General features: G+C 39.1%; 1 protein-coding gene across 1 annotated transcript; it reads right to left on the reverse strand.

Moving 5' to 3' along the window:
- Positions 1-31,344: 31,344 nt before the first annotated feature.
- SNAI2 (snail family transcriptional repressor 2) lies at positions 31,345-34,913 on the reverse strand. Its single transcript, XM_049854569.1, has 3 exons — positions 34,658-34,913; positions 33,417-33,962; positions 31,345-32,522 (listed from the first exon to the last, which is right to left on the reverse strand). The coding sequence occupies exons 1-3, from the start codon at positions 34,734-34,736 to the stop codon at positions 32,341-32,343; spliced, it is 807 nt and encodes a 268-aa protein (XP_049710526.1). The 5' UTR covers positions 34,737-34,913; the 3' UTR covers positions 31,345-32,340.
- Between the last annotated feature and the right edge of the window lie 37,176 nt (positions 34,914-72,089).

The following is a 72,089-nucleotide window of genomic DNA, read 5'->3' on the forward strand; positions in this document are numbered from 1 at the left end:
TATCACACACAAATAAAATTTTTGCTGAAGATCATTCAAAAGCAACTGCAGGGAACAACCAGAAATTCAAACTGGATTCAGAAGAGAACATGTAACCAAGGATAATAGAGCTGATGTCGGATGGATCCTGGCTGAAAGCAGAGAACACCAGAAGGATGTTTACCTATGTTTTATTGACTATGCAAAGGCATCCAACTGTGTGGATCATAACAGATTATGGATAACATTGCAAAGAACTGGGATTCCAAAACACTTAGTTGTGTTCATGAGGAACTTGTACATAGATCAAGAGGTGGTTCATCAGACAGAACAAGGGGATACTGCATGGTTTAAAGTCAGGAAAGGTGTTCTTCAGAGTTGTATCCTTTCACCACACTTATTCAATCTGAAAGCTGAGCAAATAAGCTGAGAAACCAGACTATATGAAGAAGAAAGGGGCATCAGGATTGGAGGAAGACTCATTAACAACCTGCATTATGCAGATGACTCAACCTTGCTTACAGAAAGTGAAGAAGACTTGCTTGAAGTGCTTACTGATGAAAATCAAAGACCACAGTCTTCATTATGGATTACACCTGAACATAAAGAAAATAAAAATCCTCACAAATGGGCCATTAAGTAACATCATGATAAATGGAGAAAAGATTGATGTTGTCAAGAATTTTATTTTACTTGGATCCACAATCAACACCTATAGAAGCAGCAGTCAAGAAATAAAGAAACGCATTGCATTGGGCAAATCTGCTGCAAAAGACACATTTAAAGTGTTGAAAAGCAAAGATGTCATCTTGAAGACTAAGGTGCACCTGACCCAAGCTATGGTGTTTTCAATCACCTCATATGCATGCAAAAGCTGGACAATGAATAAGGAAGACTGAAGAAGAATTGAAGCCTTTGAATGGTGGTGTTGGCAAAGAATATTGAATATACCATGGACTGCTAGAAGAATGAACAAATCTGTCTTGGAAGAAGTACAGTAAGAATGCTTATGAGAAGCAAGGATGGCGAGACTTTGTCCCCTACACTTTGGACATGTTATCATTAGAGATCCATTCCTGGAGAAGGACATCATGCTTGGTAAAGTAGACGGTCAGTGAAAAAGAGCAATACCCTTAATGATGGATTGATGCAGTGGCTGCAACAATGGGCCCCAGTATAACAAGGATTTTGAAGATGATGCAGAACTGGGCAGTGTTTCCTTCTATTGTACATAGGGTCTCTATGAGTTGGAACCAACTTGATGGCACCTAACAACAACAATAAGTACAAAGTACAGTGGAGGCACAGAAGTGATCAAAGATGAACAAAAGATCACCCCAGGAGGGTGCAGGTCATAATGCCAGGAGAGAACTAGCATGGGATGCCCATGGGGGAAAGCCAGAAACCTTCAGGGCAGGACCAACAGGGCGGTTCTGCAGCAGAAGTGGACACATGGGAGCAAAGTGGATAGCAGTGATCCACCCACAAGACACCTACAAGGTGCACCCCAGAGGCTCCCCACCCACCCACAGTGTGCTTGTATGAGCCAGGCTAGCTGTGGCTTTGGGCGAGGAGCTTTTCAATTTCATCATCCTTGGAAACCGTGATGGTGTAGTGGTTAAGAGCTACGACTGCTAACCAAGAGTTCAGTAGTTTGAATCTACTAGGCACTCCTTGGAAACTGTATAGAGCAGTTCTACTCTGTCCCATAGGGTCGCTATGAATCAGAACTGACTCATCAGCAATGAGTTTGGTTTTTTGTTTCTTTTTTTAAGCATGTAAATGTAAGTAATGAAGATAAAATGAGTAAAAAATTGTCATTGGCTTACAGCAGTGCCAGGTATTTAGTAAATATTTTATGCGGTGAGTTTTGAATGAAAAACTATCTTGGTGATACATGGAAAAGAGGCATTGTGGCCCCACAAATGTACTCTGACCTGTGCCTGGAGGAGACGGAAGCCACTGAAAGGTGTTCCCAGGGGAGCAATGGGATCACATTTACCTTTGTAGGAAAAGTGTGGAGACTGCTTGGAACGAGATGTGGGAGCTGAGGCCAGGTTGGCAGATCTTCTATGCTTACTTTGGAAGACTAAGTGTAGTTATTTAATTGACTTGTTCCCCTTTTTGTAAACACCTAAGCTTCCCACAGTGGCCAGTTTAAAGAAGCAACAATCATTTGGGTGCGTAAATTTAAATATAGTGTCACACCTCAGTCACATCTCATACTCATGTGCTTTTTAATGTAGTTCTCTGAAAACTGAGAAAAGAAAGCTGGCCAAAAGACATAATTTATCCTATTGGCAGCCTACTGGTGACTTTGGAATTCAAGGAGAGAGAGAATTTAATTGAGTCCGCACTGAGAAACCAGAAAATTCAGTTATAAGAACTTCTCTTTTACGGTGATAAATTACAATTGAAAAAATATTCACAGAATAAAAGTTTAGTTTCTCAAGAAATTACTCTCAGGTTAAGTTCCTGGCTTTTGTGTGTCTGCAAACTGTAGGCTGATCAACATTTTTGATAAGGGTGCTGAATCCATTCAAAGTGATTGAATAAAAGCACGGTGACACATTCTGGGTTTTTAGCACTGCTGTGGTCCTTGATCTAGTGATGGTTACAGGGGCTGGAACTCTGTAATCCTATGTCTATCTTTATAATCTATACCTATTATGATAAAAAAAAAATTTTTTTATGATATCATTATCTTCATCTACATCTCTATGTTCTTGTGCTCTTCAGCTTTATTTCAATATATTTTTATTTAAACGTATCCCTGTGTTTTTATGTATATTTTTTAAGATTGTGAAAATAAAGCCAGTATATAAAATTTTCAGGATTGGAGAGTATTAGTCATGATAATTGCCTCAAAGAATATTTTACATTATAAAGAAAACAAAACAAAACCATTGCCTTCAAGTAGATTCCAATTCCTAGCGACCCGATAGAACAGAGTAGAACTGCCCCATATCGTTGCCAGGGAGCACCTGGTGGATTCCAACTGCTGACCTCTTGGTTAGCAGCCGTAGTTCTTAACCACTACGTCACCAGGGCTCCTCCGAATGATCATATGTACTGTAATTATACCCAAACTTCAGAATTGTAATGACACAGCATTAGACTGAGTCTCTTTTCTTTCTTGGGCAATATTCTTTAAATAGAAAGCAAATATAATAAACTCTGGTGGCTCTATTACAGTTTAGGTAAGTGGCCTAAAACAATATGAAAACTTTCATTCCTCACTGCTGAGCCATACTGCATTGTTTAGAAGTATGAAAGTCCTAAATGACATGCTAATCTTGGAGATCCATGGTGTAGACACTCTGATAATAAGGTCAGCAGTTTGCACTGTTAAAGTAATAGTTACATCAGTGGTGCATGTTTATATGCAAGTTTTGCCCTAGTCTTATTTACTTTGTGGTCTAAGAAAGTTAATAATATCTAGAAAAGATCCCAGGATAAGTGTTTGATGTGGCTAATTTTCCTCACACACACACACCCCCAAATGTGATCTCTAAATAAATGCACATATGACTTAAACATGAATGTTTGTCAGAGATTTCAGTTGTGGAATATAGAATAAATCCATGAAGCCTTTATCCAATACATGTTTGAAAACTATGTTTCATGCTTCTTTCCCTGTCCCTCAGTCTTCCTCACCCACTTTCTTGTTTGGCAGAGATATCCAGAAAGAAAAGCAAACAAACAAGAATGATAAAGAATTTTTATTTTCCTTTGTAAACTATAGAGAGTTTGTCTCCTAGATGAACTTTACTTGTTGGGAGTTCTCGGGGTATGGCAGGCCTTCTTAATGTCAGCCATTCTGATGGGTGGATGATAGTGTCTCACTGTGTGGTTATGTTTGGTTTTGTGGGGTTTTTATTATTATTCCTTATTTTGAAAAATTTCACAAAAGCAGGAAGAATAGTATAATAAACCTGGTTTTCCTATTATGCAACTTTAGCAGTTTTTTTTTTAAACAATTTTAATTGATCTTTAAGTGAACGTTTACAAATCAAGTCAGTCTGTCACATATAAGCTTATATACACCTTACTCCATACTCCCACTTACTCTCCCCCTAATGAGTCAGCCCTTCCAGTCTCTCCTTTCATGGCAATTTTGCCAGTTTCTAACCCTCTCTACCCTCCTATCTCCCCTCCAGACAGGAGATGCCAACACAGTCTCAAGTGTCCACCTGATACAAGTAGCTCACTCTTCATCAGCATCCCTCTCCAACCCATTGTCCAGTCCCTTCCATGTCTGATGAGTTGTCTTTGGGAATAGTTTCTGTCCTGGGCCAACAGAAGGTTTGGGGACCATGACTGCTGGGATTCCTCTAGTCTCAGTCAGACCATTAAGTCTGGTCTTTTTATGAGAATTTGGGCTCTGCATCCTACTGATCTCCTGCTCCCTCAGGGGTTCTCTGTTGTGCTCCCTGTCAGGACAGTCATCGGTTGTGGCCGGGCACCATCTAGTTCTTCTGGTCTCAGGATGATGTAAGGCTCTGGTTCCTGTGGCCCTTTCTGTCTCTTGGGCTCATAGTTATTGTGTGACCTTGGTGTTCTTCATTCTCCTTTGATCCAGGTGGGTTGAGACCAATTGATGCATCTTAGATGGCCGCTTGTTAGTATTTAAGACCCCAGGTGCTACATTTCAAAGTGGGATGCAGAATGTTTTCATAATAGAATTATTTTGCCAATTGACTTAGAAGTCCCCTTAAGCCATAGTCCCCAAATCCCTGCCCTTGCTCCGCTGACCTTTGAAGCATTCAGTTTATCCCGGAAACTTCTTTGCTTTCGGTCCAGTCCAGTTGAGCTGACCTTCCATGTATTGAGTATTGTCCTTCTCTTCACCTAAAGTAGTTCTTACCTACTAACTAATCAGTAAATAACCCTCTCCCACCCTCCCTCCCTCCCCCCCTCTTAGCCACAAAAGAATGTGTTCTCAGTTTATACTATTTCTCAAGATCTTATAATAGTGGTCTTATACAGTATTTGTCCTTTTGCATCAGACTAATTTCACTCAGCATAATGCCTTCCAGGTTCCTCCATGTTATGAAATGTTTCCCAGATTCGTCACTGTTCTTTATCGATGCGTAGTGTTCCATTGTGTGAATATACCACAATTTATTTAACCATTCATCCGTTGATGGACACCTTGGTTAACTTTAGCAGTTTTTAATACATTGGCCGTTTTCTTCCATTTATATTCTTACCTGCTTGCCCCTCCACCTCTTCCTGTGCCATGGTTATTGTGAAGCATAACCCGGGCATCAGGATGATTACTCTTCAGCTATGGCAGGTTATGAATATTATGTTTTCTCTAAATAACCCAATATATTTTCTTTGAAAATTCTCCACTGAAAACAATATCAGGTCTATATCTATTTATAGGAAAATATGAATCAGAAAAGTATAGAAAGCTGCTCCAAAAATATTGATTTCTCAAGTTTTTCACATTAGTGGAAAATTATTTTAGATTTTGCTTGGCAATAGCTTCACTGCTAAATTCAGATTGTCATTTACAATGGTGTCTATACGTAGTTGATCTTTCAAAAGAAATTGTTTGTTTTTGTTTTCTTGGAATAAAAGTAAATCAAACATATCTTACAGAATTAAAAGTAAGAAGAGTATATAGAGTAAAACAAATCACCCATGTGTCCTTTGGAAATACTCACTGTTAACTTTTATTTCTTTTCAGTTTTAGGGAGGTTCTTGCTGAATACATAGTTAAGATGATACTTAGTGTTCCAACATTTTTCAAAACTTGAATATTATCCAAGTTTTTCCTTTTAAAGGAAAGATGTTAAGTAACACTTGGTTTGTGGACCCCCCCAGGGGCCAGGAACCTAATTTGAGAATAATTGTTTAAGTAGCTAATTCAGAGTAATTTTCTTTAAGAAACTAATATTTTTTTCCTATGAATATATCTCTCAATCAAAATTGTTCACTGTAAGAGAAGTTTTATAATTGATAAAATATATTTTTAGATTATAATGATAAGGAAGGTATACATTAAAAATATTCTGGAACCACATCCCTTAAAAAAAGGAATCCACAAACCCTGTTGTAAAACAGCTGTTAATTTATAATCACAGATAATTAAACTTCGTTTTAGCCTTGGATTTGAGCTTCTCCTCAAGCAAATTCTGAAAGAGAGCGTACAGCAGAATGGAATAGTCTGAATATAATATGCGTAAGTAGTGACCCAATTTGGTTTTCTTTAGATGAGTGGTGGCTTCAAGGCTAAGTCCAGGAAATCAGGATTTTTCATAACATCGTGAACTGTACCCTTTTTTCCAGGGTCTGATTTTCAGAGATAATAGTCCTGACAAGCAGCAGACTGCAACTTCTGACTCTGGACAGAGGTCCTTCAGGAACAAGTTTGCAAGCTCTAGACTGTGTAAAGTGAAATGGTATAAAAGAAGAGTCTATGGCCTGATGGATCTGTATCACACACACATGCATTTACACATACAACATGAAACATTTTCTTTTAGTATTTCAGTGCTACTAATTCTCATCTCAAGCTTTAATCCTACCCCAGCCTGTTTTTTTGCTTGTTTCTAATGTTTTTTATCTCACAAAATTTACCGTGTTTTAGTTTGTTTTACTGGATAATTTAAGTAACAAAAGTAATACATGCTTGCAGTAATAAGTTACTCAATACAAAGTATTTATAAGGAATAATTACTAATCTCCCCCTTCCTTCAGTCCCACTCCAAATCCATATCCCACTTCAATCCCAATCCACTTGGTAAGTAGCCTTCCATAGTGCTCTTTCAAGCACACGTGTGTGTGTGTACACAGAAACATGCATATTTGTTTTTTTCTATTTTTATAATTATGATCATATAGTATCTGTTACTCTGCAATTTTCAAGATTTTTCCCAGTTGACTGTTTGATAGTTATGCAAGTCAGAACCTCCAAAGCAGCTCCACGTCACAGATGGGCTTGTGATCTGCATTATCATATTATTTTCTTGTAAAAATAATATTCCATTCTAATCCCATCACTATGAAACATTAAGGTCCATTATGATTATAATGTTATTATAAATAGAATTGCTGTAATTCTGAAAGCTATTACTATAGAGTACTAATGAGTAACTTCTTTGTATTATTTAGTTTCATAGTACAAAAGGTCAGATGATTTCACAGATTTTGCGTTATCTTTCTGCATTCCTATGGACTGGATTTCAGTGAAATATGATTCTCACTTTGCAATTGGACTTATTGGAGCAACAGCACATTACGTAGTCTACAAAGGTCACATGATTAATTCTCTGTACATAAAAACTAGACAACATTCTATAAATGGATAATGTGCTCAATGGAAATTCCTATCATATTTAGTTACATAATTCTGTATGAAAGTATCACTATTCTGAGATTATGTATGGTGTTAATTTTGATAATCCCTCCAAAGAAGTCCTCAAATTAGCGTTGTAAGACTAAGATTTTAAAATTCATTGTTTCATCTATTCAACAAATATTTGTGCCTATTATGTACCATGGTCTGTGCTACTGCAGAGGAGAAAAAGAAGTGAGAAAGTGTTTTGTCTCAAGGAAGAGGTGGCCCCACAGCCACAGGGGGTGTGGACATGCAGCCGAGGCACAGGCTTGCGTGAGCCCCCTGAGGAGTACAAGGAAGACCTCAGGGAGGTAAAGAAGGCTGAATAGGAGACTACATGATGAAGCAGGGGTGGGAAGCGGTGTATGCATATGCAGTCTGGAGTTGCTGGTGGGAAGGCTGGAAGAGTGTTGTGAGATCCTAGAGGTGAGTAGATCCAAGCACAGAGAGCTATCATGCAGATGAAGGTGTGGGGTTCTTTTCCAAGCAGCAGGGAACTATAAGTTGTGTTTGGAAGAGTTTTGTGGCCCCAAGGAAGTCGGGCTGGCTCTGTGTAGTGGTCGTTGGAAAGCTTTTCCCGGAACTAAATGAGCTCTCCTTGCAGCCTTGATATGGGACTGTTTCTTGTCTGACCCTGACTTGACTTGTTGACTCCTTTAGACAACAAATCCTAGGGCATTGCTTCCAGATGTTCTCTGTTTAAGCCTCCAAAACTAGATGTGTACAACTTCCCTGGGGAAGCCACTTGTGAGTAGGTGTGTGGTAAGGGGCCTTCTTTCCCTCATGAGTACATCCCCAGGTTACTCCAGGAGGACTGGTTTGCTCTAAAAGTCTTAGAGCAGCATGGCCTGGCTCTTTCCCTAAATGTGTGCTCCCTTTGAGTAAGATGGCCACTTTCCAGCCTGCCAGATGCTGGCTGTGCTTCTTGAAGCCCTCCTCCTCTGTGTGCCACCACTCCAAGAGCTGTACTTTTGGTAGTTTGCATGGTAGAAACAACTATTTTTAATATCTAAATACACAATCATATTATCCCATGTGCTTTCCCCCACTAAACATGTGAACTGTTGAAAAGGGAGGGAGGCCCCTGGAAGTGTCCCCTGTGTTTAGTATACCTTCTTGAGGAAAGGATACCAAAGAGTGAGGCTAGTTCAGTGGCCATGGTCTCCTGGGGAGGGGATTTGCCTGATTTGGATGCTGTAGCTTCTCAAGTACCTATGGTAGGAGGAGACAGTGGGTATCCGTCGCGCTGAGAGCTGGGCTCTAGCTCCATCACTTACTCCAGTTTCTCGCTCTGGAATACATGCAAATTTTCTCGTCTGTAAAACAAAGCCACCACCTCACAGGAGTCTCATGAGAATCAAATTAACGGTGTTAAAGCACTTTGGACAATGTTTCTTTTACTGTGAGATAGGCATTCAATGCACATCTGTTGAGTAGATGGTAAGTGAGTAAATCAATGGAGACTTTATGGTCTACAACTGCATGCCTTATCAATACATGACATGGACACACACACACACACACTGTTAGAAGCAATCCAGGAACCTACATTAGGGAATAAAAGGAAATTCTATCTTGCGCTGATATTGTTATGTGCTTTCTTGTGCATTTATTCCTATGTCCATGGTGCGGGAATGAGGCCACATCAGGTGTTTTGTGTGAGGTAAATGTAGACAGTGCCCAACCTTTCATAAATTGGACTCATTCATATGAGTCTGGATATTTGGGCTGATGGATGAGTGAGATTTTATTATTCTTAAACTCTACAGGTCCATAAATTGCAATCTACCTGTACTCTTCATGCCCTTTTGGTGCTGGGTACTGATATGACATGCTTCCTGGGTATAGTCCTGCATCTACAATGCGTATGGGCCCATGTGCAGGTAGGTACCTAAGAAAACAGATGTTTGGTTTAAAAATTCAAAAAAAAAAAAATCAAGCTTTTGATGGAGTTCAAGAAGAGGGACAGCTACTGCCACTATGTGGGAGCAGGGGGTTACTAAGTCACTTCTGGATGAGGCATCTGACTGCATTTGGTGATGCAAACTCTAGGATTGGAGAAGAAAAGTGTACTGTGTGCGGGCAGACCATCTGTTCAGGAGGCCTTGGCTTTCCTGATTTGGGAGACAGGCCTCAATGCAACCTGTTCACATGGGACAAAGACCCTAGCTTGAAAACAACATTACTAATCACATTTACATTTTCTTTTTGTTTCTAGAGAATTGTTAAAAGATCCTCTGTTAGATCCTCTGAGTGGAAATGCTGTGAATGTAATCAATAACATGGCTTTATTCCATCTATGGAACTCTCCTACAGGGAGGGAAAAAAGAGCCTGGAAAACAACATGCTCATTGTAAGCATCACAAGCCCTCCAGGCCTCATGGGATCTCTAGGTGGGTGAGGACAATCACTGACACAGTGGATGGATAATTTTATTTGTTCCACTTTCTGGTCACAGTGGCACATGCTGGTCCATTACTCTTGGTCGGCAGGTGTCTGGGGTTAGAGCTCTGCAGGCAATGAGTGCGCGCCTAATGGTGGGGCCATCTTGGAGTTGAGGCCTTCCTCCCTCAGAAGATCCTCCACGCTAAGCTTATGAAGTCTTTCCTACTCACAGATAGATGTCAGTTGTTGGGAATAAAGCAAGGCCAGCATAGTACAAACATACAGATCCAGACTAGATTGCAGAATCAAGGCCAGGGAGTCTCTGTAGACTTGGTGTTATTATCAGAGAAATACTTTTACAAATATGAATCATGTCAGTGTTCAGTTAATGGTCAGGATTCCATCACTTTTTTCTTTTTTTTGTCAAGGACAAGTTTTTAAGCTATTTATTCATAGAAATCTATAATTCAAAATTAAATGAAAAAGATAAAGTATATGCAGAAGTCCACTATCTTGCACTATCTGTGTACAAAGGAAAATCATTAGTAGAAATTCATCTTTCAAGTATTTCTATTGAGAAAATGCACATTGTTAATAATAAAAGCAACAATGAGTTGAATAATCCTCCCATCAGGTAAATGGTAAATTGTTAAGTTTAGGATGAAAATTGTCAACACGGACATGGAGTCTATTTCTATAGAAAACACACGTACAAGCCAACTTCCTTTTTAAAGATTTGTGAGACAGAAATTTAGTTATAGTATTATAGTGAACTTTTACAATATTCTTATTTTGAGATTAATATTCAATCTATGGGTACTTTCTTATTATCAGTGTTTCACAGAAAGCTCACACTTAATATGATACATGAAATAGAGGCCAACCTCTAAACTTCTAATGCCCTAGTGAAAATTATGCTATTTGAAAATTTCAGGAAATTTCTCAAACGTTTTCTCAGAATTAGAATGTAGATAACAGGACTGATTATGATGACAGATTTATCTGTGAAGTTGAGTTTTGTTCCTCTTAACATGAAATGGTTAAAGATGCTGTCTGGGGCCAGCTTACGATGTTTCAAAAGCAATGTGTTCACAGCAGGGTTTGGAGGACACCTTTCAAAATGAAAGATTACAATGGAAATGCATCCACCCTGTTCGTCTCCGGCAAGATATTCAGATTTATTAATAAATAAGAGTTTCCTGAAAGAACCACGTTAGTATGTGAGAACACTTGTCCTTAAAAACTGATTAGTAAGAGTTAAAAACAAGAGTCTTCAGGAAACAATTTTAGTGGTTTCTTTCAAAGCAATAAGTAGAGGTGATTTACGTACCTCATTCATTTCGGATTATCTTTCTCAAAAAAATTTAGGTTTAGAGAAGGACTTCCAGATAAGATGGGCCCTGAATAGTTCCTGGGAACTCCTTTACACTATGGTTTGAAAACATGACTTTGAAACCACTGGTGAAGCACATCTTTTTACTTGCTTTTACAATTGGGATTTTAGTGTGTTTCTCTGGCCTATACCTTTTTTTTTTAGAAGATAAAAAAAGAGTTTCTTGAATGAATCTAAGTATTTACCAAATAGTCTATTTGTAGTTCTAAAATGTCATCAAATCCCTTGCAAATATATACACTTAAATGATTTATCTTTTGCCTTCTAAAAGGTAAAGGTCTGATGGGAAAAAGAAAAGACAAACTAAAACTTTTCTATTTGCTTCTGAGGCAAGCTTTGGTGTATGAAGTTTATTTATTTATTTATTCTTTAAACCTCTCACTGGAAACAGTTTTCTGTCCTCCCCAAGCCTTGCAGGAAGCAAACACCCTCAGGCTCACGGTCCTCCTGGAGCCTGGAGACCACATACAGGTGGCCAGTCAGCCCCTGCCTTTGGGAGTGTCCCAAGCGCCACGTACTGAGGTCAAAAGAATGTGCAATCAGCCACCCACAGTGAATGGAAATTTTCAGCATGGTGGAGAGTACGGGACAGCTGATGGCTCTGGTCATGGCACAGAGACAGTTTTAGGTTTACCTCTTTACCCAAAGTATTTGACGCATACCTACTAAAAATTAGAAATCTCATAAGAAAGAAAGAAAGAAAGAAAAGAGCCCTTAATCTACTTTAACAGCCAGGAAAAAGAGTATCATTTTCTTTAATTTATATTTGTATATTTAGCATGATCTCTTTGAGTTATATAACAAAACTCTCCAGAATTTTTTACACTTTGTCCTTTCTGTCATTTTGTAGCAATTATTTAATTTATATATCTGTAAGGAATTTGATGACATTTTAGAACTAGAAATAAACTAGTATATATTTATTTTATTTGAGAAATATTTTCCTTTCAGGACAGGCAGAGACACACGCCCTTTGGTTAATATGCTTTTTCAGTATAACTTAGAGTTTTCGAAGTGGCTCATGAGGGAGTTTAGAGGATTGGAAGAGTGCCAAAGATTTGCTCAGTTAAGTTCTTGGTCTACACAGAGAAAAAAGGGAGTAATGTTTTTCTGAGTAACATTTTTGTTGGAAACTCAAATCACCATAAATTCTGACCCCTATTTTTCTTTGTGTTCTTTTTTCCTACCCTCACTTTGGCCCCACAAGCTTCCTCTGGCCCATTCGCATCCCTTCCCACCTTTGAGGACCCTATTCAACACCCTTTCCCCACAGAAAGAAGTGCTGTTTCCCCTAGTGAGTGTGCTGTAGGAGTGCATGGGGAAATGAGATGGGTTGGTATTTTACAGAATATATGGAAGTCCCTGTAACCTAACAGATCCCAAAGGGAAGTAAAATGAATTCTTCAGTGTAAGATCTTCCTGGAGTCTTTTAATAGGTTAAAGTAAACTTTGAAACTGCAAGAAGAAGATGTAACAGACTTGACTAGAGGAGTCTTGGGGAAACATCTGAAAGACTCATATTTTCTTTTTTCTGCAACACAGTTTAGGAACTAGGCACTAGTTTTCAGGCTTGCTCAATGGGCCCCTTGGAGGAGCTTTGAAAAGAAGCAAAAAGGCAGGATTCATGCTCGTTTCAAGCAGAGGGAGTCCTTCTTTTTCATTTTTTACATATCTGGCTCTTCAGTGACTAAGTGTTCCTTTGAAGAAGGGTTTCCTTGACATTAAAAAAAGAAAAAAAATGGGGTTCTAGAAATACTTGTAGATGTTCAAGACTGAATCTCAGTGTCAGCTTTTTTTTTTCCTTGGCTTTGCAACTTCTCAGAATTTCTTATAATATTTTGGGAATGAAACCACATATTCTAACTTGAGTATGAAATCCAAAGACAAAAATGCCTGATTTTTTCCCACAAGTAGAATGGAACTATGACCAATCAAAAGGCCTCCTTCTTGGGGGGAGATCACTGGGGCATCTGGACAGAAAGTAAGAGAAATGAAGCTAGTCATGTGGTTTATGTAGAAACTCCCTGTGTAGTTCATTAGCTGGGTATTCTCAGCTGGAGCACCAAGCTCTCCTGGGCAGAGGACCTGAAGTCATGGAGTTGAGTGAAGTTAGTGGTTGTGATGGCTGCCCACATGGTGATGGAGCTTACACCAGAGTCTGCTCCAATGACACACACTTCTGTGAAAATTCCTCACAATTCCTTAATGAGAGAGAGGGATTACAAAATTTGGGAAAATTATACCAAAAGGCACAGACCCTAAAAACCAAAAACACCAAAACCAAACCTATTATGGTCAAGTCCAACTCATGGCAACTCCACATATTTTAGAGTACAACTGCTCCATAGGGCTTTCAGTGGCTGGAATCTTACAGACGTAAACCACCAGGCCTTTCCTCCAAGGGCCTCTGGGTGGATTCGAACCGCCAACTGCTAATCTTTCAGTTAACAGCCTAGAGCAAACTGTATCACCCAGGGACCTTACCTGAGATCTTGTCTTTATATGGAATTATCCTAAACTTTCAGCAAAATACATGCATTATTATGTATAAACATAAACTACTGTTTCAATTTTGTAGAAGGAAAATCAATAAAGTTTGATAAATGTACCTATTTGGGGTTTCTTGGCTGCACTGGAACCTAAAGTCTGCATTAAGTGTTCTACCAAGAGTCTACACCTTGGGACAAAGCAGGCATGTTTTGAGGGACAATTAAGGAAACCGCAGGTAGAATACTACAAAGTCGACTTTCTAACCCCTTGGGGTTCTTTTGTTGTTTTGCGTGTGCATGTGTGCTTTTAGCTATGTGCTCTATAACTTGCTTTGGACAAAATTCTCTCATTAGGTTGTGGGATAAATCCAAAATAAGTAGCAGAAATGACAACTTATCTTTATTTCAACATGGAAATGTGGTTTCTCCAGATGTTTCTAATGTTCCAAATAGGAATTTTCAAAGGCTGAACATTGCATTTAGTCCATCAGCCTAAAAGACTCTGTGCAATGGTGTTGCTTCTGTTTAAACACACACACACACACACACACACACACACACACCCCATGAATACAGTGACTGGAATCTATGTATACTAAAAAAAAAAAAAAAAGTATAAGTAAAGGCAATTTTAGGTGAAACACAATTTTTCCTCCTCTAAAAAAAAAAAAAAATTTTTTTTATATAGTGTTTTTTTTTTTATATAGTGACCTATAATGGTTAAACATAGGTAATAGAACTCTTAAGGGAGTGTGAAAGACTACCCAGAACAGCAAGTGATGAGTGAATCATTGTGAAGTCTGGTTTCCAAGACCACAAGAAATCAGGGTAGCAACCTACAGTAAACATTCATAGCACACACTATAAAATAGGAAATTTCCATATATGTCTATCTCCCCAACATACATGGGGCAGGCAGAGAAAGAAAGAGGTCTCACAAAGTTGGAAACACGTCTTTGTTAGTTTTTTTTTTTTTAATCCTGCCTTTAATTTTTCTTTTGGAGATATGGAAAAAGTCACCAGAGCATGAAGATTTGAAAAATGCATTAGTGTAGCTTAAGTTGCTCAACTGCTTCGTGGGGAAACAGTTATTGAGTTATTTATTCATAGTGTACATCTGTACTCTCTGTTGTTTCAGTTTTGAGGTATTTTGTCTATGTGAAAAAATTCATTTTTTTCAATAAAGAAATTTTTCTTTGTTGAGGGGGCTATATTATTTATTTATTTACTTTTTAAAAATTATACTTTAGATGGAGGTTTACAGAACAAACTAGCTTCTATTCAACAATTAGTACACATATCATTTTGAGACATTGGTTACCAATCCCGCAACATGTCAACACTCTCCCTTCTCGAGCTTAAATTCCCTATTTCTGGTTTTCCTGCCCCCTCCTGCCTTCTAGTCCTTGCCCCTGGGCTGGCGTGCCCCTTTAATCTCATTTTATTTTATCGGCCTGTCTAATCTTTGGCTGAAGGGTGAACCTCAGGAGTGAATTCATTACTGAGCTAAAATGTGTCCAGGGGCCATATTCTTGGGATTTCTCCAGTCTTTGTCAGGCCAGCGAGTCTGGTCTTTTTTTGTGAGGTAGAATTTTGTTCTACGTTTTGCTCCACCTCTGTCCATATGATCCAGGATTCCCACTCCTAGGAATATATCCTAGAGAAATAAAAGCCTTCACATGAGTAGACATATGCACACCCATGTTCATTGTAGCATTGTTCACAATAACAAAAAGATGGAAACAACCCAGATGCCGATCAACAAATGAATGAATAAACAGGCTATGATGCATACATAAATGGAGTACTGCTCAAAGATAGCGAACGATGATGGTATCTGCAAAGTATCTCACAACATGGATGAATCTGGAGGGTATTAAAAATCTGGAGGGTATTATGCTAAGTGAAATAAGTCAATCACAAAAGGACAAATATTGTATGAGACCACTACTATAAAAACTCATGAAAAGATTTACACACAAAAAGGAACAATTTCTGATGGTTATGAGGGAGGGGAGGGGTGGGGATGGAAAAACACTAAATAGATATTAGATCAGTGGTAACTTCAATAAAAAATTTCTGCTTATCTGTTAGGATCTAGGAATATGCAAGACACTGAGGAATAAAAATGTAATATCAGTCCCTACCCTTCAAAAATTGATCATCTAGTGAGGAGATAGCCACATAGACAATTGTCATGTCAATTATGTAAAAGTGCGTTAGGAATATCTACAAAGAACACTTATGTAGGTTTGGGAAAGTCAGGGGAGGCTTCTTAGAGGAGGGAGTGGTTCAACTGAGATTCCAAGAATATGTTGGAATTAGCCAGGTTGATAAGATTAAGACGGGTATTAAAGACAATGGATACAGAATGGTTGATAAGATTAAGACAGGTATTAAAGACAATGGATACAGAGTTTATCAAAAATCAAACCAGTTGCTATTGAGTTGATTCCAACTCGTAGTGACCCTATAGGACAGAGAAGAACTGCCTCACAGCATTTCCAAGGAGCAGCTGGTGTATTCGAACTACTGACCTTTTCGTTACATCATAGCTCTTAACCACTGAGCCACCAGGGCTCGTTTGTTTGGGAAACCATAAATATTACAGCCTTTTTGGAGTGTACAAAAATATAAAGTAAAACAAAGCATTTATTGAGGAATCAACAAATGCTTATAAATTTGAATAATATTTTAACATGTACAGAAGCTGCCACTGGTGTCATGTGTTAAGAAAACATTTCTCTTTAAATTATGCTATTTTGCCATTAGAGAAAGATATGCTATCACTAGACAGAAAGCCAAAAGCTCTCCTTTGAGATTTTCCCCCGAACTCTTTTCCTGGTTGGAAGAGTAGGGTGGAACATTTCCATATCCCATGTTTGCAGAGGCACAATGGCTTATCAATAACTGTATGGTTCCCTTTGAGTTGGGCCAGTAGGTCAGAAATTCTTCCATAGTTTCTCCTCATTCATTGAGTACTCACCCTGGAGCTGAGGTCACATCAGATAGTCCTACTTAAAGAGGTCCAGGTTTGGATCAAAATTACTTGAATGTCTCTACATCGTTCCTAAGGTTGGTCTCTGAACTTCCTAAGATCCACTTGACCCAATGTCTCCCATTCTTTCCCACCTTCAAGGGTACGAACAATCCACTAGGGAACAAATTAGTCAATGTGGTTATTAGCCCATGGTGTTGTGGTGCTATGAAATTTAGTTTCCTAAGTTCTTCATACATGTATTTAGGGGGAAAAAAAAAGGAGCAAATGAATTAAGCAGAACAGCAGAAACATGAACCTCTTAAATTTCTTTTCAGTTTCCTGAGTGTTTATTTATTTCTTGAAGAAATACAATCTTGTGGCTACTGGATATCAAAACCTCCTTTGGCCAATAAGAACTAATGCTGAAGTTTTCATATGGTTTCCTGAGTGTTCCTCTTATTTGATGCTCTCCATGATAAATTAGGTGTGTTAAATTGGGGCTTGGAGCCAACTTTTTGTTAGGTGGGATTCATGGTTGATGATGTTAACCAGTGGCTAATCTAAAGGCCCTGATGGTGTAGTGGTTAATAGCTCAACTGCTAACCAAAAGGTCAGCAGTTCAATTCTACCAGCCACTCCTCAGAAACCCTAATGGGCAGTTCTGCTCTGTCTTTTAGGGTCACTATGAGTCAGAATCAACTCAATAGCAATGGATTTTTTTTTTTTTAATCTAAAAACCCAGATTTTTTTTTTCTTGGATTAAAACAATAGTAGGTAGAAGTCTCACTTGCCTTTCTTTTTATAAATGGTAAGGATTATGCTCCACTGAATTACTCAGTGATTTTATGGATGGGAAAGAGCCAAGATGGACAACTAGGGGTCATTGAATGTGAAGCTCCTGGTGATTTTTTTTTTCACTGTTTAGCTCAGTTCTACTTTTAGAGTATGCTCAACTCGGGAGAAAGTTGGAGTAAATTATGTGGTCCATAGGTAGAGTGCAGACCCTTCCCAGGAAAGCAAGCTATCCTTTGGTAGTGGGCAGAGGCTAGTATCACCATCCATACTTTCTCTTGCCTTGGGTTTTCCAGCACATAAATAAAGTCTCACTGATCCTTTTGGAGGACCCCTGAAGTTATCGGTGTATGGCAGCCATGCACTTTTTTCAGTTTCAACAAAAGGAACAATAAGAGCCACCTAATTTATTTATTGTCTTTGTGTGAAGTGTCCAGTCACAGGTGAGGATTTTGGCAGGCAGAAATCATGGATATCAGTGGTAATTTTCTTTGTAAATAAAATAAATTTAAAAATTAATGAAATCTGCTCCTAGTCTTTCTCTTCAACTCTGCCTCAAAATATTACTTTCCAACAATATCATTTTTAATCTTTCGGACTGAATGAAAGATAACTCTGGTTTTTAAATTTACTTAATCTTTGAAGTAGGCTTGGGCAATAGGTAAAGTGTGCAGGGAGAGAAGAGAACACTGTGAGTCAAGCTTTGGGCAGCAATGGGAGAGAAGCATAAACATGGGATCCTTTGATATTTTTAATTATTTTCTGATTTCAAAATTGTGCTTATAGGTAAGTGTGTACATTATATAAATACATTATAGAGAACATTAGCAGTTTCAAAGGTTTTTCCAAACGCAATGAATGATAAAGACTGTGCATTTTAATGGTCTGTAAATCTGAGGAAACACATTTGGACTCACAGCTTTACACATTATTTTGGATAAGATAATAAAGCTTATGGCATACTCTATATACTTTAAGTTAACCTACTGTGATAGTTTGGTTGATTCTCTGAATACAGCCATGCGAGGTGACAAGGAGTAAGGAGAAACTAATGGGGAAAAAAGGAAAACCTCTTTCTAATAGACAAGGTTAAGATAATGTTTTCATTAGGTAAAAAATGTATTTTTGGCTTTCTTCTGAGTTTTGATTGGTACGTATACGGTGAAAACCAGATTCAACTTTAAGAAAATAAAATATTGAGCTCTAGTGTGTCCAGGCTGTAACATGTGCTGTCATATGTTCATTCAGCATCTTTACCTGCCTCCACCTGGACTCAGGAACCATCTTCCCTCTAGAGACAATGTGACTGTGTGCAGTTCACCCAGGTCATATGTGGTAAAGCTGCATTTTGAATGCAGATCGTTCTGACTACAAAGCCTGTTCTTCCTACCATGCTCTGTGTGGACATAACAAGACCAGGATGGCCTGGATTTGCCAAGAGGACATAGCTGCATTGAGTCATCCTCTTTATAGTATTATAAATGTGCTTATTCCCCACTGTTACTTTTAACAGGCCCAACAGCAATGAGACAACTGAAAATGCAGCCCTTACTGTTTAGGGCTTGGAATTGAAACACCCAGGGTGGCTGCGTTTAAAATCAATCAGGACGCCATCATGGAAAACTACTTGTGTTGTTTTGCCATTGGTATGCACAGGGACAGAACAGGGTCTACAATCAGAACCCACTGGCAACATGCTGTCCCTGGAATTGGTGAGATTCTCCTAAACTGTAAAATATCTGAAAGTTACACTTTAGAGTCTCCTTTTCTTCTAATTCTTTTTTCTTGCCTTGTTATTGCCTCAAGAAAGCAGTAACACAAAAGATCCTTTTACATCCTTTGATTGAAAAGGTAGAATCCAAGAGGGATATGTTAGACTGTGTTCAGTGGAGAAAATCTGTACCTGATCAGTGTTCCTCCTGTCAGGAGAAACCCAGCTAACGCAAACACATTTATTCATTTTAGTCTATATGCTCAAGAAAGTAATTTAAAAATCCTAATATGTAGAAGATGGAAGGAATACACAAAATTATTGTACCAAAAAGAATTGGCTGGCATTCAACCATTTTAGGAGGTAGCATATGACCAAGAGCCAACGGCATTGAAGCAAGAAACCCAAGCTGCACTGAAAAAAAAAAAAAAGCACTGAAGGCACTGATGAAATACAAGGCTCTAGGAATTGACCTCAGTACCAACTGAGATGTTTCAGCTAACAGTTACAGTGTGGGAAGTACTCAGTTGCCTATGCCAAGAAACCTGGAAGACAGCTACCTGGCCAAAGGACTGAAAGAAATCCATATTTGTGCTCATTCCAAAGAAAGATGATCCAATAGAATGTGGAAATTATTGAACAATACCATTACTATCACATGCCAGCAAAATTTTGCAGAAGATAATTCAAAAACACTTCCAGCTGTACATCCACAGGTAACTTAGAAATGCAAGCCAGGTTCAGAATAGGACGTGGAACAAGGGATATCATTGCTGATGTCAGATGGATCCTGGCTGAAAGCAAAGAACACCAGAAAGATGTTTACCTGTGTTTTATTGATTATTATTCACACAGTCTAATGCCATGCAAAGGCATTAGACTGTGTGAATAATAAGAAAGTATTTTTTTTTTTTTTTTATGGATAACATTGTAAAGAATGGGAATTCCAGAACACTTAATTATGCTCATGAGGAACCTGTACATAGACCAAGAGGCAATCTTTTGAACAGAACAAGGAAATATTGCCCGGTTTAAAATCAGGAAAGATGTGTGTCAGGGTTGTATCCTTTCACCATACTTATTCAATCTGTATGTTGAGCAAATAATCTCAGAATCTAGACTGTTAGAAGAGGAACACGGCATCAGGATTGGAGAAAGATTGATTAACAATCCGCTATATGCAGAGGACACAACCTTGTTTGCTGAAAGCAAAAATGATGAAGCACTTACTGATGAAGATCAAAAACTACAGACCAGTATGGATTGCACCTCAACATAAAGAAAACCAAAATTCTCACAACTGGACCAATGAGCAACATCATGATAAATGGAGAAAATATTGAAGTTGTCAAGGGTTTCATTTTACCTGGATCCACAATCAATGCCCATGGAAATAGCAGTCAAGAAACAAAGAATGAACCAAAGATGCAAGGAAAAGATTGGACCACTATGACCCCAGGGTTTCCATATATGTATACATATAGTTATATATGTACGTATATCCCTGGTGATGCAATGGTTAAGTGCTTGGTTGCTAAGGAAATGTTGGCAGTAGGAACCCGCACAGTGGCTCTGTGGAAGAAAGATGTGACAATCTGTTTTCATAAAGACTGTTGTTATTTGTTGTTAGGTGCTGTTGAATCTGTTCCAACCAATAGTAACCCTATATACAACCCAAGGAAACACTGCCTGGTCTGGTGCCATCCTCACAATCATTGTTATGCTTGAGCCCATTGTTACAGTCACCATATCAGTCCACCTCATTGAGGGTCTTTCTCTTTTTTGTTCACTCTCTACTTTACCAAGCATGATGTCCTTCTCCAGGGACTGGACTCCCTTATAACATGTCCTAAGCACATGAGATGTAGTCTTGCCTAGGAAACCCTATGAGGCAGTTCTACTGTCACATGGGGTCGATATGGGTCTAAATTGACTGGGCCAGCACCTAAAAAAACACACACACACATATATGTGCCACCAATTCAGAGAAATTAATTTTTACCAATGAATGCTTATTTGTAACTTTACATAAATAATAATCAGATCTAGAGAAAAAATACATCTACTAGCTTCTACTTGAGAAAATGTCAAAAAATGTTAAAGATAAGGGAACTGGTTGGAACTGCAGGCTCTCACCACCTGCCATCCCCCCAACCTCAGACTGGGATCTGCCTCAGATTCCTGCACACAGTGAACTTTGATAGACACTGGACCTGATTGATGCCCTCCTTTACTGTCCCTCTGCCAAATTAAAAAAGTACTAACTTGCAATGTAGAGAAGCCTTAGACCTCTACACATCTGATGGATACTTAGGCAGGAGTTCGACCTTGTGAGGCATAACCACCATTCGTTTTCTTTGGCAGAAGAATGCATGGCTATTTTATTCAATCCATATCTTTCCTTCCATGCCTTAGAATAAATCCATCCACTGTGGTTCCTTGCCTGGGAGGCATAGGTTCTAGCCCCAGAATAATCTCCTCACATCCTAACTACTGAAAGGGGTATAGTGACAGGCCGGAGAGTCCCCTTGGCTGTCCAGGCTCCCCTGGCTGTTGTCTTTTAATACTCCTTAAGGCTGATTAAAAGGGCCTCACACCTAGCTACAAAAATTTCCAAAAGGACAGGCTGAATGGATTAAAAGGATGACTGATACAAGCAGAGGAGCTTAATTAAACATCTAAGTGAACCAGTGGAAAAAAAAATATAAACTCAATCATCTTTTATTCACAGCAACTCTCCTACTCATAGCTATAAATAGTTCACTGAGCCTGCTGGAGTCAGGGGACAGGGACATACTGCAGTTTCCTCTGCTGATGGCCCATTGTTTCCCCGCCTGGCTGGAGGCCAGGGAGGAAGGTTTGTCATGCTGGGTGCTGTATGCATGCCTGCCTTTTCAGAGCAGTCATTGCTTCCTGGAGTGTGAGCTGTAGACCCACGCCTTTACTCACAGATTATACAAACTGACCACTGAAAACTAACTGAGAACATTTTCCTCCTCCTGTGCATCCATCTGGCGATAAGGGAAGGCCTTTGTTCTTCCTCTGCCTCCTGTGAGACAAGTCATCTTATGTGAGAATCTTTGCTTCCCTAGATGAGAGAATACTCATTCTCAGATTATTGTTGCTCAAAATGTTTCCCATATCTAAAGCAGAGGCAGCTCCTTAGATTTAGACCTTAGTAAGGAAGCCTTATATTTTTCAAAATTATAATTGCCTCATTACCCTAGAGTGTCCATATTTTAGTGGTGAAAGAAATGGATGTTTAGCTTGGAAGACTTTTTAGTTCAGGAAGATAAAAGCTGGAGAGAGATGTGTGGATGTGTGAGGGAGTAACAGTGGCCTTCAAGAAAATGAAGTGTTAATGTACAGAGGATGGAGACCAGCTGCTTTTCTTCTCCACTGAGGACAGGCCAGAGGAAATGGGCCCATGGTGCAACAGGGGGAGCTCAGGGCAGGGTCAGGGCCAACTCATGGCAGTGAAGGTCGATGCTGGTGCACGGTGGGACTAACAAGACTTCTAAAAATTGGCTCTGAAGATGGGCTTTTCTGTGTATACTGTATAATCCCTGAATCCTGATAGTTCCCAAATACCCCAGGAAGATATTTAATTTCAAGGCACAGCATCACTGTCCTTTTCCACAAATACCTATGACATGCCTACAATGCATAACACACTGTACTATGGGGAGGAGAGCATGGCCTCCAGTTCCCACGGCACAGTGGAAAAGCAGGGTCTGCAGTGGGATTTCAGGTCTGCAGCTTAGCATCCTGGTGACCTAGACTCAATTATTCAACTTCTTTATCTATAAAGCACCAACTCCACAGAAAACTTGTTAACACTGAAAGTGATGATAGATATGAGTTTCCTCGTATAAGAGCAAGTAGATACTGCCTTTTGTGACCCACAGAACAGGCCAGGTCCAGATAAATTCAAACCCTTTCATGCTAAATTATTTTCTATACATATCCCACTCAGATGGCACTAGCATCTGAAGATGGAACAGTAGTAGCTCCAAGAACCTGGAGATGCAAAGAAGGGAAGTGTGACTTTGTGTTTTCCAGCGATCAGACAGCAGTACATACCATAAGTGGGGCACTGTCAGCCCATGAAACCTGAGAAGCACACAATTCAACTGGGCCTTGTATGTCTCAGTAGTCTCTGAATGGGACATGTAGCAAAAATAATGTGGTCATGAAAGGGTTAATAAATAGCATCAGGTAGTAGTTATCACGCTATATGAGGCCTATTCATGCAGGGAATATTGACTCCTTTATCTGTGACACCATCAACCTCTTCACAGGAACTGAGGTATCACTACCCCTATTTTACATTTTAGAAACAGGAGGCACAGGTGGGCTAAATATTTGTATAAGGACTACAGCCAACAGCTTATGGGTCAGTGATTCCAGAAACATGCATATCAGATTAAAAACCGTATGCTCCTGGAGTAGCAATATTAATTTCTGACAAAACAGACTTTAAAGTTAAATCCGCCACAAAGGATAAAGAAGGACACTGCATAATGAGAAAAGGGACAATTGACCAGGAAGATATAACCATATTAAATATTTATGCACCCAATGACAGGGCTGCAAGATACATAAATCAGATTTTAACAGAACTGAAAAGTGAGATAGGCATCTCCACAATTATAGTAGGAGACTTCAATACACCACTTTCGGAGAACACAGGACATCCAGTAAGAAGCTCAATAGAGACACGGAAGACCTACTTACAACAATCAACCAACTTGACCTCATTGACTTATACAGAACTCTCCACCCAACTGCTGCAAAGTATACTTTTTTTTTCTAGCGCACATGGAACATTCTCTAGAATAAACCACGTATTAGGTCATAAAACAAACCTTTGCAGAATCCAAAACCTTGAAATATTGCAAAGCATCTTCTCAAATCACAAGGCCATAAAAGTGGAAATCAATAACAGAAAAATTAGGGAAAAGAAATCAAATACTTGGGAACTGAACAATACCCTCCTGAAAAAAGACTGGGTTATAGAAGACATTAAGGAGGGAATAAGGAAATTCATAGAATGCAATGAGAATGAAAATACTTCCTATCAAAACCTCTGGGATACAGCAAAAGCAGTGCTCAGAGGCCAATTTATATCGATACATGCACACATACAAAAAGAAGAAAGAGCCAAAATCAGAGAACTGTCCCTACAACTTGAACAAATAGAAAGTGAGCAACAAAAGAATCCATCAGGCACCAGAAGAAAACAAATAATAAAAATTAGAGCTGAACTAAATGAATTAGAGAATAGAAAAACAATTGAAAGAATTAACAAAGCCAAAAGCTGGTTCTTTGAAAAAATTAACAAAATTGATAAACCATTGGCCAGGCTGACTAAAGAAACACAGGAAACAAATAACCCGAATAAGAAACGAGAAGGGCCACATCACAACACACCCAACTGAAATTAAAAGACTCATAGCAGATTATTATGAAAAATTGTACTCTAAAAAATTTGCAAACCTAGAAGAAATGGATGAATTCCTGGAAAAACACTACCTACCTAAACTAACACAATCAGAAGTAGAACAACTAAATAGACCCATAACAAAAAAAGAGATTGAAACGGTAATCAAAAAAACTCCCAACAAAAAAAAAGCCCTGGCCCGGATGGCTTTACTGCAGGGTTCTACCAAACTTTCAGAGAAGAGTTAACACCACTACTACTAAAGGTATTTTAAACCATAGAAAATGACGGAATACTACCTAACTCATTTTATGAAGCCACCATTTCCCTGATACCAAAACCAGGTAAAGACATCACAAAAAAAGAAAATTACACACCTATATCCCTCAGGAACATAGATGCAAAAATCCTCAACAAAATCCTAGCCAATAGAATTCAACAACATATCAAAAAAATAATCCACCATGACCAAGTGGGATTTACACCAGGTTTTTTTTTTTTATGCAAGGCTTGTTTAATATTAGAAAAACCATTAATGTAATCCACCATATAAATAAAACAAAAGACAAAAACCACATGATCTTATCAATTGATGCACAAAAGGCATTTGACAAAGTCCAACACCCATTTATGATAAAAACTCTCACCAAAATAGGAATTGAAGGAAAATTCCTCAACATAATAAGGGGCATCTATACAAAGCCAACAGCCAACATCACTCTAAATGGAGAGAGCCTGAAAGCATTTCCCTTAAGAACGGGAACCAGACAATGATGCCCTTTATCACGGCCCTTATTCAACATTGTGCTAGAGGTCCTAGCCAGAGCAATTAGGTTAGACAAAGAAATAAAGGGCATCCAGATTGGCAAGTCAGAAGTAAAATTGTCTCTATTTGCAGATGACATGATCTTATACACAGAAAACCCTAAGGAATCCTCCAGAAAACTACTGAAACTAATAGAAGAGTTAGGCAGAGTTTCAGGTTATAAGATAAACATACAAAATCACTTGGATTCCTCTACATCAACAAAAAGAACATCGAAGAGGAAATCGCCAAATGAATACCATTCACAGTAGCCGCCAAGAAGATAAAATACTTAGGAATAAATCTTACCAAGGATGTAAAAGACCTATACAAAGAAAACTACAAAGTACTACTACAAGAATCTAAAAAGGACTTACTTAAGTGGAAAAACATACCTTGCTCATGGATAGGAAGACTTAACATAGTAAAAATGTCTATTCTCCCAAAAGCCATCTACACATACAATGCACTTCCGATCCAAATTCCAATGTCATTTTTTAATGTGATGGAGAAACAAATCACCAACTTCATATGGAAGGGAAAGAAGCCTCGGATAAGTAAAGCATTACTGAAAAAGAAGAAGAAAGTGGGAGGCCTCACTCTACCTGATTTCAGAACCTATTATACAGCCACAGTGGTCAAAACAGCCTGGTACTGGTACAACAACAGGCACATAGACCAATGGAACAGAATTGAGAATCCAGATATAAATCCACCCACATATGAGCAGCGGGTATTTGACAAAGGCCCAGTGTCAGTTAATTGTGGAAAAGACAGTCTTTTTAACAAATGGTGCTGGCATAACTGGATATCCATTTGCAAAGAAATGAAACAGGACCCATACCTCACACCATGCACAAAAACTAACTCCAAGTGGATCAAAGACCTAAACATAAAGACTAAAATGATAAAGATCATGGAAGAAAAAATAGGGACAATGTTAGGAGCCCTAACACAAGGCATAAACAGAATACAAAACATTACCAAAAATGACAAAGAGAAACCAGATAACTGGGAGCTCATGAAAATCAAATACCTATGCTCATCTAAAGACTTCACCAAAAGAGTAAAAAGACCACCTACAGACTGGGAAAGAATTTTCAGCTATGACATCTCCGACCAGCACCTGATCTCTAAAATCTATATGATTCTGTCAAAACTCAACCACAAAAAGACAAACAACCCAATCAAGAAGTGGGCAAAGGAGATGAACACGCACTTCACTAAAGAAGATATTCAGGCATCTAACAGATACATGAGAAAATGCTCTCGATCATTAGCCATTAGAGAAATGCAAATTAAAACTACGATGAGATTCCATCTCACTCCAACAAGGCTGGCATTAATCCAAAAAGCACAAAATAATAAATGTTGGAGAGGCTGCTGAGAGATTGGAACTCTTATACACTGCTGGTGGGAATGTCAAATGGTACAACCACTTTGGAAATCTATCTGGCGTTATCTTAAACAGTTAGGAATAGAACTACCATACAACCCAGGAATCCCACTCCTCGGAATATACCCTAGAGAAACAAGAGCCTTCACACAAACAGATATATGCACACCCATGTTTATTGCAGCTCTGTTTACAATAGCAAAAAGCTGGAAGCAACCAAGGTGTCCATCAACGGATGAATGGATAAATAAATTGTGGTATATTCACACAATGGAATACTACGTGTCGATAAAGAACAGTGACAAATCTGCGAAACATTTCATAACATGGAGGAGCCTGGAAGGCACTATGCTGAGCGAAAGTAGTCAGAGGCAAAAGGACAAATATTGTATACGACCACTATTATAAGATCTTGAGAAGTAGTATAAACTGAGAAGAACACATACTTTTGTGGTTACGGGGTGGGGGGAGGGAGGGAGGGTGGGAGAGGGTTTCTTACAGGTTAGTTAGTAGATAAGAACTGCTTTAGGTGAAGGGAAGGACAATACTCAATACAGGGAAGGTCAGCTCAACTGGACTGGACCAAAAGCAAAGAAGTGTCCGGGATAAACTGAATGCTTCAAAGGTCAGCGGAGCAAGGGCAGGGATTTGGGGACCATGGTTAAAGGGGACTTCTAAGTCAATTGGCTAAATAATTCTATTTTGGAAACATTCTGCATCCCACTTTGAAATGTGGCATCTGGGATGTTAAATGCTAACAAGCGGCCATCTAAGATGCATCAATTGGTCTCAACCCACCTGGATCAAAGGAGAAAGAAGAACACCAAGGTCACACGATAACTATGAGCCCTAGAGACAGAAAGGACCACATGAACCAGTGACTTACATCATCCTGAGACCAGAAGAACTAGTTGGTGCCCAGCCACAATCGATGACTGCCCTGACAGGGAGCACAACAGAGAACTCCTGAGGGAGCAGGAGATCAGTGGGATGCAGATCCCAAACTCTCACAAAAAGACCATACTTAATGGTCTGACTGAGACTAGAGGAATCCTGGCGGTCACGGTCCCCAAACCTTCTGTTGGCGCAGGACAGGAACCATTCCTGAAGACAAGTCATCAGACATGGAAGGGACTGGACAGTGGTTAGGAAAGAGATGCTGATGAAGAGTGAACTATTTGTATCAGGTGGACACTTGAGACTGTGTTGGCATCTCCTGTCTGGAGGGGGGATGGGAGGATGGAGAGAGTTGGAGGCTGGCAAAATTGTCACGAAAGAAAGACTGGAAGGGCTGACTCATTAGGGGGAGAGCAAGTGGGAGTGTGGAGTAAGGTGTATATAAACTTACATGTTACAGTCTGACTTGATTTGTAAATGTTCACTTGAAGCTCAATAAAAGTTAAAAAAAAAAAACAAACCGTATGCTCCTTCCACATCATACAGTCTCACGCTAAGTCAAGCCAACGAGAAAGACTGAGATGTGAGCATCATGTGCACCTATGCTTCTACCCCTGTTGTCAAGCCTTGTCCATGTGCCCAAGATTTGACCCTTCTTCACTTTCTTGAGCATCCAGTCTATTCTGGAGGGCTGTCATCACAAGCTTAGGAGAAAAAAGTAACTTCTTTTTGAAGACCCGTCAGAAATTACCAAATCATTTTGCAACATAGTGGAACATGTTGAATTTCTTTTAGATCTGTAAGGTATTTTCACAACTTTCTATCATTTTATCCATTTATTGACTCAATAAACATTTGTTGATGTCTGTGTTCCAGGTGGTGTGCTGGGTTCTGGGAATTTCTGATTTAAGGATGTTCTCTATTAAAAAGAAAAGAAAGAAAGAGAGAGATCAACAAAAGATTGCAACGTTAAGTGTTCTGGTATAAATGGTATATGAAGCTTACAGAAGGGGGAATTTGGAATGGTATTTCAAAGTAAGTGACATTTGAGCTGAGTCTTATATATTGTAGGAGAGCAGACATCCAGTCAGAGACCCTGGTGAAAACCCTATTTCATAAAATCCCAGGGGTTAGGGCTCTTCTACTGTCTGCCACCCTGTCCAGTCTAAGATCTGGCCCATCTCCATGACATCCCACCCAATGATTGTTCATCCAGCCTGCTCCTGAGCTCCTGCCATGCAGGCCGATTCCCCCTGGTGTGTGTTGTAGTGTATGTGTGTAGCATGGCATATGTGTGTGCAGGTGTGTGGTGTGTATGTGTGTACGTGTGGTTTGTGACACGTGTGAGTGTGTGTGGTGTATGGTATGTCTGTGAGTGTGTATGTTTTGTGAGGAGTGTGTGCATGGTGTGTCTGTGGTATATGCAGTGTGAATGTGTGTGCATGTGTGTGAATTAGTGCGTTTGGTGTGTGTGTGATGGTGATATGTGTGTGCGCATGTGTGTTGTATGTGGTGTGTTTGAGTATCTACAATTGTGTAAGTGTGTGGTATGTGTACGTGGTATGTGTGGTGTGAGTGTGTGTGTCTCTGTGGTGTGTGTATGTGTGTAGGGGGTGTGTGTGTGGTGTGTGTATGGTGTGTGGTATGTGTGGTGTATGTGGCATGTGCATGTTCCATATATATTCTGATCGGAACCATAGACGTTAATATGAAACTGCTTTTTGGAAATTACATCTTGTCCTCTCTCCCCATCTTCAAACCTCTGAGCACTGCTGGCTTCTGTTTTTACAAATACCTGTCTGTCTCTGTCTCTTCGCTGGATAAGTCCTTCTCTTGTTTCCCTTGCTTGAAACCCCTATGCACTGCTGTTGGTAGTTGCTGGCTTACAATGATATCTGTGTTTTAGTAACTGCCCTCAAGGTTCCTGGGCACTGGGATGGAATTAAAGACTGTATATTCTTAGCTTTTACTATGTCAAAAATAGTGAATTTAATCTTTGTGTTGCCATAATATTTTCACTCTGTTACTGAGCTGCATGCACAGAACATGTTAATATCTGATATACCTTAATTCAGGACCTATGATATCTTAAGGAGAGTAAAACATTTTAAGAATGAATTAAATTATAATGATGAGAACAAAGGTGATTATATTACAAAAAGTATTGTCATTAATTTTTCACTATGGAATTAAATCAATGAATCAATCTACCTTTTAAGATGCTGGCTCTTTTGAGGTTTGGACACAAGGAGCTACTTGCCTATGGAGCTATGAGTTGTGGAGTGAGTGAGCGAAGGTAGATGAGGTCCTCAGACAGCCAAGCAGTACACTTGAAGAACGCTTGACTCATTCATATTTTTCCCTCACAAAACATTTCGACATGATATTTGGCTGGGAACTTCTAGTGTTTTTGCTTGGCAATCATTTCTATACCATATACGATCAGCTAAAGTTGCTTTTTTATAACTCCAGATTATACCTATCAAGCTATCAGACTTTTTTTTCAAGTTCATTAATTGCTGTTCCAAAGAATTTTGCCTTTAAAAAATATGTCCTGAGGTAAGATTAAAAAAAAAAGAAAAAAAAAAACAGAATATTAAATTGAAGATACTTTTGAGTCAAATGAAAAAACCCTTTTATATGTTGGCTATGAATGTATGTGTTGCATAGAGCGGAATGTGTGTGAAGATCAAGGGAATAGTACCAGTGCTGCAGCTCCTAATGCCTGACCTAACACCTTTGAGATCCAAGTTCTGGCTTTTATTCGTACCACAAGGGCATTATGAGGAAAATGAAATTCTGCAAGTTCGGAGCAAAGCAGAGAGAATTGTTCCACAGTAGCAGGAACTATCCTCATCACGGGTTTGGAGGTTGGATTCGAACACAGCCTTTGCTGTTTGTGACAGTGCTATAGTGGGATGCCTTCTCATAACTGAGTTAGCACTCCTGCACTTAGTGAGTGCGTGCTTCTGCCTGGAGTGGGGGGTCATGTTATGTTTTATCAGGAATATACTGGATTTGCTGGGCACTCGTACAAACGTACTCAGGATGCCACAAAAGGGAACCTTCACTCTCCACTGCTTAGCCCTGCTCCCGTCAAGCCTATCACCTATTTTATCTCGCTAAATGTGGGTTGTTTTTGCAGGGTTTCATTTTCCAACTTTGGTAATCTATGGTAAATCCATTTTTTCCCTGAGACTTACATGCAGATTTTCCACTTTTTCCTCTTCCATCTCATTAAATGAAATTTCTTTAAAAAATCATAAACTGTCCCGGTGGCCTTATGTGATAATGAGTGATTGTAATTTACTTTCATAAAGTCAACGTGATACTGTCAGTATCAATAGAAGGTTTCAAAAAGTATCTTTGACTAGTAATCATGTGAATATTTTTAGCACACAGAAACTGTAATTTTTATGAAAGGGGCATGCTAACAAGCTACATGATGATGGAGTCTTTCTGAATGTAACAATGCTATTTTAAGAGTAAAGAAAAAAATACTGGCAGTTTAATTTATCAGGACTTAACTTTTTTTTTTTTAACATTTATAAAATAACATCCAATATGCATCCTAGCACTATTTGCATTTTCTCTTGTTAACAAAAGAAAGGATACTTTGTGTAGGAGTTTGGTACTAATCACAAAGCAACTAAAGTCTCTGAAAATAGTACGCAAACAATAGATTTTAAATCAAAAAGGTTTATTGTAAAAAAAAAAGACCTTTAAATTTTTTTTTAAGAAATATTGATTTTACAAATCTTCAGTTCGTTTATAGGCATGGCTATAGACAACATCTTTCATACAAAACCCATTCAATCATATAAAAATAAACACAAATTTACATTGACTCATCATTTATACAATTAGAAAAAGGCACTTGGAAGGGGGTGTTGTTTAGTGTATTGCATTTGCTGCAGGCATTTCAAATATCTTAAGAACGTTACTGAGTTCCCAAGTATCCTCTCTTGCACTTATTCCCATTTTTAATTAAGTTTAGAAAATCGTTAAAAAATATAAGACATGGATCAAGCATGCACCAGGAATGTCCAAAGTTTATTATCTCTCCTCCCCTAAGGCACATACTCTTTACTGGCAAAAAAGAAAGAAAGAAAGAACCTCCCCATCCCCCCCCAAAAAAACTTTTAATACATTCTTTTCTGTTTTGTTCTTGTTCTTTTTTTCCCACCCTTAAACATATAGTTTAAAGCATTACAGATAATCAAAAAGGGCCTTAGTTTAACAGGGCAACCAGACATCAAACATGTAATGAAGTAAACTTGGATTACTTTACAAGGCACCTGAGATAGTGTTTGGGATATTCTCTTCCTACAGGAAATTCTATTACAAACTCTATTCCAAAGCAATGCTTCAGTTGAAATGATTTGGCAGCAATATAAATCTTGCATTCTTCTTTAGTTAAAAAAAAAAAAACAGAAAACAAACAAACAAAGAAATGCAATGTGTTTTTTGCTTCATTTTTGGAAAGTAAGGTCCTTGTCTTTTATCCTCTCAATCTAGCTGTCAGTAAATATATAGTAACTTTAAACGTCACATGGAAAGGATTAACTTTAAACACATGGATTTCGTGATTTTCAGCTGTGTGTGTTTGTGTATTTTTTGGCTAGTAAGCACAAGAGAAAATGCCTTTGGACTCTTAGCTGTCATTTGGAATTGGAGTGAAGAAATGAATTCTATCCCAGTAAACATTGATTGCGTCACTCAGTGTGCTACACAGCAGCCTGATTCCTCATGTTTGTGCAGAAGCGACATTCGAGAGAAGGTTTTGGAGCAGTTTTTGCACTGGTATTTCTTTACATCAGAATGGGTCTGCAGATGGGCCCTCAGATTTGACCTGTCTGCAAACGCCCTGTTGCAGTGAGGGCAAGAAAAAGGCTTCTCCCCTGCAGGGGGCGGGGGGGGGGGGCGGGGAGGGGAGAATGAAAAAGAAAGTCAGTGCTTTTAGAGGAAAAATAAAGTCAATGTTTATAAATATCCACCACATTTTGCCAAAAAAAATGAACATTAGCAAAGCTTGATTAAAATTCCCTGTAAAAAATCACTATTTTAATATATGTCCCTTTAAAGCAAATCTGAATTTTGCATTTAAAAAAGTCACACCCAAAAGATTATTACAGAATTAGTTCATGTAGTTCTAGGACTTTCATTTAGAAAAGCTTTCGGCTCCAGCAGGTGCAGCAAATGCTGAGCTTTTCCCAACGTTTTCCCTTTTCCCTCTTTCTGCATTGTGACTAAGGAAGTATAAATGACTTCACTCCCCAGAGGATGATTCTGTGCTAAGAATCAAAAATTCAGCAGGAAGAAAAACAAAAGCAAAACAAATTCAGTTCCATCTGCCCAACCAGCTCTGGGCTGCTAGATACCACAGCCAGAATGTGATTAAAAGAAAACTATAGGTAAACTCTCCATCTATTTACCAAATCAATTGATTAAGATAGTAACATTTGTATTTGCTGATTACACAGAGCACACATTCAAATACATCTTTCCTGATTTTCTAACTGATCTTTGAGACCAAACCTCCAGCATCTACTTTCCAAAGTCTAAATGTTGTTTGCAGTCTCTGCAACAGAGGCTGTTAACTACAACTGGAGCACTTGGTGCCCTAATAACTTGTGGAGAGCAGTCGGGAAAAAAAAAAGTCAGGAAGTGGCTATAAATTAACGTCAATCAATAAGGGCACTGTGTCACTACTTAATTCAAATCCAATAGCCCCCACAGAGATTCCTTCTAGCGGAAGGCAACATTCCCATCTTTTTTTTTTTTCTCTCTCTTACCAGTGTGAGTTCTAATGTGTCCTTGAAGTAGCCAGGGTCTGGAAAACGCTTTGCCACAGATCTTGCAGACACAAGGTAAGGTGTGGGTCCGAATGTGCATCTTGAGGGCCCCCAGACTCACATACTCCTTGTCACAGTATTTACAGCTGAAGGATTTCCTAGACTGGGCATCACAGTGTAGCTGCTTATGTTTGGCCAGCCCGGAAAAAGTTGAATAGGTCTTATTGCATAAATTGCACTGAAACTTTTCAGCTTCAATGGCATGGGGGTCTGAAAGCTTGGATTGTATTCTTTCCTCTTCATCACTAACGGGGCTTTCTGAGCCACTGTGGTCCTTGGAGGAGGTGTCAGATGGAGGAGGAGGACTCACTCGCCCCAAGGCTGAGGGATATCCAGAGAGAGGAGAGAGGTCATTCGGCAGCGGGGAGTGGAATGGAGCGGTTGTAGTCCACACGGTAATGGGGTTGTATGCTCCTGAGCTGAGGATCTCTGGTTGTGGGATGACTGGCATGGGGTAACTCTCATAGAGATATGGGGAAATAATCACTAGGGTAAAGAAGAGGAAAGAAAATTACAGTGAAAATAATTAAACCGGCACATGAAGAAGCTGTGTGACCACACCTACCGGACTTTGTAATGGAGACTGAGGCCCTTTTAGGAGGGTATCTGTAAAACCTTTCCTCTACCCCGGCACCCACAGAGTTGTTGCCTGTCGCACACATGTATGTACACGGAGCATATAGTCTGACACCTGCTCTAAGCTATACAAAGCTTGCTGTCGGGGAGCGGAGCCAAGGAAGGGCCTCCACCTTCCCAATGGGCGGTAAAGAACCTGCAGCGTACTTTCAAACATGTAGAAAAGTAACTTTTCATTTCATGCGTGGGTTATTTACATGTTTTACATCTGTGAATACAAAAATATCTGTAAACCAAGCTATTTTACTTTTTTAAAGTCGTTTTACATGAAAATACCTGTAATTCAGACTTCACGTAGTAAGTTACTCATCCTCCATGTATTCAGGCATATATACACGTTTTAGAAATGCGCTGGCAACAGTCAAATGAAGCTTTTCTTGTCCGTTAAAGTTTGAAAAGTTTTGAATTAAAACCTACCCTAAAGGACTAAAAGACCATCAACTCGTTGTTTAAAAGGGAACAGTTTCGTCTAGCTCTTTCAAAACAGTATTTGAGCAGTGAAGTAAATAAAATGTACATAATTTTTTTTTTTCTTTTCTTTTTACCTGTGTGTGTGTCCAGTTCGCTGTAATTTGGCTTTTTGGAGGCGTTGAAATGCTTCTTGACCAGGAAGGAGCGCGGCATCTCGCCGGTGGGTCGGGCGTCCCTGGTAGCCCTGGCGCGGATAACGGTCCGGCTGCTAGGACAGAGCCGCCGCCGGTCCCTAGAGCATCGCGGCCGGCTCGGGGCGAGGGCCGTGCTCAGGTGCGGCAGGGGCGAGGGACCGGCGCCTCTGAAGTTGCCGGGGCTCCTTTACAAACTGAACCCGTTTTCCCTGGGAGGGTTTTTTTTTTTTTTTTTTTTCCTCTTTTACAAAAAGGATCCAATCACAGCTGAGCAGTTCAGATTTCAGCTCCTCCCTCTGGGACAGCTGTGAACAGAGGAAGAATCTGTTGTCAGACTAAATTATTCTGCTTCAAAATGGGCTGTTCTTTGGGATTTCAGTGGAGAAAGGGAAAAAAGTGTTTAAATATTTTCAAGAGAGATAATTTGACTTTTTTAACTCTGCCAGCTCGTCGTGCTCTCTGGGAGCTGGATAAGTCATACCAACTGTGACTTGTGTCTCAAGAGGGTTGGGCTTCCAGATGTGGCTTAAAGTGAATACAAAGGGGCAAAATGTTCTTTTGGGTAAGGGGCTGGAGGCCGAACAGATACCAGGTCAGAGTCTGGTGTTAACCCGAGCCTGTACTTGCAAGTGGCATTTGGAGGAGGTTTTCCTTGTAGATTGACCAAATAATTAACTCTGGGCTTTTGAAAATGAGAGGTGCCCAAGGAGACAAAATGCCGGGAGCGCAGAGGCTGGCGCACTGGGGGCTCCTGGGTCTGCGCCGGGACGGGCTGCGTGCCATTCGTGCTCCTCGCGCTGGGGACGCATTCCACCGCCCAGGCTCCAGCCGAGAGAGCCAGAGACGGCGCTTCCTCGGGAAGGGAAGTCGTCTTGTCACCGCGTGAGCTACGGCGCTTAGCAGAAATGCTGTCGCCGCCACCAGAGACCTGTTATCAGAGGACCTGGACGGCTCCACAGAAAGTGAGGAAGGGGATCCAGAGAGGAGGAACCATAGGTAAACCGTCATCAGCAACGATGGGAAGCCCTCTCACGAATACAACTGACAAGAACTTTTATCTTTTCATCTATCAGTGTGTTTTAATAATAATAATAATAAAAAGCTTGCTTGGGTCTCTAGAGACAATGATTTCATTTCTATTATTTATCTTATTGCTATTTTCTTCAGCATAAAGTCAGCCCATTCTCAGGATCTGCCAGTTTATTTTTAAAAAGTAATAAGTTTCTCAGGAACTGCCAGCTTGTTAAAAACTTAACAGAATACAGTTATAAATACTGCTCGTTTAAGGTTTTAGGAAGGTAGTCTAGTAACTGCCAAAAAAAATCTCAATTTTGTGTATGGTATCAAATCAAACCACTCTAAAGTGGCTCAATTTAAAAGTAAAATTTCAACTGTATTTCCAAGCCTCTCCGTTTCAGACTGTCCTTCCTAGTTTTTGCTCAAAGGAAAGAGCAAATTCACATGAAGACCACCCCAACCTTGTGTCCAACAGGTTCTGGAAGAGAAAAGTGAAAAAGAAAATAACAGAGGTTGTGTTAAGACTTGTAAAAGCAAGGCGCATTGTCAGGCGGCATAACTTCTTAATCTTGGGATGAGAAAACAGGGGTGTGTGTTTGTGGGAGGGGGTGCGGAGCTCGCAGCCTTCAGGAGCTGATTGCAAAGATTCCCTTTTTTCCCTTCCAGAAATCACTAATTTGAATGTCAAACAGAGAAAGACGTTCAGATGAATCCTTCTGTTAAAGGAACTGTGCCTGCAAGAGACAGGAAACTGTGAGTTCAGGAGCTGTTTCTCCAAAGATTGTAAACTGGACTTGGAATCGACTCGATGGTAACGGTTTTTTTTTTTTTTTTTTTTTGTAAACCGGAACACAATTCAAAGCGAATTTTCTGAGTTTGCTGTTTTCTGTGATGATTTGTTCAGATTTAGGGACTTGATTTATTGAAAAAGAAGTCCTCATTGCCCTTTCCACCCTATTTCCTGCAAAAGGAACATTTTGTTAGAGATACAGTGTAGCTGAGAAAACACAAATTGTCATGTATTTTTATTCTTCCTTTCACTCTGCAGAGTCTGTTCACACTTGTGAAGAGTGTTAGATAATGTCTCAGTGTTTATTTGCTGGTGATTAAAACACAAGGTAACCTGCTCAGATGTGTATCTTTAAAATGTTTTTTCAAGTTTAACGGTAGTTTACTACACTTGAAAACAGTTGGGATAGGAGGGTCCACGCTCTGGAGCCACGTGCCCTGGCAGCGCACACAGTCACACCTCACACAGCAGTAGCGGGGTGGTGTGCACTTACTGAGAACTGTGGATGCGGCCTGTTATTACACATGTGTGTATGTAGCTAGTTAGATGCATGGCCTGCGTGGGGTCAGCACCAAGGGCATGATTTAGACAGGCAGCAGAGATGTTTCTGAGGGGCCAGGACACGAAGGCCACACCCAAGGACCAGCTGCTGCACCCCTGTAGACAGAGATCCTCTCCCTACAGTGAAGGAAGGGGTTCAAGATGAAGAAGGAGGCCTTGGTCACTGACTGAAAGGTTCTCCCTGCACAGCGCAGCTGCCCCAGGTTTTAAATGCTTCAAATAGAAAGTCATCAATGACTGATTTAAAAAATAAAAAATGGGCAAAACAAAACCAAATTTTTTTTTTTTTTTTAATGCAAGGAGTTAATCCTAGGTTGATGAGAAACTGATGTTTCTTGATTAGCCAGATTGGAAACTTTATCATACAAGGAAACAATGCTATCCTGAGACATTACTTCCCTTGCAGCCCAGCCAGGGTGAAGTTGCCTGGAAAATGTGCAAACACAGGGCAAGCCCAGTCCAGCCTCAGCCCTTGGGCTCTTACAGTTAGAAGGGCAGAGAGGAAGGGAGGGAGATGAAACAGCTGTCTGTGGGCCCTTCCAAACAGGCTGCCTGGCTCCTAGCAGGGCCCAAAGGAGGGACCGGCCTTGAGAGATAGCCCTTTCCTTTGGCTTGTCCTCCCTTCCTCCCCAGGGTCCTTTACTTTGTTGTCCTCTGAGACATCATTTTGCGGGCTCTATGGGGGGTGAAGGGCCTAGAGAATCTAACTCATCAGTTGCCTTGAGTTTTAATACGATGAGCCTTGGTGTGAGTTATTTTACTATCATTTAGTTCCTCTGTTTTCTGAAGAAGTTGACTGAGATAATTTGTGGAAAACTTTGTAAAAGTCTGCCCCCCACCTCACAGTTGCACCCCAGCAGGTGGACCAGCCCTCTACACAGGCTTCTCCTGTCCTGCTGGGGTTTCTCCTGGGCCAGTCTTTCATGAAGAGCAGCTGGTGGGTTTGAACATTCAACGTTCAGGTTAGCAGCCAATCACTTAACCATTGCACCACCAGGGCTCCTTAGCTCCTATGTATATGTCTATATAGATAGACATAAAGACTATATTCTTAATCCATAGTTTAATTCAGTCTTAGATAAAGTAAATTAACCTCTAAAAGTGTAGGAGAAATAAATGTTTCCTTTTAGTACCTGAGTTTCACAATCTGTAAATTGTGTCCATGCTTTCCATTTATCTTTTTCATAAAGATATATAGACAAACATTTCATGACATAAAAGGGAAAACTGTCAGTGTATGCATAGGTTGCTACCCTGAGCTTAATAACAAGAACCTTGTACCTCTCGGGCTGTGGGTAGAACTCACATACATGGTCAACATGTCAATGTATGACTACCTCAGCATACGCAGTGATGGTGAGGCGATGCCAGTGAGCAAGGAACTCAGCAGCTAAAACTACATAACTCATCCAAGCATGAGCAGATATGTGTGTATATGTGTATAAAATCTGTCTGTATTTGTATATAAATCTATATATGTACTGTGTACAGACATACCTAATTATGTATATATCTATACACACACACACTCATATAGATATATAAATTGGGGTGAAAAACAATAGCAGTAAATATGATGTCAGGATTCTGTCCACTTCTTAGGAATTTCCATTATTTCCTGTGCTTCCTCAGGGCCATATCCACCAGGCAAATGATGTCACTAGTCTTCTGCGTCAGTCTGAAATTAGCTGAATAACTACCAACATAGATGATCAGTAAATATTTAAGATCATTTCAAACAGAAAACCTTGTGCAACATGGGAGCAGCACTGTAATGAGATTTGTCTTGTGCCAAATCACTAGTGTTCAGGATCTTATTCCTAGTTGTGTTTTTGTAATCTCATTTCCTTTTGTGTGGATATAATATGGTTAGGGCGCATGCAAGGTAAAGATGAATATCTTTTCAGTGTTCTCTTTTGTACCTTGTGGAAGTCTTGAAGATCTTATCTGTGACATGAGCAAGAAAGACTTTAGAAAATGTTGAATTTTTCATTAGTTTGATACCACAGCTCAGAGATACGTGGTTGCAAAGAGACACCTATTGAGCGACTTTGGGAGACTCACCGGTTTCTTTTTCTCTTTTCTATAACTTTTTAGCAAGGTCTGCCACCTAGTGGGAGATGGATGGTTCGTCCATCAAAGAGCATCACCCTGATTTCATTTTGTAATTGCCCTAATTTCAGAATAAGACTATTTATATTTTTGAACAGATTAATTTATTTTTAACTAAACATGAATCCTTTGTGTTTGTAGAAATATGTGTACCATTTATAGAACAAATTGTGTTGGCTTTATAAGATAGGTGAGTAAGGGGAATTTGTAATGTCCATCAGTCTTTTTTTTTTTTTTTTATCAGTCTATGCAGTAATAAAGAAAGAAGTTGGCAAAAATAACTAAAGTTATAGTCAAAACTTAGTAAGCACCTCACGTAATTTATTTCCTATACCCCCACAATGATCTGCAAGAATGACAGTGTCATTCAGAAGGAAAGAAAGTGATGAAATGAAGATCTCTGCTCATATCTATCTGCCTCTGGGGATTTTGCACACAGTTGTTTTTCTCTGCTACACTGCCGTGGTTTGCTCAAGCAGGGTAAGGGAGACACCTTGCCAGGCAATCTGTGGTCCTACAGGTCATGAGATAAAAGCTACCATTCTTATATATTTCACGAGTGCTGGCTACTGTATTCAGCACGTCACACACATTATTTCATTTAATTCCCCCAAAGTTGTAAATCCTTTGAGGTAGATATTATTAGCCTTGCTTACAGATGTAGAAATGAAGACAAAAAGAAATATCTTGACCATATCATACTCCTAGTGAGGAACAGGTAGAGGTGGGATTTGAATTTGGACTTATTTAATTTCAAATGCTACCTGTTTCACCACTCTGCTCTAACATTATTTTAAGGGTGATTTAGACTCGTGACTAACTGTAAAACACACTCTTTGAAAACTTGACTTGGCACTTCTTTCCCCATCAGAGTACATTCACGTACAGAGTTTCTAATCTATGGCAGGGGTGGACGAGAGTGGGGGATTCTGTCTGCCTCACCATCCCATTACGCCACTCACCATTGCCCTGCTTCTCTGTGCCTCCCTTTTGTCTTTTGCCCATGGGGGTCACATTGTTTCAAACTCAATGCCATTGACTTCAGATGTTGGGAGTGGTGCTGGGAGACCCTGGAGAAGACTCCTAAATGTCCAGCCCAGTAGCCACCATCGCCTTTTGGTCTACCACAAGGATATGATCATTAATTCTTACTCTATAAACATCACACGGTTTCTCAAAACTGGACGTGGTGGCTGTTGTTGCCTCCATCTTAATGGAGTTACATGAGGAAAAGTAAGCCCATTAATAAAATGGGGAAGTTCCGTGGTCTGAGATGTTCCTTCTCTCTCTGCTCACGTTTGGGAGTGCATGTGAGGAGACTACCTTGCCCAGCATATACCTCCTTTTGTTTGTACATGAGGAGATGGCCTGGTCAGCCTGTGGAGCAGGCTGGTCTGTGTTCATGTACAGGGAGGACTTGAGGAGGGGAGCTTCCTGAGGCAGAACACATCCTCAGTGAATAGGGTTCCAGCCTGTCAAACTCGACCCTCTGCGGAGACCTGTGTAGGTGTCCAGTTCACATGAGAGTTGATAGATCTGTTCACAAGGATTCCAGAGTCATAGATGCCTTCCCCTACCATCCTCATCTCGTTCTTGCCTCAGATATGCGCCATCAGCACTTCTATCTGGTTACCAAATTCAAAATTCTTTTTCTTTTTTTAATTTTTATTGAGCTTCAAGTGAACATTTACAAATCAAGTCAGTCAGTCACATATAAGTTTATACACACCTTACTCCGTACTCCCACTTTCTCTCCCCCCTAATGAGTCAGCCCTTCCAGTCTCTCCTTTCATGACAATTTTGCCAGCTCTCAACCCTCTCTACCCTCCCATCCCCCCTCCAGACAGGAGATGCCAACACAGTCTCAAGTGTCCACCTGATACAAAGAGCTCACTCTTCATCAGCATCTCTCTCCTACCCACTGTCCAGTCCCTTCCATGTCTGATGAGTTGTCTTCCGGAATGGTTCCTGTCCTGGGCCAACAGAAGGTTTGGGACCATGGCCGCCGGGATTCTTCTAGTCTCAGTCAGACCATTAAGTATGGTCTTTTTGTGAGAATTTGGGGTCTGCATCCCACTAATCTCCTGCTCCCTGTCAGGGCAGTCATCGATTGTGGCCAGGCACCAACTAGTTCTTCTGGTCTCAGGATGATGTAAGTCTCTGGTTCATGTGGCCCTTTCTGTCTCTTGGGCTCATTGTTATCGTGTGACCTTGGTGTTCTTCATTCTCCTTTGATCCAGGTGGGTTGAGACCAATTGATGCATCTTAGATGACCGCTTGTTAGCATTTAAGACCCCAGACGCCACATTTCAAAGTGGGATGCAGAATGTTTTCATAATAGTATTATTTTGCCAATTGACTTAGAAGTCCCCTTAAACCATGGCCCCCAAACCCCCGCCCATGCTCCGCTGACCTTTGAAGCACTCAATTTATCCCGGAAACTTCTTTGCTTTTGGTCCAGTCCAGTTGAGCTGACCTTCCCTGCATTGAGTATTGTCCTTCTCTTCACCTAAAGCAGTTCTTGTCCACTAACTAACCAGTAAGAAACCCTCTCCCACCCTCCCTCCCTCCCCCGACCCCGTAATCACAAAAGTATGTGTTCTTCTCAGTTTATACTACTTCTCAAGATCTTATAATAGTGGTCGTATACAATATTTGTCCTTTTGCCTCTGACTAATTTCGCTCAGCATAATGCCTTCCAGGTTCCTCCATGTTATGAAATGTTTCACAGATTTGTCACTGTTCTTTATCGATGTGTAGTATTTCATTCTGTGAATATATCATAATTTATTTAACCATTCATCCGTTGATGGACACCTTGGTTGCTTCCAGCTTTTTGCTATTGTAAACAGAGCTGCAATAAACATGGGTGTGCATATATCTGTTTGTGTGAAGGCTCTTGTTTCTCTAGGGTATATTCCGAGGAGTGGGATTCCTGGGTTGTATGGTAGTTCTATTCCTAACTGTTTAAGATAACGCCAGATAGATTTCCAAAGTGGTTGTACCATTTGACATTCCCACCAGCAGTGTATAAGAGTTCCAATCCCTCCTCAGCCTCTTCAACGTTTATTATTTTGTGTTTTTTGGATTAATGCCAGCCTTGTTGGAGTGAGATGGAATTTCATCATAGTTTTAATTTGCATTTCTCTAATGGCTAATGATCGAGAGCATTTTCTCATGTATCTGTTAGCTGCCTGAATATCTTCTTTAGTGAAGTGCGTGTTCATCTCCTTTGCCCACTTCTTGATTGGGTTGTTTGTCTTTTTGTGGTTGAGTTTTGACAGAATCATATAGATTTTAGAGATCAGGTGCTGGTCGGAGATGTCATAGCTGAAAATTCTTTCCCAGTCTGTAGGTGGTCTTTTTACTCTTTTGGTGAAGTCTTTAGATGATCATAGGTGTTTGATTTTTAGGAGCTCCCAGTTATCTGGTTTCTGTTCGTCATTTTTGGTAATGTTTTGTATTCTGTTTATGCCTTGTATTAGGGCTTCTAATGTTGTCCCTATTTTTTCTTCCATGATCTTTATCATTTTAGTCTTTATGTTTAGGTCTTTGATCCACTTGGAGTTAGTTTTTGTGCATGGTGTGAGGTATGGGTCCTGTTTCATTTTTTTGCTAACGGATATCCAGTTATGCCAGCACCATCTGTTACAAAGACTGTCTTTTCCCCAATTAACTGACACTGGGCCTTGTCAAATACCCGCTGCTCATATGTGGATGGATTTATATCTGGGTTCTCAATTCTGTTCCATTGGTCTATGTGCCTGTTGTTGTACCAGTACCAGGCTGTTTTGACCACTGTGGCTGTATAATAGGTTCTGAACTCAGGTAGAGTGAGGCCTCCCACTTTCTTCTTCTTTTTCAGTAATGCTTTACTTATCCGAGGCTTCTTTCCCTTCCATATGAAGTTGGTGATTTGTTTCTCCATCACATTAAAAAATGACATTGGAATTTGGATCGGAAGTGCATTGTATGTGTAGATGGCTTTTGGTAGAATAGACATTTTTACTATGTTAAGTCTTCCTATCCATGAGCAAGGTATGTTTTTCCACTTAAGTAGGTCCTTTTTAGTTTCTTGTAGTGGTACTTTGTAGTTTTCTTTGTATAGGTCTTTTACATCTTTGGTAAGATTTATTCCTAAGTATTTTATCTTCTTGGGGGCTACTGTGAATGGTATTGATTTGGTGATTTCCTCTTCGATGTTCTTTTTGTTGATGTAGAGGAATCCAAGTAATTTTTGTATGTTTATCTTATAACCTGAGACTCTGCCAAACTCTTCTATTAGTTTCAGTAGTTTTCTGGAGGATTCCTTAGGGTTTTCTGTGTATAAGATCATGTCATCTGCAAATAGAGATAATTTTACTTCCTCCTTGCCAATCTGGATGCCCTTTATTTCTTCGTCTAGCCTAATTGCTCTGGCTAGGACCTCTAGCCCAATGTTGAATAAGAGCAGTGATAAAGGGCATCCTTGTCTGGTTCCTGTTCTTAAGGGAAATGCTTTCAGGCTCTCTCCCGTTAGAGTGATGTTGGCTGTTGGCTTTGTATAGATGCCCCTTATTATGTTGAGGAATTTTCCTTCAATTCCTATTTTGGTGAGAGTTTTTATCATAAATGGGTGTTGGACTTTGTCAAATGCCTTTTGTGCATCAATTGATAAGATCATGTGGTTTTTGTCTTTTATTTATATGGTGGATTACATTAATGGTTTTTCTAATATTAAACCAGCCTTGCATAAAAAAAAAAAAATCTGGTCTAAATCCCACTTGGTCATGGTGGATTATTTTTTTGATATGTTGTTGAATTCTATTGGCTAAGATTTTGTTGAGGATTTTTGCATCTATGTTCCTGAGGGATATAAGTGTGTAATTTTCTCTTTTTTGTGATGTCTATACCTGGTTTTGGTATCAGGGAAATGGTGGCTTCATAGAATGAGTTAGGTAGTATTCCATCATTTTCTATGCTTTGAAATACCTTTAGTAGTAGTGGTGTTAACTCTTCTCTGAAAGTTTGGTAGAACACTGCAGTAAAGCCATCTGGGCCAGGGCTTTTTTTTGTTGGGAGTTTTTTGATTACCGTTTCAATCTCTTTTTTTGTTATGGGTCTATTTAGTTGTTCCACTTCTGATTGTGTTAGTTTAGGTAGGTAGTGTTTTTCCAGGAATTCATCCATTTCTTCTAGGTTTGCAAATTTGTTAGAGTACAATTTTTCATAATAATCTGATATGATTCTTTTAATTTCAGTTGGGTCTGTTGAGATGTCGCCCATCTCATTCCTTATTCGGGTTATTTGTTTCCTTTCCTGTATTTCTTAGTCAGTCTGGCCAATGGTTTATCAATTTTGTTAATTTTTTCAAAGAACCAGCTTTTGGCTTTGTTAATTCTTTCAATTGTTTTTCTATTCTCTAATTCATTTAGTTCAGCTCTAATTTTTATTATTTGTTTTCTTCTGGTGCCTGATGGATTCTTTTGTTGCTCACTTTCTATTTGTTCAAGTTGTAGGGACAGTTCTCTGATTTGGGCTCTTTCTTCTTTTTGTATGTGTGCATGTATTGACCTCTGAGCACTGCTTTTGCTGTGTCCCAGAGGTTTTGATAGGAAGTGTTTTCATTCTCGTTGCAATCTATGAATTTCTTTATTCCCTCCTTAATGTCTTCTATTACCCAGTCTTTTTTGAGGAGGGTGTTGTTCAGTTTCCAAGTATTTGATTTCTTTTCCCTACTTTTTTTGTAATTCATTTCTACTTTTATGGCCTTGTCGTCTGAGAAGATGCTTTGAAATATTTCGATGTTTTGGGTTCTGCAAAGGTTTGTTTTATGACCTAATATGTGGTCTATTCTAGAGAATGTTCCATGTGCCCTAGAAAAAAAAAGTATACTTTGCAGCAGTTGGGTGGAGAGTTCTGTATAAGTCAATGAGGTCAAGTTGGTTGATTGTAGTAATTAGGTCTTCCGTGTCTCTATTTATCTTCTTACTGGATGTCCTGTCCTTCTCCGAAAGTGGTGTGTTGAAGTCTCCTACTATAATTGTGGAGGTGCCTATCTCACTTTTCAGTTCTGTTAAAATTTGATTTATGTATCTTGCAGCCCTGTCATTGGGTGCATAAATATTTAATATGTTTATATCTTCCTGGTCAATTTTCCCTTTCATCATTATGTAGTGTCCTTCTTTATCCTTTGTGGCGGATTTAACTTTAAAGCCTATTTTGTCAGAAATTAATATTGCTACTCCTCTTCTTTTTTGCTTATTGTTTGCTTGATATATTTTTTTCCATCCTTTGAGTTTTAGTTTGTTTGTGTCTCTAAGTCTAAGATGTGTCTCTTGTAGGCAGCATATAGATGGATCGTGTTTCTTTATCCAGTCCGAGGCTCTCTGTCTCTTTATTGGTGCGTTTAGTCCTTTTACATTCAGCGTAATTATAGATAAGTATGTGTTTAGTGTTGTCAATTTGATGCCTTTTTATGTGTGTTGTTGACAATTTCATTTTTCCACTTGCTTTTTTGTGCTGAGACGTTTTTCTTTGTAAATTGTGTGTTCCTCATTTTCATAGTATTTGACTTTATGTTTGCTGAGTCGTTACGTTTTTCTTGGTTTTTATTTTGAGTTATGAAGTTGTTAGACCTCTTTGTGGTTACCTTAATATTTACCCCTATTTTTCTAAGTAAAAACTTAACTTGTATTGTCCTATATCGCCTTGTATCCCTCTCCATATGGCAGTTCTATGCCACCTGTGTTTAGTCCCTCTTTTTGATTATTGTGACCTTTTACATATTGACTTCAAAGTTTCCCTGTTTTGGGCATTTTTTTTTTTAATTAATCTTAATTTGTTTTTGTGATTTCCCTATTTGAGTTGATATCAGGATGTTCTGTTCTGTGACCTTGTGTTGTGCTGGTATCTGATATTATTAGTTTTCTGACCAATTTCCTTTAGTACTTCTTGTAGCTTTGGTTTGGTCTTTGCAAATTCTCTAACTTGTGTTTATCTGTAAATATCTTAATTTCACCTTCATATTTCAGAGAGAGTTTTGCTGGATATATGATCCTTGGCTGGCAGTTTTTCTCCTTCAGTGCTCTGTATACGTCATCCCATTGTCCTCTTGCCTGCATGGTTTCTGCTGAGTAGTCTGAACTTATTCTTATTGATTCTCACTTGTAGGAGACCTTTCTTTTATCCCTGGTTGCTTTAAAATTTTCTCTTTATCTTTGGTTTTGGCAAGTTTGATGATAATATGTCTTGGTGTTTTTGTTTTTGAATCAATCTGAAATGGGGTTCAATGAGCATCTTGGATAGATATCCTTTCATCTTTCATGATGTCAGGGAAGTTTTCTGCCAGGAAATCTTCAACTATTCTGTCTGTGTTTTCTGTTATCCCTCCCTGTTCTGGTACTCCAATCACACGCAAGTTATCCTTCTTGATAGAGTCCCACATGATTCTTAGGGTTTCTTCATTTTTTTAATTCTTTTATCTGATTTTTTTTCAGCTATACTGGTGTTAATTCCCTGGTCCTCCAGATTTCCCACTCTGCATTCTAATTGCTCGAGTCTGCTCCTCTGACTTCCTATTGCGTTGTCTAATTCTGTAACTTTATTGTTAATCTTCTGGATTTCTGAATGCTGTCTCTCTATGGATTCTTGCAACTTATTAATTTTTCCACTATGTTCTTGAATAATCTTTTTGAGTTCTTAGACTGCTTTCTCAGTGTGTTCCTTGGCTTTTTCTGTGGCTTGCCTTATTTCATTTCTGATATCATCCCTGATGTCTTGAAGCATTCTGTAAATTAGTTTTTTATATTCTGTATTTGGTAATTCCAGGATTGTATCTTCATTTGGGAAAGATTTTGATTCTTTAATTTGGGGAGTTGTAGAAGCAGTCATGTTCTGCTTCTTTATGTGGTTTGATATTGACTGCTGTCTCTGAGCCATCTATAAGATATTGTAATGATTTATTTTATGTTTGCTCACTGAGTCTTATCTTGTTTTGTTTTGTTTCAATATACGTGGATGGGCTACTAGATTGCGCTGTCTTGATTGTTGTAGCCCTTGAGTCACTTATGACCTATTACCAGCTGGTTTGGGCTGTTACCAGATATATATGCCTGAGTCCATTCACTATTCTTGAGTAGAATCTGATTTTGGGTCAAGTGTGTGATGCACACTGTCACCTAAGCACCTTGAGAAGTAGTGGTGATAGTTGTGTGCACCAGATTCTAGTAGCAGCAGGGGTTCACACTCCAGGGGGGGCAGGATGCTGACAGGCTTCCCCCAAGTGTCAGTGAGGTAGGTGTCTCTCTATTCCTAAAGCACCTTGGTGGGTGGGCTCTGCAGCTGTACCTTCAGCCCCCAATGCAAGTACCTCTACAGATTGGTAGGTGTCACCCTCCTTAGACCCCTCAGGCAGGAGGCTAGGTGGTCTGGGGGGAGCTTCAGCCCTCAGTTCCCTGTTGTGAGTCAGTGAGGGCTCTGTTGAATAAGCAGAGATATCAGACCTGGGAAACTTGTCTTTCCAGTAAGTCTGCTAAAACAAATGCAGTCAGATCCCTATCAGAAATGCCTTTGCATTATAATAGCCACCTTGTTCCCTGTAGGGATGAAAGCCCAAGACTGTGGATCACATATGCTTGGCTGGACCTGGTTCTGTGTTTTTAGTCCAATTAGGGAAGGATTTTTGGTCCCTGGGTTTTTTGTGATTGCTTCTCTCAGGCCAGAAGAATGGGTTAGGAAAAGACCAAAAAAAAAAAAAGAAGAAGAAAGAAAGAAAGAAAAGGAAAAGAAAAACCACGGAGCAGTTCTTCTTCTGGCTCAGGAAATTCCAATGTTAATGAAGCCACCTGGGAAAAGGAGGGGAGTGTTCCGAAAAACAGGAGAGAGTAGCACCCCGGAATATAGACAAAGTTATTTATCTTGCTTGGGATGACTATTTTATCTGAGATTCCCGAGGGGCGCGTTGCCTGTGTGAGCTGGCTGGGTAGAGATTGCCCCCGAGCGTAAGGCCTGCATCCCGTGCTTGGGCTGTCTCAGAAGCCGCGGTCAGTTCCTCCGCTGCCAGTCCAAAGCACAGCATCAAGGTTCCCCAGCTGGGACGCTGCACTCCCGGCTCCAAAACCAGTCAATGCCTCCCGGTGACTTCTTCTCCCGCCAGCCGCGTCGCCCCTCCCCCCAGGTCAATTCAAAATTCTTTAACACAGGAGACTGTGAAACTGTCTAAGACATTGTAAAGAATCAGCGTGTAAATTATGCCACACTTATGATCATCTCCCTAATTTAGATCTTGATCAACTTGGTAGATCATTTTCTCAAAACATGCCTATTTCAGGTCACTCAGGACAGAGGCTAATGGGAGCTCTCAGGCATCAGCTTGCACTTGGTCACTTTTCTCCATCACCAGTTGATCAAACCCAGTCACACCACCCACTAACAAAGACCCCAGCAAAGAGGTCAAGAGACAGAGGTGGCAGACCCTCATAGCTATTTTGGTTCACACTATGTTTTGTTCCCCAGATAAAAACATCATCTTGAATGCTGTGATTTATCAAAGTGGGAATTTTCTTAAATTATAGTGTAGCTGTTTTAAAAAACACACACACGTAGAATGACCTTTTCTAAAAGTGCTTTTGGCCTGCATTTTAAAACATACACCAGGGTAATTATGGGAAAGACATTGAGCTCACTTGTCTTCAAATGCTAGTGCTCTTGTCCTGGATACAAACTTACAGCCAGCGCTAAGGGAATGTGCCCTCGTTGCCCAGCTGGAAAATAAGTTGGCAGTCCAGGTTAGCTAATAGCAGACGTGGTTGTTCAGGTAATGCTTGCAGTAGTGAGAGGTGCCTGGTGCTTGCAGAGGATATACCCTATTGGAGGCTGTGTGTTGGATGCCCTGGTCACTGTGCATTCCCAGATGGGGCATTCCTTTCCCCCATATCTTTCCTGGATCCCTGGTGGATGAAGTGGCTAAGAGCTCAAGCTGCTAACCAAAAAGTCAGCAGTTCAAATCCACCAGCCGCTCCTTGGAAACCCTATGGGGCAGCTCTACTCTGTTTTATAGGGCCTCTATAGTTGGAATTGACTCAATGGCACACAACAAAATAGCTTCCCTAGTATCACTGGTCCCCACCCCTCATACAAACTCAAGCTCTATTGAGGGGGTTGGAATTCAGCCCTTTCCTTTCAAATAGAATGCTGGAGATACTATGAAATTATTCACAGGTGGTTATAAACGAAGTGGGAGAATAATCTCAAGACCCTCATGTTCTTTTGAGTCTTTAGAATTACACTGATGCTGAGCAAGTGAGGGTCCAGATCCTACACTGTACTTCAGAAAGTCCAAAGTGGTTATGAGTTTTATCAGGAACCTGAAATGGATAAAATCATAGAATGTTAGAACTGGGAGGCACCTGCAAGAGCTAGTCAACATGTCCCATTTATTATAACCCAGATTGGGTAAGGAGTGTCTTGCTCAGCATCTGGGCCTTCTTACATCACAGAATGTTAGATCCAAAAGGTTAGACTTCTAGTACAACGTCCTAACAGATAGTTCCATGGTGCCATATGGCAGACTGCCTTTTATTTGAAAAAGTATTGATCAGCTTCTTCAAACTTTCCTTGAAGGTCTTTAAAGAAATCAAGATGAGGAGATGGTGTGGTTTTCTATTTCAAACTCTGGTAAAATTCTGTCCTATTGTGTCCCCAGACCCCAAAGTGATGCAGCTAAATGCCTGTGAGGTTGCTCTGTGGGGTTACTCTGGTTTTCATCCTAAATCCACACACTTTCAGAACCTCGGCCACATACTGTGCTGAAGAATGCTGAGAACAGCAGACGTTGCTTACAAAGAGAACAAAAAGACTCCAGAGATAAAATCTTAGAAAATAAGAGAAGATATTCTGATGTCTCAGCTTCAGGTGTCAATAATTTTAGACCAAAGTGCAAAGGAAGACTTTTAACCCACAGGTATCAATAAATTTATTTTTTATCAATAGAACGGAGTGCTCTATTATGTGCAAAAGATGGGTGTGGACAGCTTGGTCTGCCGGGCTCCACTTTTCCCTCCATGGCCAAACAAAGAGGGTTTCTACTTGGCTATAAGCCTTAACTGAATGACAGTTTGAAACAGCTCAGTTGGTATAATGTTTAGGTACCTTGAACTCTGAACCCTAAATACACGAGAACAATGGTGTCACCAAAGGTGGGTTGCTTGAACACTTCGAAAGCCAGCATAGCAGGGGAAGGGGTTTGGGGACCATGGTTTCAGGGGACCTCTAGGTCAATTGGCATAATAAAATCTGTTAAGAAAACATTCTGCATCCCACTTTGGAGAGTGGCATCTGGGACCTTAAATGCTAGCAAGCAGCCATCAAAGATGCATCAATTGGTCCCAATCCACATGGAGCAAAGGAGAGTGAAGAACACCAAAGACACAAGGCAATTATGAGCCCAAGAGACAGAAAGGGCCACATAAATCAGAGACTACATTAGCCTGAGACCAGAAGAACTAGATGGTGCCTGACTACAACCAATAACTGCCCTGACAGGGAACACAACAGAAAACCCCTGAAGGAATAGGAGAGCAGTGGGACACAGACCTCAAATTCTCATTAAAAAAACAGACTTAATTGACTGACTGAGACTAGGAGGACCCCGGAGGTCATGGTCTGCAGACCTTCTGTTAGCCCAAGACAGGAGCCATTCCCAAAGCCAAACTCTTCAGACAGGAATTGGACTGGACTAAAAGAAAGTGATACTGGTGAGGAGTGGGCTTCTTTGATCAAGCAGACTCATGAGACTATGTGCGAAGCTCTTGTCTGGAGGGGAGATGAGAGGGCAGAGAGGGACAGAAGCCAGCTGGATGGACACGGAAATAGAGGGCAGAGTGAAGGAGTGTGCTGTCTCATTGGGGGGATAACAACTAGGAGTATATAACAAAGTGTATATAAATTTTTGTATGAGAGACTGAGTTGATTTGTACACTTTCACTTAAAGCACAATAAAACTTAGAAAAAAAAAAAGGTGGGTTGCTACTTCTGTAGTCCCTGACTCTTACTCTAGAGTCACCTACAAAATCCTGTGACCTAACAGGAACAGTGAGCTTGCCAAGCAACCCTAGGGCAAGTCCTCTTGTCTTTTTTCTGACCAGAGACTACACCTAAGCCATCTAACATAGGAACTTCAGGAATACCACTGTTTGGCACAAAACAACTTCTCTCATTTCTAAAAGTGGTAGTGAAAATGTATCATGTTATTGTAAGGGAGAAAAAAGGCATTCCTAGCAACCAATATCTTTTTAACACCTAGGCTATGGTTGCATCATCATCGTACAGTGGAGACTCAGAACCAACTCATCAGTTTTGAATTCCCATGACTTAAATCAAAGTGGCATTTGTGTTTGGTCAGAATAGAGAACTTCTGTAGGAGAAAAATCACTGTCGAGCCCCAGGGAAGCCACTGATTTGACACAATGATGTTGAAAATCAAGACTGCTCAGTGTGAAATGCATCAGAGGTGACATCAGGGTTAACTAGCTGTCAGTGTGAAGAGGGAATGAGTGCACCTCAAGGAGGACCTTCCCTGGACTCTGCAGGGATTAGCTATTCTGAGCAGCCTGCTGGAAAGATAACTGGACTAGAACATCTACTGGTCTTATTTATTTTCAGACGTGATGGGAATTGTGTCATGGAATGTCAGAGGTAAGTTAAATTTACCACTCAATCAATTTTAGGGTACCTTTTATTGGAAGCTGCTACTATGTATTATGTAATTCCGTTTTGAAAACGTGACTGGACTTTTTTCTTTTTCTTTGTGATAGAAATTTCAGCTATTCCCACTAGCAGCAAGTTGATGGATTCCAGAGTGGATTAAAAGAATAATTAACCTGGAAATGATAGGAAGTGATATTTTCATCATCACCAACATTGTTTCCTCATAAGAACACTTAAATTTATAAGTTTTCAGCACATTTCACCAGGTGCACCCACAGTCAATTCAGCTGGATGTAGATGAACCATGCAAATTACCTATCAATGTGATTGCTAGCACACCTAGTTGAAGAAAAATTCCATTGTAATTAGAAAGGAGAATTAAAGGCCATATATTATAAACTCTTTGTTTTTCTTGCCACTTATACTTTCTTAAGTCGTTTATATCACCCTGGGAATTAAAAAAAAGTTCAAAGTAAAACTGATAGTAGTCTGTGGCTTTGTTCCCATGTGCTTGGTAAATAGGCTATCTGTTCATGTTCATTCAACCCCTGCCCAGAGTCCTCTGGGGGTGTCTCTAGAATTATCCCTGAAAGGCGGTGCTTTTTTTTTTTTTTTTTTGGCTTCATTCCTATGTGAATGTAGATTCATCTCACTTACTAGAGTATCCATTTGATGTTCCAATATGCTCCAGCCTCAGCAGGGGAAGAGCCTTCCTCCCAAGCTTGTCTTCTTCTCTGCAACACAGATTGGTACACACAGCAGCCCTGTGGTCTCAGTGCCTGACAATAGTCTTTTACTTTCTACTCATGCTTTATTTTAGACCCCACCTAGAAATGAGGCCATGAGGTCTTGTTTAAAAGACACTATGAGTGACAGATACCGTGCTCAACCCAAAATAACCTTTCCACTTTGACTCTGAGCCAGTTATCTTCAAACAGAATTGACTAGGTTTTCCCCTGAGGGGGTTGAGTTTCTTTCTGTAGGCTTCTTGGTCTTTTGTGCAAATAGACACTAGATAGTAATCTTCCCACCCCACAGATATCTTCTGATGAGTAAATGCCAGGATGAACCTGACATAAGCCCTGGAGTTGGAAATCTTGTTGCTTAACCCACTGCCAAACCCACTGCCATTGAGTCAATTCCAACTCATAGCAACCCTATAGGACAGAGTAGAACTGCCCCATAGAGTTTCCAAGGAGCACCTGGTGAATTTGAACCGCTGACTTTTGGTTAGCAGCCATAGCACTAAAGCACTACGCCACCCGGGTTTCCTAAGAAATTGAGAGTTAGAGAAATAAATGCTTTGTTCAAAATCTCATGGCTGGTTGGAAACAGATCTACTTTGTGTCGAGAATTGTACTGGCCTGTAATCCAGTTGTGCCTGAATCCATCTGAATTCACGAGATGGGAGGATAATCAGGATCATTACAAAGCTGATTTCTATAAGGTGGAGGTCAGACTTACTTCCAGTCTCAACTTTTTCACCATTTCTAACACCAGCTGTACCCAACCCCCTCTTCCACAGCACTCTCAGCTTCTCTGCTGAGTTCGATAATTCATTGCAATGACCACACAGAACTCACAGATCATACTCACAGTTACGTGGTTTATTAGGGAAGTAACAGGCTACAACTCAGGATCAGGGTTGACTTGGGAGTAACAGGATACAACTCAGGAGACAAGATACAATTCTTCAATCAGGACAGCTTCTAACTGAGACAGCTCTCAGCTTCTTCTTGGCTGTGTCCTCAGGCATGTGCTTCCAACTGAGACAGCTCTCAGCTTCTTCTTGGCTGTGTCCTCAGGCAGGTGCTTCCAACTGAGACAGCTCTCAGCTTCTTCTTGGCTGTGTCCTCAGGCAGGTCTCGCTCTCAGTTGTGCTTGCTGCCAGGCTTGCTCTAGGCCTCTACCCTGTGCAGGCAAGTGTTACAGCTCTTTAGCTCCACTGACAAGTGACCGGAGGCACTCCATTCTGCCATCAAGCCTCCTGCCTGAAGGTGCTCACCTCTTTCTTGACCTGTGGGTTGGCAAACCCACTGCAGCTGCCTCACATTGGTCTCCTGGTTCCCACTACTGTTGCTGTTGCCACTCTTGCTGCTGCTCTGTCTCATGCTGTCTCTTGCCATCTCTCACCATTTTCAGTGTTTTAACTGTCTCTAACCTCTGTCTAGCAGGTTATCAGCACAAGGACCCCAGGTCCAAAGGGCACTTTCCACTCCAGGCTTTTCTTGATGGTAGTGAGGCTCCCCTCCACCTCTGTGAGATTGGCCCTTATAAGCCTAGCAGGATGGCAAAACTGACCAACTTTCTTGTTGAATTGGTATGTGTTTTGCTGTGTATATTTTCAACAACAACAAAATAAATTATTTTTAAAAATTATGCCTTTGGCCAGCAGTGCTCTAACTTGACTTCCTCATCAGAGAGAAGTCAAGGTGATATCAAGAAATAAAAGAGTGCTTTAAACTTAGAAAAATAAAGGTAAATTTCAAGGTAAACACAAAGACGCCAACAAACATATCCATCAAAATAAAAAGAAGAAAAACATAAAGACTCAGCAAACACAAAATTAACAGTAATGAAAGAAATGAAAAGAAAATACATAAACAAAAGGGACTCAGGACAGAAAATTAAGCATAACAAAGAAACCATCAACACCACACACACACACATAAACACAAAATACAACAAAACAATAGCAGTAAACTCATATCTATTAATAATTGCACTGAATGTAAATGGCCTAAATGCACTGGTAAAGAGACAAAGAGTGGCAGAATGGATAAAAAATACATGATCCATCAATATGTTATCTACAAGAGACAAACCTTAGATAAAAACAATAAACAAACTAAAAACTCAAAGAATAGAAAAAAGATACATCAAACAATAACCAAAAAAGATCAGGAGTGGCAATATTAATCTCTAATAAAATAGAGTTTAAAGCAAAATCCACCATAAAGGACAATGGACACTATATAATGATTAAAGGGTCAATACACCAGAAGGACATAGCCATAACAAACATATACGCATCCAATGACAGGGTGCCAAAATACACAAAACAAACTCTAATAGCATTTAAAAGAGAAATAGTTCCACAATAATAGTAGGAGATTTCAACATACCACTTTAAGTGCAGGACAGAACATCTAGAAAGAAGCTCAACAAAAATACAGAAGATCTAAAGACCACAATCAACCAACTTGTCCTCATAGTCACACACAGAACACTTCATTGAAATAATACAAAGCATCTTCTCTGATCATAATGTCATAAAAGTTGCAATCAGTAACAGAAACAGCAAGGAAAAAATAAAATACAGGGAAACTGGATGAAACCTTGGTTAAAAACTACTGGGTAATAGAAGAAATCAAGGATGGAATAAAAAAATTCATAGACTCAAATGAGAGTGAAAATACATCTTACCAAAACCTTTGGGACACAGCAAATGCAATTTATACCAAAAAAGGCACACATTCAAAAGAAGAAAGAGCCAAAATCAAAACATTAACCTTACAACTTGAATAAATAGAAAGAGAACAGCAAAAAGAACCCTCAGGCACCAGAAGAAATGAGATAATAAAGATTAGAGCAAAAAAAAAAAAAAAATGAAATAGAGAACAGAGAAACAATGTAAAGAATCAATAAGACCAAAAATTGGTTCTTTGAAAGATCAACAAACCACTGGCCAAACTGAAAAAAGAAAAACAGAAGAGAAAACAAATAACCCGAATAAGAAGTGAGACAGGAGATATCACAACAGACCCAACTGAAATAAAAAGAATCATAACAGAATACTATGAAAAGTTGTACTCTAACAAATTTGAAAACCTAGAGAAAATGCACAAATTTCTAGAAACACACTACCTACCTAAAGTAACACAAACTGAGATAGAAAAACTAAACAGATCAATAACAAAAGAAGAGTTTGAAGAGATAATAAGAAAAACTCTCAGACAGCTTCACTGGAGCATTTTACCAAACCTTCAGAGAAGAGCTAACACCAGTATTACTCAAACTATCTTAGAGCATAAACAAGGAAGGAGTATTCCTGAGCTCATTCTCTGAAGCCAGCATAACTGTGATACCAAAGCCAGGCAAAGACATCACTAAAAAAGGAAACTACAAACTAGTATTCCTCATGAATGTAGCTGCAAAATTTCTCAACAAAATTATAGCCAATAGAATTCAGCAGCATATTAAAATAATAATAATATCACAACCAAGTGGGATTCATACCAGGTATGCACGGATGGTTCAACATTAGAAAATCAATCACATAAATAAAACAAAAGAATAGAATCACGTGATAATATCAATTGACAAAGAAAAAGCATTCAACAAAGTTCAATACCCATTCCTGATAAAACCTCTCAGGAAAATAGGAATAGAAGGGAAGTTCCTCTACATAATAAAGGACTTTTATACAAAACCAACAGCTAACTTCATTCTAGATGGAGAGAGAATGAAAGTATTCCCCCTGAGAACAGGAACCAGACAAGGCTGTCATTTTTCACCACTCTTATTCAACATCAAACTGGAAGCCCTAGCTACAACAATAAGGCAAGAAAAAGAAATAAAGGAATCCAAATTGGTAAGGAAGAGGTAAAACTATCCCTATTAGCAGATGACATGATATCATATCCAGAAAACCCCAAAGAATTCACAAGGAATCTACTGGAACTAATAGAGGATTTCAGACAGGTAGCAGGATACAAGAGTAACTTGTGAAAATCAGTTGGATTTCTCTACACAAACAAAGACAACTTGAAAAAGATATCACCAAGTCATTACCATTTACAATAGCCCCCAAGAAGATAAAGTGCTGAGGAATAAATCTAACCAGGAACGTAAAAGATTTATACAAAGAAAATTACAAAACACTACTACAAGAAACCTACATAAGTGGTCTCTTGGATAGGTAGACTCAACATTGTAAAAATGACAATTCTACCCAAAGTGGTCTACAGATAAAATGCAATCTTGATCCAAATTCCTACAGCATTATTTAATGAGATGGAGAAATAAATCACCAACTTTATATGGAAAGTGAAGAATCCTGGATAAGTAAAGCATTACTGAAGAAGAATAACAAAGTAGGAGGCCTCACACTACCTTATTTTAGAACCTAGTATACAGCCACAGTAATCAAAACAGCCTGGTACTGTTTTGTTCAAAAACAGACATGCAGACCAATGGAACAGAATTGAGAACCCAGCTGTAAGTCCATCCATCTATAAAAAAAAAAATCTATGAGCAGCTGATATTTGACAAAGGGCTAAAGTCTGATAAATGGGGAAATGACAGTCTCTTTAACAAATGGTGCTGGCATAATAAATAGATGTTCATCTGTAAAAAAAAAAAAAAGAAAAGAAACAAAATCCATACCTTACACAAAAATTTACTCAAAATGAATTAAATATAAAATCTAAAACAATAAAGGTCATGGAAGAAAAAATAGGGAAAACACTAGGGGCTCCAATACATGGCATAAATACAATACAAACCATAACTAACAATGCACAAACACCAGAAGATAAGCTAGAAAATTGGGAGCTCCTAAAAATCAAACAATTACATTCATCAAAAAACTTCACCAAAAGAGTTAAAAAAAGAACCTGCAGACTAAGAAAAAAATTTGATTATGACAAATTTCACAAGGGTCTAATCTCTAAAGTCAACAAAGTACTTCAACAGCTCAATAACAAAAAGACAAATAATTCAAATAAAAAATGGGCAAAGAACATGAACAGACACTTCACCACAGAAGACATTCAGGCAGCCAACAGACACATGAGGATATCTTTGAGATCATTAGCCATTAGAAAGGTGAAACCAAACACACTGCCATTGAATCATTTCAACTCATAGTGGCCCAGCTGCCCCCATATGGTTTCCAAGGAACACTTGGTAGATTTGAACTGGAAACTGACCTTTTGGCTAGCAGCTGTAGATATTAACCACTATGCCACCAGGGTTTCCATTAGCCATTAGAGAAATGCAAATCAAAACTACAGTGAGATACTTTCTAATCCAAAAAACACAAAATGACAAATGTTGGTGAGGTTGCAGGGAGATTGGAACTCTTACGCATTGCTGGTGGGAATGTAAAATGGTACAACCACTTTGGAAAATGATATGGCACTTGCTTAAAAAGCTAGAAATAGAAATACTACATAATTTAACAATCCTACTCCTAGAAATATACTCTAGAGAAATAAGAGCTGTCACATGAATAGACATATGCATGCCCATGTTCACTGCAGCACTATTCACAATACCAAAAATATGGAAACAACCTAGGTGCCCATCAACAGATGAATGGATAATCAAATCATGGCACAAACACATAATGGAATACTATACAAGTATAAAGAGCAATGATGAATCCATGAAACATCTGACAACATGAATGAATCTGGAGGGCGTTATGCTTAGTGAAATAAGTCAATTATAGAAGGACAAATATTATATGAGACCTCTTGTATAAGAACTCAAGAAAAGGTTTACACACAGAAAAAAAAAATCCTTTGATGGTTAAGAGGGTAGGGAGGGAGGGAAAGGAAATCACTAACTAGATTACAGACAAGTGTCAACTTTGGTGAAGGGAAAGACAACAAACAATATAGGGGAAGTCAGCCTAACTGGATGAAAGCAAAAGCATAGAAGTTCCTAGACACATCCAAACCCTTTGCAGGACTGAGTTACTGAGGCTGGTGGCTGGGGACCATAGTCAGGAAACATCTAGGTCAATTGGCATAACAGTTCATAAAGAAAATGTTCTACATCCACTTTGGTGAGGAGCGCCTGGGGCCTTAAAAGCTTATGAGTGGCCATCTAAGATACAGCTATTGGTGCCATCTTGCCTGGAGCAAAGAACAATGAAGAAAACCAAAGACACAAGGACAATATTAACCCAACGGACTAATGGACCACATGAACAAGAGACTCCACAACCCCGAGCACCCAAGAAATAGATGGTGCTGGCTACCATCATCAACCACTCTGAGAGGGATCACGACGAACAGTCCCAGACAGAACAGGAGAAAAATGTAGAACAGAATTCAAATTCATGAAAAAAAAACCAGGCTTACTGGTCTGACAGAGACTAGGGGAACCCCAGAAGCTATGGCCCCAAACAATCTATTAACTCAAAACTGAAACACTCTCAAGGCCACTTTTCAGACAAAGTCAGTACAGCTGGGTTTTCCTTTAGCTTCACACTCTAAAATGGCTTGACAGGGTACTTTTACTGATCCTTATTAGTTCTTCACGGATGGTTTCAGTTAATTTTTATTTTTTTAAATGTTGCATTAAGAATTGTTGTCTTGAACAGACCCAACTGATATTAAAAGAATCAAAACAGAGTATTATGAAAAGTTGTACTCTAACAAATTTGAAAACCTAGAGGAAAAGGACAAATTTCTAGACACACACTACCTACCTAAACTAACACAAACAGAGAAAGAACAACTAAATAAACCTATAACAAAAGAAGAAGTTGAAAAAGTAATAATAATAATAAAAAACTCCAACGAAGAAAAGTCCTCACCCAGACGGCTTCACTGGAAAATCTACCAAACTTTCAGAGAAGAGTTAACACAACTACTAATAAAGGTATTTCAGAGCATAGAAAAGGATATCCCTGATACCAAAACCAGGTAAAGACTCCACAAAATAAAGAAAATTACAGGCCAATATCCCTCGAACTCAAATGCAAAAATACTCAACAAAATTCTAGCCAATAGACTTCAACAACATATAAAAAAAATAATTCACCACCACCAAGTGGGATTCATCCAAGTTATGTAGGGATGGTTCAACATTAGAAAAACAATCAATGTAATCCATCACATAAATAAAACGAAAGACAAGAACCACATGATCTTATCAATTGATGCAGAAAAGGCATTTGGCAAAGTCCTATACCCATTCATGATAAATACTCTCAGCAAAATAAGAACAGAAGGAAAATTCCTCAAAATAATAAAGGGCATTTACACAAAGCCAACAGCCAACATCATCCTAAATGGAGAGAGATTGAAACCATTCCCCTTGAGACTGGGAACCAGACAAGGATGCCCTCTATCACCACTCTTACTCAACATTGTGATGGAGGTCCTAGCCAGAGCTATAAGGCTAGATAAAGAAATAATGAGCATCCAAATTGGCAAAGAAGAAGTAAAATATCTCTGTTTGCAGATGACATGATCTTATGCACAGAAAAAGACCTTACGAATCCTTAAGAAAACTGCTGAAACTAAGAGAAAAGTTCAGCAGAGTTTCAGGATACAAGCTAAACATACATAAATCAGTTGGATCCCTCTACATCAACAAAGAGCGATGAAGAGGAAATCACCAAATCAATACCATTTACAATAGCCCCTAAGAAGATAAAGTACTTAGAAATAAATCTAACCAGAGACAGAAAAGACCTATACAAAGAAAACTAAAAGACACTACTGCAAGAAAATAAAAGAGACCTTCGTAAGTGGAAAAGCATACCTTGCTCATGGACAGGAAGACTCAACATTGTAAAAATGTCTATTCTCCCCAAAACAATCTATAGATACAATGCAATCCCAATCCAAATACCAGTGCCTTTTTTTAATGAGATGGAGAAAAAAATCACCAACTTCATATGGAAGGGAAAGAGGCCCCGGATAAGTAAAGCATTACTGAAAAAGAAGAACAATGTGGGAGGCCTCACTCTACCTGACTTAGAACATATCATACTGCCACGGTAGTCAAAACTGCCTGGTACTGGTACAACAACAGATACATAGACCAATGGAACAGAATCGAGAATCCAGACATAAATTCATCCACATATGAGCAGTTGATATTTGACAAAGGCCCCAAAAGAGTTAAATGGGGAAAAGACAGTCTTTTTAACAAATGGTGCTGGCATAACTGGATATCCATCTGCAAAAAAAATGAAACAAGATCCATACCTCACACCATGCACAAAAAACAATTCAAAATGGATCAAAGACCTAAATATAAAATCAAAAAAGATAAAGTTCATTGGAGAAAAAATAGGAACAAAGCTAGGAGCCCTAATACATGGCATAAACAGTATACAAAACATTACTAGAACTGTAAAAACAGCAAAAGAGAAATTAGATAACTGGGAGCTCCTCAAATCCAAACACCTGTGCTCATCCAAAGACTTCACCAAAAGTGTAAAAAGATTACCTACAGATTGGGAAAAGTTTTTAGCTATGACATCTCCAATCAGCGCCTGATCTCTAAAATTTACATGTTACTACAAAAACTCAACTATAAAAAGACAAATAACCCAATTAAAAAATGGGCAAAGGATATGAACAGGCACTTCACTAAAGAAGACATTCAGGTGGCTAACAGAAACATGAGGAAATGCTCCGATCATTAGCCATTAGAGAAATGCAAATCAAAACTACCATGAGATTCCATCTCACTCCAACAAGGCTGGCATGACTCCAAAAAACACAGAATAATAAATGTTGGAGAGGTTGTGGAGAGACTGGAACACTTATACACTGTTGGTGTTTCCTCAAAAAGCTAGAAATAGAACTACCATATGATCCTGCAATCCCACTCCTTGGAATATATCCTAGAGAAGTAAGAGCCATCACATGAACAGATATATGCACACCCATGTTCGTTACTGCACTGTTTACGATAGCAAAAAGATGGAAGCAACCAAGGTGCCCATCAACAGATGAATGGATAAAGAAATGATGGTATACTCACACAATGGAATAGTATGCATCGATAAAGAACAAAGATGAATCTGTGAAACATTTCATGACATGGAGGAACCTGGAAGGCATTATACTGAGTGAAATTCGTCAGTTGCAAAAGGACAAATATTGTATGAAACCACTATTAAAAGAACTGAAGAAATAGCCAAAACAGAGAAGAAAATATTCTTTGACGGTTACGAGAGGTGGAATGGTGAGAGGGAGGGAGAGAGGGTTTCACTAATTAGATAGTAGACAAGAACTAATTTAGGTGAAGGGATGGACAACACGCAATATAGGACAGGTCAGCACAACTGGACTGTACCAAATGTTTTGAAAGCCAGAGTAGCAAGGGCAGGGTTTTGGGGACCACGGTTTCAGGGGACATCTAGGTCAATTGGCGTAATAAAAACTATTAAGAAAACATTCTGCATCCCCTTTTGGAGAGTGGAGTCTGGGGTCTTAAATGCTAGTGGGCCACCTAAGATGCAACAGTTGGTCTCAACCCACATGTAGCAAAGGAGAATGAAGAACACCAAAGACACAAGGTAAGTATGAGCCCAAAGTCAGAATGGGCCATATAAATCAAAGACTACATCAGCCTGAGACCAGAAGAACTAGATGGTGCCCAGATACAACTGATGACTGCCATGACAGGGAGCACAACAGAGAATCCCTGAAGGAGCAGGAGAGCAGTGGGATGCAGACTCCAAGTGTTAGCAAAAAGACCAGACTTAATGGTCTGATTGAGACCAGAGGAATCCTGGAGCTCATGATCCCTAGATCGTCTGTTAGCCCAAGACAGGAACCATTCTCGAAGCCAATTCTTCAGACAGGGATTGGACCTGCCTACGACACAGGAAATGATACTGTTGAGGAATGGGCTTCTTGGATCAAGTAGACACATGAGACTGTGTGCAGCTCTTGTCTGGAGGGGAGATGTGAAGGCAGAGGCAGACAGAAGCTGGATGAACAGACATGGAAACATATGGTGGAGAGAAGGAATGTGCTGTCTCATTAGCGGGAGAGCAACTAGGAGTATATCCCAGAAACTCCAGTGCACTCGAGTCAATTCTGGCTATAGGAGTATATAGCAAGGTGTATATAAGGTTTTGTATGAGACTGACTTGATTTATAAACTTGCACTTAAAGCACAAAAAAAATTAAAAAAAAAAAAATTGTTGTCTTGATATTGATGCTCTTAAATTTTGCACCTGAGACAAGTATCTCAGGCACTCAGCTGGTCCTAGCTCAGAATTGCTTTTTCTTTTTGTGAATTATCTTTTTATTCTATGATGCCTCTTGATCAAGAGACATTTACTTTTAATATACTAGTCTGGCATTACTCAAAGTACTTTAAAAATACTAACTACTGGATTATAAATTCATATTTTTAACGAAGCTAAAATCAGCCATATAAAGGATTATGAGGTTGCTAGTTTTTTTTAGTAGGCTCGACAGCAACAGGTTTGGTTTTTGGTTTTATAATGGACTAAAATTAGTTTTTATGATTTTATCAATTTTTGCTCCTTATATTTTGTAGATGTTTATTAAACACATCAAATTGGTATCTTTCTGGTGAATTGAAACAGTATATGGCTATAAAGTTTCCCTCTTTTATGATGTGAGGTTTTTTGCATTATAGTCTATTTTGTCTCATATTTTCATGGCTGCTACAACTTTCTTTGGATTGGCTGTTGCTGAGATTTCTTTTTGTGTTTATGTGTACTTAAAATGTGTCTTATATAAATACCCTGCAGTTAGATGCTATTTTTTAATTTATTCTGACAATTCGGTCTTTTTCTTTTAAAGTAGAATGTTAAGTCCAGTTATGTTGACTGTGATTCCTGTTACATTTAAATTCATTACCACCATTTCTTGTGCTGTTTTTGGTCCACTTTTTTCTATTTTCCTTTCATTTTGCAGAAGGGTCAGAGAGAGGATCCTCTAATTTCGTATTACTTTAGATTAATTAAGAATTTTCTAAATAGTTCTTGTCCCCTCTCCCCTTTTGTAGTTGTGATTGGTTAAGATTGTGTGTCAACTTGACTGGGCCATGATTCTCAGTGTTTATATGTGATCACCCACATGATGGGATCTGTCAATAGGTCAAAAGGGAGATTCCTTGGATGTGTGGCCTGCATCTGAAATCTGAATATAAGTGGACATTCTGGTTTTGCCTGCTCTGGATCCTGTAGCTCCCTCCTGTTTGTCTGATCATCTGACCTCCAGTTCTTGGGACTTGAGCTAGCAGCTTATCTGGCAATCTTGGGATTTATCCATCTTCACAGCCTGTGAACAAGAGCCCTGTTCTCCAACGTGCCAATCTTGGGCTCGCCAGCCCCTGTGGCTACATGAATCAAGGGAAGACTCTATCCTGATCCATGGACTTGGAATGTTCCAGCCTCTACAATCACATGAGCCATTTCCTTGATATAAATCTCTCTCTATATATATCTATTTATATAAAGCATATATATACATATATATTTATATGCTTTACTTGTTTTGCTTCTCTAGAGAACCAGGCCTAAGACAGTGGTTATCATAGAAATTATGAAATTCTTACCCTGGTGGTATAGTGGTTAAGAGCTCACCTGCTAACCAAAAAGATCAGCAGTTCAAATTCACCAGCCGCTCCTTGAAAACCCTAGGGGGCTGTTCTGCTCTATCCTGTACGGTCGCTATCAGTTGGAATCGACTCAACAGCAAAATTTGTTTTTTTGGTTGAAGTCTAAACCTAATCCATATATTTACTCTTCTCCTGAGCAAAACAAAGACCTATTGATTTATGTTTTTGTTTCCAAAGCTTAGTTTTACTTTATCTTTTTTTAATTTATACTTTTTTGGATAATTGTAGATTCATATACAGTTGTAAGAAATCATATAGAGATCCAGTGTGCCATTTATTCAGCCTTCCCTATAATATTCTGTCCCAGAACTAAGTACAGTATCACAACCAGGATATTGACATTGATATGGTCAAGACACAGAACATTTCCTCACCACAAGGACGCTTCCTATTTCTCTTTTAGATTTGCATCAATCTCCCTTCTCCCACTCCCTGCTCTTGTCCCCTAATACTGGGAACAACTGATCTGACTCTCATTTCTATAATTTTGTCATTTCAATGATGTTATAGAAATAGAACCAAATAGTATGCATAGTATTATTTGTTTTCACTCAGCAAAATTCCCTGAAGATTCATCCAAGTGAGTAGTTCATTTCTATTTATTGCTGAGTAAGTGTTCCATGAGATGGATGCACCACAATGTTTAACCATTCATCCATTGAAGAATATCTTTCCAGCTAGGACTGTTATGAATAAACCTGCTAAAAACATTATCATACATATTTTTGAATGAGCATAAATTTTCATTTCTCTTGGAGAAATGCAGAAGTATAATTAATGGGAACCCTGGTGGTGCAGTACTTAAGCCCTCATCTGCTTCTGTAAGGATTTAAAACAAAAAAACAAAACCATTGCCGTCAAGTCGATTCCACCTCATAGCGACCCCATAGGACAGAGTTTCCCCATAGAGTTACCAAGGAGCACCTGGTGGATTCGAACTGCCACCTTTCAGTTAGCAGCCATAGCTCTTAACCAGTATGCCACAGTCTTGGAATTCCTATGGGGTGGTTGTAGTCTGTCCTATAGGGTCACCATGAATCGGAATCAACTTGACGATAGCAGGTTTTTTTTTTTTTAATGTTACTTTCATGTTCAATTTTATGAGAAACTGCCAAAATGTTTTCCAGAGTTACTGTATTATTTTATATTCCCAAGAACAGTGATTCAATTTCTCATCTTTATTAATGTTTTTTTTTAATTTTAAGTACCCTGATAGATGTGTAACATCTCATTGTGTTTTTTCAAATTGAGCTCACACTCAACAAAAAGTTAACTGATTTTCAGTGCACAATTCAGTGACGTTAATTATATTCACAATATTGTGTAAGCATCACCACTATTTATGTCCAAAACTATTTCATCACCCCAAGCAGCAGAAACTTTGTACCGATTAAGCAATAACTTCCTATTCCGCCTGAGCATCTTTTCATGTGCTTCTTGGCCATTTGTATATACTCACTGGCGAAATGCCTAAGTCCCTTGTTGTTTTTGAATAGGGTTTTTTGTCTTTTTGTTATGAGTTCTTTATATTTTCTGGATATTACTAGGTTCTTATCAGATATATGATTTCCAAATGTATTTTCGCACTCTGTAGATTGTCTTTTCACTCTCTTGATAATGTCCTTTGAGGCACAGTAATTTTCAATTGTGATGAAGTCTAATTTATCTATTTTTTTTTCTTTTATTACTCATGCTTTTGGTGGCATAGGTAAGAATTTATTGCCAAATTCAAGATTTATCCTAATGCTTTCATCTAAGAGTTTTATAATTTTTGCCCTTATTTGGGTTGTTGATCAATTTGGTTTTGTATATGGTGTGAGATAGGGATACAACTTCATTTTTTTGTATGTAGATAGCCATTTGCCTGAACACGATCTGTTGAACAGACTGTTATTTTCCCATTGGATTGTCTTGGCATTTTTGCCAAATATCAATTGACCATAATGTAAGAGTTTATTTCTGAACTGGTGTGTGTTGTTAGTGGTCTATATGTCTGTCCTTATGCCAATGCCACATCCATTTTGATTACTTTATCTTTGCAGTGAATTCAGAAATCAGGAAGTGTGAGTCTTTTGACTTTGTTCTTCTATTTTCAATATTATTTTGTCTACATGAGGCCCCTTGCAATTCCATATGAATTTGTGGTTCAGCTTTTCCATTCTGCAAAAAAAAAAAAGCTGTTTAGATTACTTTAAGTACTACTGTCACCTTAAAACTATTCTTCCAATGCAAGAACACAAAATGTCTTTCTATTTAGTTAGGACTATAGTTTATTTCAGCAATGTTTTGTAATACAAGTCTTTCACCTCCTTTGTTAAATTTATTTCTAGATATCTTTTATAATTTATTCCTAGGTATATTTTTCTTTTGGATGCTATTATAGAATTGCTTTCTCAATTTCATTTTCAGATTTTTTATTGCTGGTGTGTACAAACACAACTGATTTTTGTGAGTTGAAATTATATCCTGGCACTTCGCTAGGTTCATTTATTAGCTCTAGAAGCATTCTTATGTATTCTTGGAGACTTTCTATATATATAATCAAACTTGCAAGTAGAGTTAGTTTTATTTCTCCCTTTTCTATGACTACCTTTTATTTCTTTTTCTTGCCAAATAGCTCTATCTAGACCTTCAACTAGAATGTTGAATAGCAGTAATAATTCCTGATGTTGGTGGAAAGCTTTCAGTCTTTCACCATTGAGTATGATGTTAGTTGTGAATTTTTCATAAATTTCCTTTATCATGTTGAGGGAGTTGCCTTCTGAGTTTTCTGAGTGTTTTTTATCACAAAAGTGTTCGATTTTGTCAAGTGCTTTTAATGCATTAACTGAGAAAATCGCGTGTGTGTGTGTGCATTTTTCCTTTTTTCTAGGAATGTGGTGATTATTTTTCTTATGTGGAACCACCCTGGAACAAACCCCACATAGTTATGTTGCATAATTCTTTTAATATGCTGTTGAATTTAGTTTGTTAGTGTTTTGTTGAGGCTTTTTGCTGCTATATTCATGGGGGATATTGCCTGTAGTTTTCTTTTTTTTACAGTGTCTTTTTTTTTTTTTTTTGGCCTGGCTGTGGTATCAGAGTAATGTTGCACTCATAGGATGAGTTAGGAAGTGTTCCTTCACTTGTAATTTTTGGAAGAGTTTGAGATGGGTTGGTGTTGATTCTTGTTTAAATGCTTGGTAGAATTCACCAGCAAAGCCATTTGGTCCTGGGTTTTTATTTTGGGGGAGGTTTTGATTACTGGCTCAATCTCTTTACTTTATTATAGGTCTGTTCTGGTTTTCTATTTCTCCTTAGTAAATTTTGATAATCTGTGTATTTGTAGGAATTTTTCCATTCCATCTAGGTTATATAGCATGCTACCATATATTTGTTCAAGGTATTCTCTCTTTTTAAAATAATATTTTATTGCGTTTTTTGGTGAAAGTTTACACAGAAAATAGGGTTCCTATTTAACAATTTTAGGTTTTCAAGGAGTCACTGGTAGATTCAAACTGTTGACCTTTTGGCTAGTAGCCAAATTCTTAACCACTACGCCACCAGGGCTCCGTTCTTGTTTATGTATGTACATTATATATCTGTTATATGTATAGTATTGTTCAGTGCACAGTATTCTCTTATTTTTATTTCTGTTAGAAGTATGTTCCACCTTTTTTCTGATTTTAGTAATTTGAGTTTTCTCTCTCTTTTTCTTTCTTATTCATTCTGGTTAAAATATTTGTTAATTTTATGGATATTTTGGAAGAACCAACTTTTTTTAAAATAATTTTTATTGTGCTTTAAGTGAAAGTTACAAATCAAGTCAGTCTGTCACATATAAGCTTGTATATACCTTACTACATACTCCCATTTACTCTCCCCTTAATGAGTCAGCCCACTCCCTTCTTCCAGTCTCTCCTTTCATGAACGTTTTGCCAGTTTCTAACCCTCTCTACCCTCCCATCTCCCCTCCAGACAGGAGATGCCAATACATTCTCAAGCGTCCACCTGATACAAGTAGCTCACTCTTCATCGGCATCTCACTCCAACCAATATGTCTGATGAGTAGTCTTCAGGAATGGCTCCTGTCCTGGGCCAACAGAAGGTTTAGGGACCATGACCGCCGGAATTCTTCTAGTCTCAGTCAGATCATTAAGTCTGGTCTTTTTATGCGAATATGGGATCTGCATCCCACTGTTCTCCTGCTCCCTCAGGGGTTCTCTGTTGTGCTCCCTGTCAGGGCAGTCATCGGTTGTGGCCGGGTACCATCTAGCTCTTCTGGTCTCAGGATGATGTAAGTCTCTAGTTCCTGTGGCCCTTTCTGTCTTGGGCTCATAGTTATCATGTGACCTTGGGATTCTTCATTCTCCTTTGATCCAGGTGGGTTGAGACCAATTGATGCATCTTAGATGGCCGCTTGTTAGCATTTAAGACCCCAGATGCCACATTTCAAAGTGGGATGCAGAATGTTTTCGTAATAGAGTTTATTATGCCAATTGACTTAGAAGTCGCCTTAAGCCATAGTCCCCAAACCTCCGCCCTTGCTCTGCTGATCTTCGAAGCATTGAGTTTATCCCGGAAACTTCTTTTGGTCCAGTCCAGTTGAGCTGACCTTCCGTGGATTGAGTATTGCCCTTCCCTCACCTAAAGTAGTTCTTATCTACTAACTAATCAGTAAATAACCCTATCCCACCCTCCCTCCCTCTCCTCTCTCGTAACCACAAAAGAATGTGTTCTCAGTTTATACTATTTCTCAAGATCTTATAATAGTGGTCTTATACAATATTTGTCCTTTTGCGTCAGACTAATTTCACTCAGCATAATGCCTTCCAGGTTCCTCCATGTTATGAAATGTTTCACAGATTCATCACTGTTCTTTATTGATGTGTAGTATTCCATTGTGTTAATGTACCATAATTTATTTAACCATTCATCTATTGATGGACACCTTGGTTGCTTCCAGCTTTTTGCTATTGTAAACAGTGTTGCAATAAACATGGGTGTGCATATATCTGTTCGTGTAAAGGCTCTTATTTCTCTAGGGTATATTCCAAGTAGTGGGATTTCTGGGTTGTATGGTAGTTCTATTTCTAACTTTTTAAGAAAATGCCAGATAGATTTCCAAAGTGGTTGTACCATTTGACATTCCCACCAGCAGTGTTTAAGAGTTCCAATCTCTCCGCAGCCTCTCCAACATTTATTATTTTGTGTTTTTTGGATTAATGCCAGCCTTGTTGGAATGAGATGGACTCTCATCGTAGTTTTAATTTGCATTTCTCTAATGGGCTAATGAGTGAGAGCATTTTCTCATGTATCTGTTAGCTGCCTGAATATCTTCTTTAGTGAAGTGCGTGTTCATATCCTTTGCCCACTTCTTGATTGGGTTGTTTGTCTTTTTGTGGTTGAGTTTTAACAGAATCATATAGATTTTAGAGATCAGGCGCTGGTCAGAGATGTCATAGCTGAAATTTTTTCCCCAATCTGTAGGTGGTCTTTTTACTCTTTTGGTGAAGTCCTTAGATAAGTATAGGTGTTTGATTTTTAGGAGCTCCCAGTTATCTGGTTTCTTTTCGTCATTTTTAGTAACGTTTTGTATTCTGTTTATGCCAGTATTAGGGCTCCTAACGTTGTCCCTATTTTTTCTTCCATGATCTTTATCGTTTTAGTCTTTATGTTTAGGTCTTTGATCCACTTGGAGTTAGTTTTTGTGCATGGTGTGAGGTATGGGTGCTGTTTCATTTTTTTGGCATAACTGGATAACAAATGGATATCCAGTTATGCCAGCATCAATTGTTAAAAAGACTATCTTTTCTCCAATTAACTGACACTGGGCCTTTGTCAAATATCAGCTGCTCATATGTGGATGGATTTATATCTGGGTTCTCAATTCTGTTCCATTGGTCTATGTGCCTGTTGTTGTACCAATACCAGGCTGTTTTGACTACTGTGGCTATATAATATGTTCTGAAATCAGATAGAGTGAGGCCTCCCACTTTCTTCTTCTTTTTCAGTAACGCTTTACTTTTCCGGGGCTTCTTTCCCTTCCATATGAAGTTGGTGATTTGTTTCTCCATCACATTAAAAAATGACATTGGAATTTGGATCGGAAGTGCATTGTATGTGTAGATGGCTTTTCATAGAATAGGCATTTTTACTGTGTTAAGTCTTCCTATCCATGAGCAAGGTATATTTTTCCACTTATGTAGGTCCCTTGTAGTTTCTTGCACTAGTATTTTGTAGTTTTCTTTGTATAGGTCTTTCACATCTTTGGTAAGATTTATTCCTAAGTATTTTATCTTCTTGGGGGCTACTGTGAATGGTATTGATTTGGTGATTTCCTCTTCGATGTTCTTTTCGTTGATGTAGAGGAATCCAAGTGATTTTTGTATGTTTATCTTGTAACCTGAGATTCTGCCAAACTCTTCTATTAGTTTCAGTAGTTTTCTGGAGGATTCCTTAGGGTTTTCTGTGTATAAGATCATGTCATCTGCAAATAGAGATAATTTTACTTCTTCCTTGCCAATCCAGGTGCCCTTTATTTCTTTGTCTAGCCTAATTGCTCTGCCTAGGACCTCTAGCAAAATGTTGAATAAGAGCGGTGATCAAGGGCATCCTTGTCTGGTTCCCGTTTTCAAGGGAAATGCTTTCTGGCTCTCTCCATTTAGAATGATGTTGGCTGTTGGCCTTGTATAGAAGCCCTTTATTATGTTAAGGAATTTTCCTTCAATTCCTATTGTGCTGAGAGTTTTTATCATAAATGGGTGTTGGACTTTGTCAAATGCCTTTTCTGCATCAATTGATAAGATCATGTGGTTTTTGTCTTCTGTTGTTTTTATATGGTAGATTACATTAATGGTTTTTCTAATATTAAACCAAACTTGCATAAAAAAAAAAAATTAAACTTGCATACCTGGTATAAATCCCACTTGGTCATGGTGGATTATTTTTCTGATATGTTGTAGAATTCTACTGGCTAGAATTTTGTTGAGGATTTTTGCATCTATGTTCCTGAGGGATATAGGTCTGTAATTTTCTTTTTTTGTGGTGTCTTTACCTGGTTTTGGTGTCAGGGAAATGGCGGCTTCATAGAATGAGTTAGGTAGTATTCCATCATTTTCTATGCTTTGAAATACCTTTAGTAGTAGTGGTGTTAACTCTTCTCTGAAAGTTTGTCAGAACTCTGCAGTAAAGCCGTCTGGGCCAGGGTGTTTTTTTGGGGGAGTGTTTTGGTTACCTTTTCAAACTCTGTTTTTGTTATGGGTCTATTTAGTTGTTCTGCTTCTGATTGTGTTAGTTTAGGTAGGTAGTGTTTTTCTAGGAATTCATCAGTTTCTTCCAGGTTTGCAAATTTGTTGGAGTACAATTTTTCATAATAATCTGATATGATTCTTTTAATTTCAGTTGGGTCTCTTGGATATGGCCCATCTCATTTCTTATTTGGGTTATTTGTTTCTTTTCCTGTATTTCTTTATTCAGTCTGGCCAATGGTTTATCAATTTTGTTAATTTTTTGAAAGAACCAGCTTTTGGCTTTGGTTATGTCTTCCTGATCAATTGTCCCTTTAATCATTAGGTAGTGTCCTTCTTTATCCTTTTTGGTGGATTTAACTTTGCAGTCTATTTTGTCAGAAATTAATATTGCTACTCCTGCTCTTTTTTGCTTATTGTTTGCTTGATATATTTTTTTCCATCCTTTGAGTTTTAGTTTGTTTGTGTCTGTAAGTCTAAGGTATGTCTCTTGTAGGCAGCATATAGACGGGTTCTGTTTCTTTATCCAGTCTGAGACTCTCTGTCTCTTTATTGGTGCATTTAGTCCATTTACATTCAGTGTAATTATAGATAAGTATGTGTTTAGTGCTGTACT

Source organism: Elephas maximus, chromosome 15, assembly GCF_024166365.1.
Source record: "Elephas maximus indicus isolate mEleMax1 chromosome 15, mEleMax1 primary haplotype, whole genome shotgun sequence".
In the NCBI taxonomy this organism is placed as follows: Eukaryota; Metazoa; Chordata; class Mammalia; order Proboscidea; family Elephantidae; genus Elephas; species Elephas maximus.

Coding starts and splice junctions, on each gene's coding strand:
- SNAI2 (XM_049854569.1), bottom strand. CDS start 34,736: ATGCCGCGCTCCTTCCTGGTCAAGAAGCATTTCAACGCCTCCAAAAAG. Junction 33,963..34,657: donor CGAACTGGACACACACACAG/GTAAAAAGAAAA, acceptor TCTTTACCCTAG/TGATTATTTCCCCATATCTC. Junction 32,523..33,416: donor ACACATTAGAACTCACACTG/GTAAGAGAGAGA, acceptor CGCCCCCTGCAG/GGGAGAAGCCTTTTTCTTGC.